The sequence below is a fragment of the Eucalyptus grandis genome, chromosome 9, assembly GCF_016545825.1.
Source record: "Eucalyptus grandis isolate ANBG69807.140 chromosome 9, ASM1654582v1, whole genome shotgun sequence".
Classification (NCBI taxonomy): domain Eukaryota; kingdom Viridiplantae; phylum Streptophyta; class Magnoliopsida; order Myrtales; family Myrtaceae; genus Eucalyptus; species Eucalyptus grandis.
The window spans coordinates 15,358,926-15,429,849 of record NC_052620.1 but is presented as its reverse complement, the minus strand read 5'-3'; the positions used below and the strand labels follow the sequence as shown (position 1 = coordinate 15,429,849).

The 70,924-nt window shown below is 40.6% G+C and overlaps 5 protein-coding genes across 6 annotated transcripts; 3 read left to right on the top strand and 2 right to left on the bottom strand.

Moving 5' to 3' along the window:
- The first annotated feature begins 3,568 nt into the window (after positions 1-3,568).
- On the top strand, positions 3,569-6,371 carry LOC104418393 (E3 ubiquitin-protein ligase WAVH1). The gene is made up of 2 exons (XM_010029720.3): positions 3,569-4,311; positions 4,405-6,371. The coding sequence occupies exons 1-2, from the start codon at positions 3,820-3,822 to the stop codon at positions 6,187-6,189; spliced, it is 2,277 nt and encodes a 758-aa protein (XP_010028022.3). The 5' UTR covers positions 3,569-3,819; the 3' UTR covers positions 6,190-6,371.
- Positions 6,372-20,320: 13,949 nt separating this feature from the next.
- On the bottom strand, positions 20,321-22,644 carry LOC104418392 (probable phytol kinase 2, chloroplastic). The gene is made up of 6 exons (XM_039302391.1): positions 22,627-22,644; positions 21,625-21,692; positions 21,416-21,547; positions 21,035-21,150; positions 20,649-20,763; positions 20,321-20,561 (listed from the first exon to the last, which is right to left on the bottom strand). The coding sequence occupies exons 1-6, from the start codon at positions 22,642-22,644 to the stop codon at positions 20,384-20,386; spliced, it is 627 nt and encodes a 208-aa protein (XP_039158325.1). The 3' UTR covers positions 20,321-20,383.
- A 15,736-nt stretch (positions 22,645-38,380) lies between these two features.
- LOC120288417 (acyl-CoA--sterol O-acyltransferase 1-like) lies at positions 38,381-40,426 on the bottom strand. The gene is made up of 2 exons (XM_039302390.1): positions 39,774-40,426; positions 38,381-38,795 (listed from the first exon to the last, which is right to left on the bottom strand). The coding sequence occupies exons 1-2, from the start codon at positions 40,424-40,426 to the stop codon at positions 38,381-38,383; spliced, it is 1,068 nt and encodes a 355-aa protein (XP_039158324.1).
- A 6,155-nt stretch (positions 40,427-46,581) lies between these two features.
- LOC104427727 (disease resistance protein RPV1-like) lies at positions 46,582-51,344 on the top strand. Its single transcript, XM_039302389.1, has 6 exons — positions 46,582-47,136; positions 48,404-48,691; positions 48,778-49,495; positions 49,606-49,679; positions 49,757-49,883; positions 49,971-51,344. The coding sequence occupies exons 1-6, from the start codon at positions 46,643-46,645 to the stop codon at positions 51,342-51,344; spliced, it is 3,075 nt and encodes a 1,024-aa protein (XP_039158323.1). The 5' UTR covers positions 46,582-46,642.
- A 941-nt stretch (positions 51,345-52,285) lies between these two features.
- LOC104420319 lies at positions 52,286-55,289 on the top strand. Of its 2 annotated transcripts, XR_005546460.1 has the most exons (4): positions 52,286-52,408; positions 53,915-54,052; positions 54,156-54,843; positions 55,172-55,289. XR_005546460.1 is itself a non-coding variant. In XM_039301649.1 (3 exons), exons 1-3 carry the CDS (start codon positions 52,328-52,330, stop codon positions 54,573-54,575), a joined length of 639 nt encoding a protein of 212 aa, XP_039157583.1. In that variant the 5' UTR covers positions 52,286-52,327; the 3' UTR covers positions 54,576-55,061. The 2 variants fall into 2 exon arrangements, 1 of the variants encoding a protein (XP_039157583.1); XM_039301649.1 differs by lacking the exon at positions 55,172-55,289 and having other exon boundaries at positions 54,156-55,061.
- Positions 55,290-70,924: the final 15,635 nt, after the last annotated feature.

Sequence of the window (70,924 nt, the reverse complement as noted above, 5' to 3'; positions counted from 1 at the left end):
TAATGAGGGCGACACTTGCAGCTTATAAGTTGCCTATAGGAGTGTCAACACTAGGCATGGATGTAGATGATAATTTCTATTTGGCAGTTCGCGGAGGACAATACAAGTGTTCCAATCAGAAGTCAAAGGTCAAGAATCTTTTAATGACTCAAGTGAGATTAGAGCCACGACATCTTCTGTAATTAAGGTTTGGCTCGAGGAGAGTAGGTGTGGGAATGACAATTAACAACTCGAAAAGAGTGGACTTTGGTCGTGCTTATTTCCCTTTTTTCTTTTTGGTATCGTTTCGATTTGGTGGTTGCGTTTTGGTTTCTGTTTCCCTTCGTGCGTGTCCTTTGTCTTGGATTATGCTAGAAAATCAGGCCACGGGATGCACAGGGCATTAAGATTATATCGAACTTATTATTTTTTTATTTTCCGTCCTTCAAAATGAAATTTCATCACGTCAAAGTGAGCTAGGTGATGATTTGTTCTAAAAGGTAATACCGTGCGGAGTTGTTATGCAATAATAAGAAAAAAAAACTCTTCTTTTGAAGGTTAATTGGAGTGGTTATATTTTGCGTTTAATATCATTCTTTGTATTGTTAGGCCCAAAGAAGCAAATAAAAGAGGCTGAATAGGTTGTTCCAAGAGGATAGAAACTAATTATGAAGAACCAATCCCTGTACAAATTCCGCTTCCACTAGTAAAGTAAACTTGTAATGTAAATGACGAAGACTAAAGGGTCCAGGGAAAGAGAATGTGAAAACGAGAATTATAGTGGTCCGACTCGAGTGTCCTAGCTCATCTCTTTTGTCTCCATCGGCTTATACAGGTCGCATTCCACTAATAACGCCAAAAGTACAAATTGTCGACTATCGCCAGTCTCGTTATGGAGTAAGGAACTATTGGACCATTCAATGGTTGTTCTCAGACCTTGCACATATAGCACAAGGGATCCTCTATCCAAACCTTAAAGCACGCCTCTCTTATGTGGACAAATGCATTTGTTCTAAGTACAATGACTTCTCTCATGTGTCAACATAAAGGGTCTGTTACTCATGCTAACTCGCTTTCATTCTCTCTCGTCACTCTCGCGGCGCTAGTAGCCAATCCCCGCCGCCACAGTTCAACCGTCCTACCTTTCTCTCGCCGGAATCATGCGACCGGAGCTCTGACCCGAATTCGAACGGAGTCAATGTCGGGGCCACGTCGCTACGGATTTCGGAACCCAGGTAATTCGAAGATGCTCGAGCTTGCAAAGTAAAATCCTAGCTCGAGCAGGAAAATGGCCTGGAGCCTTGCTCTTTTCGGTAGGGGGATCCGATGCAACCCAAAAGAAACCAGTCACGGCGGCCGTCATTCTCCGCCATACAATCTTCCTCAACTCCGCACATTTACACATCTATTTCCACACAAGACTCGCTAAAAACGGGAGGATGTCCCTTCAATCCGTCGACGTCCACTCCAAAGAGGTCGGCCCTACCCTCCAGCGTCGCAAGGAGCCAATCCTCGAAGATCCCCCACGACCCCCCACTTCATTAAATTCGCTACCCAACGAGCCTGTGGGTCCCAGGCCCCCTGCCCTACTACCGATCGACCGAAAACACTTCTTCACATGGAGTGAGAGAGAGACCGCATTCCTTTCCTCATTTTCTTTTTTTAAATTTCTAGCAGGTACACTTAATATTACAATTAGTTCAAACTAATTTTTGTTTCAAAAAAATCTCAAACCGATAGATTTTATGTTACATTTGTACCGGAAACTAATTTTTCACATGGCAGAAATGGGAACGGATACATGGATACTGTATTTATCCAAAATTAATTTTCCCATTACAGAAAAATATATAAGTTCTTTAGAATCTTTGATAAGGAAAATTTGCTAAAACTTGATTGATTTTGCATTGAAAGCTTTGTAGAATTTCAGAAATCTGCTAAATTTCATAATCTTTCCCAACTCAAAAATTGTTTCAGGGGTAAATGCAACATTGGCATAATCGGTTTGGAATTTTTATGACACAAAAATTAGTTGCGACATGGGTTTATTGGCTGTTTTGAGGCTTTGTAATATCAACCCTTTTTTTCTAGAGAAATACTTTCATTTTTATTTTTCTTTATTTTACTGTGTTTAGCCGTCGACAAGGCAGTTCCCTTCAACGCACCGCATTTAAGGCGTTCCCAAAATTCCATGTCACAGAGAGAGAGAGAGATAACATTATGAAGGAGGAGTGCATGCCATACCAAACATGATAGGCATTGGAAACATTCTGCACGCGATAGGGTGTTCGTCTCCGCTGCCACCGCTCCCCATTTAAGGCCTTATCATCCCCCCAATTTTGTGTCCGGATAAAGGTGTACCTTATCGAGGCCGATCCACCGGATTCGGGATATTCATAATCTTAGCAGCCGGTCTTCCGCGAAAACATCAAGAAATACAATGAATATGGATTAGAATTATATCGAAAACGTGGCGGGTAAAGGGGCGGCGGCCATAGTTCACTCCCCTCCGGAATTGGTCAATAATGCCGGCTTGGTGCACCATTTTGAATGGACTTTGGACCACTAAAAGTCATCAAGCCAAAGTCAAGATCCGAGTTCCATGTATGGAATTCGGCTTTTACGTTTTATAAAGAGATAGAATAAAAGTTCAAGAGTGAGTTGAGATTTATAATAAAAAATAAAATAAATAAGTTGTGATGATTTCAAAGTCTCTTAGCCCATTGCCTAATTGACCCTAGTGACTAAGCTTCAACTTATTTTTGTCTAAATATAACTAAAGCCTTTTACAATTTTAATTTTTTCTCCGCATACCATTTAAATTAAAATTGTTTCTCAATGCACTTTTCAATTGCAAATTCATCAAACGCTATTTACATTTCAAAAAAAAAAAAAACTTCTAACATGAAAATCATTTGCACTTCCCTAAAGAATTTTCTCAAGTGCTCTCCCGAATGCAATCCAAGTACGACTATAGAAACAATTGATACTTTTTTTCTTTTACCGTCTGTAACAGTGTTTCCATCACTATTATTATATAGAGTAATGGTATCTTTTTCTTGCTGAAATGTAAAAAAAAAAAAAAAAAAGGCATTTTCACCGACATAGCCGAAAAGATCTTTTCCATTGATGCACATACAATCGAAAAGTTCCAAAAAAACCCAAAATTCAAGCGACGGTCAATACGACTCCCATGTGAAGAGTCACCCTTTCAGATCGGTCAACGGTCGACCGCGCCGCGAGAGAAGGCAGGCTCGAGTTTTCCAAAGCAGAACCGACCCGTTGACCGTCACGGCAGCCTGGGGTGGCAGGCCTAAAACCAAAAAAAAAAGAAAAAAAGAAAAAGAAAAACCGAAATAAAAATTGGGGAAAAAAGCAAAAAAAACCGCCACTTGCCAGTTCCCAGTCACCATGTTTAAAATCCCAATACCGAAAACCCCACTACTAAAAAACATCTTCCAATCCTCCCTTTCGCATTTAAATAAATTAAAAATAAACAATCAAGCAAATAAATAAAAGTAAATAAATAAATAAATGCGTTCGGATTATTTTCCTCCTATGGAGCTTTTATATCGTAATCTTCCCGCACCTTAAACCACCGGAGAAAAAGCTCAGAGCTAGAGATAGAGAGAGAAACAGAGTGTGGGGTTTTCAAATATATTTGGCAAGGCGAGAGCGAAAGCAAGAGACCTTTCTCAATTTTCTGCAGCGATCTTCTTCTTCCTCCCTTCCTTCCTCCCTTCCTTCCTCCTCGCCATCTCCCCATGTTCAGACCCTCTTGAATCCAAGAGAAAAACGAAGCCGACCACCCGCCACGACAGACACAGCGACGCGAAAACGATGGTCCTCGGCTGGAGACGAGCGTTCTGCACCTCCATCCCCAAAGACGACGACGCCGCCGCCGCCGCCGCCGGAGCTGGAGCCGGAGCCGGGGCTGGCTCCGGCGCCAGGACGTTCTCCTGCAAGCTCCCCCGGCTCAGCAGCAACAATGGCGGCGACGGCAGCAGCACCGGGAATAGCCCCAGGATCTCCTCCAAATTCGGGTTCTTCTCCAATCCCTCCACCCCGCGGTCGCAGTCGCGGCAGCGGCAGCGGCCGGAGCCGGCGCCGGCGCCGAGCCCCAACCTCCGCTGCCGCACCGCCGCGGTGGCCACGCCGGCCTCGTCCGCGGCGAGCAGCCCGAGGCTCCAGTGCAAGACGGCGGCGCCGAAGAGGAGCGGCGGCGGAGGCGGCGAGCGCCACCAGAGCCTGTTCAATAACCTGTCCAATCCTTCGTCCCCGAGATCGCCGTCCGGCTTCTCTCTCCTCAAGGCGAGCCTCCGTCTATCCAGAGTAAGCGAACCTGCGAATTGATTTCTTGCTTTTTTTTCCCCTTTTTCCGGTTTCGTCGCATTTTTTCGTGACGCTCGTCGCTGTCCTTGCCAGACGAGATGCGGAATCTGCTTGCAGAGCGTGAAAACAGGGCAAGGGACCGCCATTTTCACGGCGGAGTGTGCTCACACCTTCCACTTCCCTTGCGTCGCGGCTCACGTCAAGAAGCACCGGGTCCTCGCCTGCCCGGTCTGCAGCGCCTGCTGGAAGGAGATTCCCTTGCTCGACGCGCACAAGATCGGCGGGGACGACGACGCCGGGTCGAAGATCGCGAGTGCCAAGCCCAAGCCGCTGCGAGCCTACGACGACGACGAGTCGCTGCTGTCTCCGAGCTCCGTCTCCCGATTCAATCCGATTCCCGAATCGGACGAGAGCAACGAGGATGATCAGCAACGGGAGGAGGATGTGGAGTTCCAAGGTTTCTGCGTCGGCTCATCGGCGTCGCCGTTGAGCAGAATGAGATTGTCGGACGAGGAGAACAACGGGAGGAACGTGGAGGTGAGCTTGCTGCCTGAAGCGGCGGTCATTTCCGCGAACAAGAGCTACGGGACGTGCGCGGTGGTTCTGAAGGTGAAAGCGCCGCCGGCGGCGACGAGGGCGGCGTCCGCCAGAGCTCCGATCGATCTGGTGACGGTCCTGGATGTGAGCGCGAGCATGAGCGGCGAGAAGCTCCTCATGATGAAGCGCGCGATGCGGCTGGTGATCTCCTCGCTCGGCGAGACCGACCGCCTGTCCATCGTCGCCTTCTCCACCACCTCCAAGCGGCTCCTGCCGTTGAAGAGGATGACGATGACCGGCCGCCGGTCCGCGCGGCGGATCGTCGACGCGATCGGCTGCACCGGCCAGGCCGGGCTCGTGAACGACGCGCTGAGGAAGGCGGCGAAGGTCCTCGAGGACCGGCGCGAGCGGAACCCCGCCGCGACGATCGTGCTCCTATCCGACGGCCAAGACCAGCGCGTGCACGCCAACGCCGCGAAGCAGAGGCGGAACTCCTCCATCGTGTCGTCCACGCGCTTCGGCGACATCCCCGTGCACGCCGTCGGCTTCTGCGACCCCTGCGGCGGCGCGTCGGGCCACGCGGCGGCGCAGGACGAGTCCTTCGCCCGGTGCCTGAGCGGACTGACGTGCGTCGTCGTGCAGGACTTGAAGCTCCAGCTCGGGTTCATCTCCGGGTCCGACCGGGTCGAGATAACGGCGGTCTACTCCCTGATGGGCCGGCCCACGTCGCTCGGGTCGGGCCTGATCCGGGTCGGCGACCTCTTCGCCGAGGAGGAGAGGGAACTGCTCGTGGAGCTGAGGCTCAGCGGGTCCCACCACGTGATGTCGGTGGGCTCGTCGTACCGGGACCCGCTCACGCGCGAGCTCGTGTACTCGCGGGAGCAGCCGATCCCCGTCCCCCGCCCTCACGCCGTCCGATCGTCGTCCCCGCACGGCATCCAACGCCTCAAGAACCTCCACGTCACCGCGCGGGCTATCGCCGAGTCCCGCCGGCTGGCCGACCGCGGCGATGCGTCGGGGGCCTACCACCTACTCTCGTCCGCCCGGGCGCTGCTGGTGCAGTCCTGCCTAACATCCGCCGACGAGTTCCTACGCTGCCTGGAGGCCGAGCTGGCGGAGCTCCAGCGGCTCAGGCAGCAGTCCCAGAGGGCCAGAGCAGCAGCCGACGAGAGGCGAGAGCCCGCCGCCGCCGCCGCCCGTGGTGGGGCGGACGAGAAGCCGGAGCCGCTGACGCCGACGTCGGCGTGGAGGGCGGCGGAGAGGCTGGCCAAGGTGGCCATCATGAGGAAGTCGATGAACCGGGTTAGCGACTTGCACGGCTTCGAAAACGCCAGATTTTAGCCCCCACTTTTTCCTTTCTTTTTCCCATTTTCACTTGTCTTTTTTCTTCCCCGAGGAAATATAAATATATATAAATATCTCACCTTGCAAGGCAGTATTTAGCGAGTAAGAATATAGTAAGCAATTCGAAGGAACATTGTATATTGTAAGGAGGTTCTTCTGCAATAATTTTTTTCAAAGAAGGCGATGCTTCAAATGATTGAAATGGCAGCACAGGGAGGGAAGGAGAGAGTGGGCCTGAGCCCATGAGAGTGAGGACGAGCAGTACCCGACGCGGAGGCCCTTTTCTGCAGGAGGCGGGGCCGGAGGGAGGGGCGGAGCGGCCCCCACACGGCGGAGATGGGATGGCTCCGCCATTCTCTCTGGTTTGTCTCCATTATCGCCTCCTCACTGTTTGTTTTTCAATTATTATCGTCGTGGGGATGGTGGTGGTGGTGGGGAGGATAAGAGAAGCAGAAACATCAGAGAGAGATCCAAAATGGGGGGGTACTGACTGACTGAGCATTTTGTCTTCTTCTCCTTCCTCCCCACATCGTCCTCCTCCGGTTTGTCCTATTGCGTCAAATCCGTCGGTTAGGCGCGCAACGTGATCGAATGCGATGTTCTTTAGACATGTACTCATCGATGCTCCTCCTCATGAATTTTTTTTTGTCGTTCGAGAATGCGGGGGATGGTGATGGGGATAAAACTTTTCTTCGTCTTTTTCGTCCACGCCCTCTAATCGGCGCTAATCATGATCGTAAACAAAGATTTGTTCTTTTGTTCGTTGCTCGTGGTATTGGGTTCAATGTATGTCGTGATTGATTCGTTTGCATCTTCTCTCTCGTGCTCTCTTTCCATCTTTCATGTGCCGCGCATTAGGAGCACAGAGAGGGCGAGACGCGGGGCCGCGCCGAACAGGACGCATCAACATCGTCCAGTTAGCGAGAGAGAGAGAGAGAGAGAGAGGTACTAGAAATAAAAGGAGTGGGGGGAGGTGTGATGGGTGACCACCACTCGGTTCGGTCCCTAGAAAAACATTTCGAAACGGCCTTTGTGTTTTCTTAATTCCCATTCTCCTTTTCCATAGGATTAAGACATTTAGAGAGAGAGAGAGAGACTCCATCCAAGGATGAGTATTGATAGTAACGGGCTGGTGGTATTGGGGCACATAAGAAAAGATTCATTTCATGGTACCCACCTGGACTAAGTTCTCCTTTTCCAAGGAGAGCAATCAATGTTTCGCAACGGCCCTTTGCGGTCCTTTCGATCACGATGAATTGACTGGAGATCTTTTCTGTAGAGTGGCGCCATCTGTGGATAGGTAGAAAAAAGATCTAACCCGCTCAAGCCTCAGGATAAAACGGTGGAGTGCTCGATTTATTTTGCCCATTGGAATTAGGTTTAGGCGGTTCGGTAGTAGTCAATATTGATGGATATTCGAAGAAAATTGGGGGCTGATCACATGATTAGAGGGAGGGACCATGCAATGATAATTAAAACCCAAGATGCTTCCCATTAGCAAATTTGCCTCTCCTTTTTCCACCAACGTTTTGTGAAGGATAAGGTTCTAATTTTTTTTTTTTAATTTCCCTTGAAAAGGGGTGAGGGGTGAATAAAGAAAATGAAAAGGAAGGTGGATTAGAGGCTTTTGGGAAGCCTAAATCTACGTGAAAGGCGATGGAAAGGGATCATCTTTCTTTTTGATTTCGAAGCAACTTTTGGCTGCTTTCAGGAGAGGGGTGGGGAGAGGATGGGGGATCTCATTTCCCTTCGATTGCGCTCACTTTTATGGGGGGGAGCTTTCTCAGTGCTGTCAATGAGTACCCTGTGGCTTTAATGTCCTAGGGGGAGGCATTGCCCTAGGTGCCAAGTAGCTCCCCAACTGCTCTAGAAAGAGACATCTCTCTCTCTCTCTCGCTTGCAGGAAACAGAGGAGTTTGATCATGTGAAATCGAAAAGATTTCCTTTGACTTCGGTGTCGTATTTCTTTTTGTTGTTTTTCTATGTTAGGTATGTTTAGGATTACTACTTAGGGTCGTTATCTTTAATCGTCGAAATCGTAGAATATCTTGAGAGAGAGACATCATTTGATCTTCTTTTCAAATTTTTTACTTAGTCTTTGAGTTTGGCTCCCTGTAAAATAGATACGTTGTCTTCAATAGTAATAGAAACATTCGAATCAAATAAAATTTGAGTTTATTTAAATTCTTTGATGCATCGGATTTTTCTATTCCTTAGGATTTTATTTCTTTTTGTAAAATTAATTGAAATCCATCTCACTTTTCGTTCTATGTCAAGTGGTGTAAGAGTGTTTTTAGCCATTATGACTGTAATAGTTTGGGATGATTAGTTTTAGGATAGGTTTGTTATATGCTTTGGGAACGGGTTAATTCTTGGTTTTAGGATATAAAAGAAGTGCAGCCCTCCAAAACTTCAACTATTGAATTTTGTTGAACTTGTATTACGATATTTGCTCCAAAAAAAAAAAAAACTTGTATTATGATAATATTTTCTTTTTTCTTTTTTTTATTAATCTAGAAGTACAAGCAGTGGTGAATATGTTTAGGGATAAAAGTTACACAAAACACATTATGGAAGTACTTAAAAGATGACAAAATTAGACTTTAGGTATGAAAATGAAAATTTCCATTTATTAATGGGTTAATACTACAAAAAAATTTCAAATTATGCTCATTGTGATAGAAATATCTTGATTTTTTTTACTTGTCCATTGTGATAGATATATCCCAAACTTTCTTTTGTCATGAAAAATATCAAATTTATATTAGTGTGACCAATATACCCTAGATGGAACTTAAGTATACGGTATATTTGTTACATATGCATAAGTTTGGATTATTTCATGATACAAAAAGAATGTAAGAGTATTTGTGTCACAGTGAGCAAGTTTAAGATTTTTGGTAACACATTTTTTTTTAAAGGTTTTGTGTTATAGTGAGTATTTTTTGGGTTTTTTTTTTTTTAATTTGCCCTTTATTAATCAAAATAGATTTTTGGTCATTCAATGACCAACATACAGTGATTAAAAGTGTACTTTTGGCTAGAACAATATTGCAATGTGGATAGAGACAGGCAAAAACGGCTATATCAGTGCAAATTCCTTTTGAAAGGTGACTACTGTGCTGCGAAAAGATGTAAAATTATATGTTTGGTAATACATGTTTTAAAGTTCTCGTACCTCAATATTTCATGAGATGATATCTTAAAAGTCAAGGTAGCAGTTAAGGTGCTTGCCAAAACATATCTGAAGGCTGTAGTACCCCCTTTTCACAATTGGAGCTGCTGGGGAAAACTATACCCTACAGCTTCTATATCTTGCTTCAAATTTTGCAAACTTTTAGTTTCATCGGCAAACATTGGAATGTTCCTAACATGGCTCTTTGGAAATTTATGCTGTTGTTTGAATATACTTTTACTAGGTTCAGGGGCACACATTACGCGAAGTGTATAGTGAGGTGGTGCCATCTAGTACCACTACGGGGATAACCTCTTAGGCGATGATCCAAGCCACAAGATTTGTCTATAACCTTTTAATGTAGAAGAAGCTGTAAGAATAGAGCTTCACAAGCTTTAATGTATTAGTTTACTTTTTGATACATTTTGTTTCTGACCCTAAAAGTCAAATGACATTTAAACAATATGGCATTAAATAAGGAATTCCGGGTACTCTAAATATAAAGAGAAATCTTATTTATGAAAAAGCTAAATTATTCAAAGTCTTTTCTAACTTTTCAATTTTTTTTTCTTTGTCTGTCGTTCATCTTCTCTATTGGAAAGGATCTCTGAGCTCTAGTTTCACCTTCTCGTGGTGCCTTGTCTTCATTAGATGTTTACCGCCATCGAGGAGTGTCTCCGTGTCGCCATCCTCGTCAACTAGATCCTTGCTACCCTGTCATTAGAGGGCCGTGTTGACAATTTCCAAAGGAAGAACAAGTGCGTGTGTAGTGAAATCATTCGCATGTGTTGCGAATGGTATTCGAGCTAAAGAGAAATTTCATGTAATTGGACGGTGAAAGTGGAAGTCTTGTGATCGTTTTGTTTTGGCATGACACTCAACAGAGAGCACAGACAGATATCTTGGCAAGCTCGACAGCCATGGCCGAGTCTCTATATCTCCGCAAAATCGAAGCACCACTTCTGCTGCTTCTTTTGTTTGGCTGCCATTGAAGTTGCTTCGAGCTCGGTTGCCATGGTTATAAAGATTAGGGAAAACCGTGAGGACATGTGGCCCTTCAAATTCAATTTGAGTTTGAACAACAAACAGTGACTCTTGAGATGGAAAAAAAGGGAAATTTGGATCGTGTAATGAAACTCACAAATCTCTGAGATGGAAAACCTGGTGCTGAGAACCTTTACGGTGGAGAAGATGAACAAACCGAAGAACTTGAAGAGAAAGAAAAGAAAACAGAAAATGAAAAAAAAAAAAAAGAAAGAAAAGAAATTGAGAAAAATAAGCAAAATGTTTTGTTTTTCATGCCTTGTAGGACAGCTGACAATAGCTGGATTTTAGGTTATCAATTTTCAGTGACACTATATTGACATTCACACAAAAATTATGAGTAAATTGACATATTTAAAAAAATTAGGACAGAAATGGCATCTGTATGATACATTCGGTAGTGATTTGATAATTTTACCTCATTTTAGCTAACTTTTGAGTTTAAACTTTGAGCCGCATTTTATGTCCAGCTTAGCATTCTTTTTAATTGGTATTTCTCATTATTCAACCAATTTACAACCCCAAACAGTATATACAAAAAGCCTATTGCAAAAAGGAGAAATGCATGTAAAGTACTTCCATCAATACATGCCTGCGTTAGTTCTACATCTACAATCCTTTTAATCTTATCTCACATCCATTTCCTAGACGTTGCTATCTTCCCAATTTCCTAAACACTCAACGGCAGATCTTCAATCCTGATCATCTGTGGCAACCTCCTGATCCAGCAATTCTTAAGTATAATATTGATGGGGCATATCATCCGGGGAGCACAGAGGGATCAATGGCGTGTGTTTGCAGAGATCATCAAGGTAGGATCACTGATTTGTATTCCAGATCTTTTCGATCTCATTCGGCTCTAGAAACGGAGTTTAAAGCACTCACCTATACCCTTGATCACCTGCTAAGTCGACATCTACAAGATCATAAGATCGTGCTTGAAATGGACTGCCTCATTCTCATTGAAGCCGTGCGAAATGATGGATCGACGCCATGGGAGCTTCGCTCGCTGCAAGCGGAGGCTGTCTTTTTATTTCACGGTTTTCTAACCTAATGCTGAATCACTGTAGGAGGGAAGAGAATAGGGTTGTTGACTGGGCCACGAAGGCCCACTGCACTACCTTCTCGGCCCAGAACTGGTTGTTTAATCCCCTTGCTGTTTTGCTTGATCTCTTGGTCGCGGATGCTGTAGCTTCAGGGTGCAACTTACCGGTTATATAAATATGAAAGTTTATTTCGACAAAAAAAAACTTTGAAATTTAATTTAAGGCTCTTTTTATTTTGCAAAAAATATTTTATCAGAAGATATTTTCTTCATTTTTTTAGCCTTTAGGTCACTTGAGTCAATGGCCTATTCAATGTAAAATCTATGCTCAAATTCAGTAAAATAATCTCCTCTTTTAAACATTATAAATCATTTTGCTTAAAAATGAATAAACATCAACGCTTGAACCAGAGAGCTCGACGCTTTGGACATGGGATCCCCAACACTCTTGCTTGAGTCCTTGGTGGCTAGTCTCATGACCCTATTGCCCGTGCCTCAACATGGTGCCTTAGACCTTGGGTCCCTAGTGGCCATATCCTACTATGTAGCTCATGGGCTTGAGTCCATTGAGGTTGGCATTGGTACCTTGGTGGTTGAGTCGAAGGTCTCAACTCCCATGCTCAAGTACTTGGCTCCTAGGCCTAAGTTATTGAGGCCTAGGTTCAAGTCCATTGAGGCTCGGCCCATGTCCATGGAGGTCGGGCCAGGCCCTGATGCTTATGCTTGGGTCTCTAGCAACTATACTTATTATGTTCTCCACTCTTGCACTTGAGTCATTTGCATTTGAGCCTTCACAGTGGCCGGGCTTGAAACCCCTTTTTGGCACCTAGGCTCGGGACCTTGGTTTGACACTTGAGTGTGGGTGTATCGAGGTTGAACACAGGTCCATGGAGGTTGGGCTTAGGAATTCGATGCTTATGCCTAGGTCCTGGTGGCCATGTTGGGGTACCTCATTCTTGTGCCCAAGTCTACATAGGCCAAGCCTAAGTTCAATGAGGCAAGGCTTGAATCCATAGAGGTTGGGCTATGGAGTTAGGTGCTCATACCGAAGTCCTTGATGACCATGCCAAAATACCTAGCTCCTATTTCCAAGTCACCTATACCTAGGCTCAAGTCCACGAAAGCCAAATCTGAGACCTTGGTGCTCATGCTTGGGTCCCTAGTGACCATGCTTGGGCATTTAGCTCTAGCACCCAAGTTACAGGCACCCGAGCCCAAGTCCACAATGCAAAGGCCTGATATCGTGGTCCAATGCTTAGCTCGAGCTTAGGTCCACAAAAATCCAATTTATGCTTGTGCTTGGTTCTTAATGGCGATGCTCGAGCAATCAGCTTTTGCCCCTTAATCATCAACGCTTGGGCTTAGGTTGATTGAGATTAGGCTTGGCTCCACAAAGTTGGGCTAAGACCTTGGTGTCAGTTCCCAAGTCCCCAAAAGACATGCCCTAGTATTTGGCTCTTGCGCTCAAGTCATTAGCTTTCGAAGCTAGGTCCATGGAGGTTAGGCTCAAGACCCTGATTTGATGCTCGAGCGTAGGTCCATTGAGGTTGGACCTAGATCCATATAGGTTGAGCTTAAGACCTTATTGTTTGTGCCTAGGTCCTTGATGGCCATTCCCAAGTAACAAGCTTTCTCGCCTAAGTCACTCTCGCTTAGGCCCAGTTCCTCGGCAGTGAGGTCTAGGTCTATTGAGGCTAGGCTTAGGACCCTGGTGCCTATGCCCGAGTACTTGGTGGTTGTGCTAAAGTCATTGGCGAATGTCCTTGGGTCCATCAAGGTTGGGCTAGATCCTTTGACGACTTAGTATTTCTTATATCACACAAATAGTGTGTCTCTATAGGAAAATTATTTTCAAATTTCCGAATGAGGGAAAGTATTTTCAAGTTTATTTTCATATTTCAGTCAAATATAAAAAAAATATTGCCATTTTTCTGGAAATGACTTCTTGGGATGTTGACACTAGAATTTTGTCGATATTTTAAGTATTCGCTTAGTTTACAAAATGTGAAATAAATAAATAATATATATGCGAAGATAAAAAAGCAAAAAATTAAAAAAAAATAAAAAAGACTAGGAAAATAAATAAAAATATAGTTAGATAGCCCATCTACATATAGTTGGATAGCCCATCTACACCAAGCCCAATTATTTCAGCTAGAATTTCCATCCCACTAATCTCATTTCTTTTGCAACCCAACTTCCCATGTTTTGAGCCCAAGAAGACGAGAGAGGAGCCTAGCCCTTGTCTCACATTCCTTGGCACACACTCACATTGTGAACAAGAAGGGGGTGACACGAGAATGAAAGCATCAAATAGGAAATAGGAAGAGAGAGCATTTGTGAGCAAAGGAAATGACAAGCAGTGACTCAAGCATGCCTGATTCTTCTAAAACTAAGGTGAACTACGCATGGGAAAAGATTTCTCCTGGGAAAATATTAGGTAGGTTGGCTAGGCTAAGTCACCATGCATTGGCTCAATTAAGAATTGATGTGTGGCTGATGGACCCCACATTTTCCTTCTTCAAACTTTTGCATCCTCTCTCTCTTCATTAATTGCTGGTCTTCTTCTCCCTTGCATGACCCCCCACTCTTCAATTAGAGGACACGCTCTCTCCTCTCTTTTGCATCTTCCAAGAAAAAGAAGTTTGCTCTCTCTCTCTCTCTCTCTCTCTCTCTCTCTCTCTCTCTTCAAAATAGTCTCTCTCCTCCCCCCCCAACAAAGAGCCCGCTGGTCGTGTCTTAAGTTGAGACCCACCTCCTTCAACACGTCGCCTTTGCCTCCACTATCGCCTTCAAGAACCACTCCCTTTTTGTCGCTCCTAAGAGCCCCCGTTGAATAGCATCTCGAGCATAGATTTGACGCCTTTGCCACGTTGCCTCAACCGTCATCTCCAAAAACCGCTCCCCTCTCTCTTGCCCTTAAGAGCCCCTGCTAGTCACATCCTGAGCTCATATATGCCTTTTCCAACCTAAGAAGCATTCCCCTTCTTGTGTTTTCATTCTCTTTTTGAAGGAAGATGAGACGAAGTCCAGATGAATCGGAAACACGTGGACTTTGAACTTTCATTTGTGTTTGCTGTTTGGTCTTGTTTTGTTCTATTTGTGTTTATGAGGGTGGTGTTTGTAACCTCTATATGTTGGGTGTGCCAATGTCACGATGCGTAACTAGTTCTCTTTCATTTTTTTTTTTGGGTCAAAGTTCTTTAGTTTAGGTAGGCTTTACATTGCTTTTTCCCCCTAATTAGGCATTATCACTGTTATTCTTGTGTTTGTTTTGCTTTGCTTCATGCTCTCTTTGTGTCTTGAATAAGTAGAACCTCTCACTTGGACCTGGTTCATTACATTGGCTATGGACCTCACGATATGCGTGAATCTCCCAAGATTTATCAAACTGGATGGCCCAAATCACTTAACTCATCATGGATTTAAACCTATGAATCTCAAGACGAGATTTAGCTATAGACATTTGTACAAGCAGTTTGAAGAGAATCAAAGCAAATTCCTTCAAGTTCAAACTGTACTTTCAATTCAAGAAATCCACTAGTAGAAATACAATATTGGTATTCAACACTATACCCCTCGCGAAAAAGGAAAAATCGTCATGAATTCTCAAGACAAGATTTAGTTATGAACATTTGTACAAGCAGAAAGACAGAAAAGTAGAAAAGTCTCAGCTAAAGCTAAATATCATTTATGGCGGGGAGTTACTCCAAGGAAGCAACATGCAGTGCTTCTGCAAAGGATGGATAGACATGGGCCTTCCCGAACACCTAAGACAGACTCATTGTCCTCTCCTCCTCACCATCGCCTAAGACCATAACCATCTTCTCCTTTATATTCTCCTTGTAAAGCCTTCACATCACATATGCCTCCACGATGCTCGCACGCGGCTGATAAACCCCCGCAATCAACATTTTCCTTCATTCCGAACTCGAAGAGTTCTTTCCCTGAGGATTGCAATGGGTCGTGATGAGAAGTGTAGGGGATGTGCAATTGTGTGGGGGCATGTGGATGTAGGGTTGTCATATACAGAGAGAGGGAAAGAGATAGGGGGTTGGTTAGAAGGCGACTCCATTAGCCGGCGCTCTGCTTGTTTAGGACATTTTCCTTTGTGCTTCACCTCCAAACTTGGGGAGCAAGGCAAAAAGGATGCTAAGAAAGAGGGCGAAGGTAGAGGTGACATGCTAGAGGTGGATATGAGCTCAGGATGTGACCGATGGGGGCTTTTAGGGGTGAGAGAGGGGTTCCTAGAGGTGATGGTAGAGGCGATGCGGTGGAGGTGTCGAATCTGAGCTCGGATACCATTGGTAGGAGCTATTGGGAGCGATAGAGAGGGAGTAGCTCCCGGCAACAGTGGAGGGGGAGGCGACGTGCTGGAAACAACAGGTGTGAGCTTGAGAGGCGATCGGTGAGGCTCTTGAGAGCAAGAGGGAGGGAGAGTATTTTGAAAAAAAGAAGATTGAGTTTCTTCTTTTTCTCAAAAGATGCACAAGATAGAGAAGGGAGAGTGTCCTCTAATTGAAGAGAGGAGGGCTTCATGCGAAGGTAGGGAGAAGACTAGCAATTAATGAGGAGAGAGAGGATGCAAAATTTTGAGCGAAAGGTGGGGTCCATCAATCAAGTGAAGTCATGTATCTCTTTTTTCATTTGGCTGGTGCCCGGTGGTGATTTGGCGTAGTTGGCCAACCTAATATTTTCTCATTCCTCCTTACTAGTAAGGAGTGCTTGAGGCGTGCTTGCTCGATGAAGGGGAGGATGCTAGATGCTCGCAAGAAGAGAGTAGCGTTTAGCCATTAAGAGGAGGCTTTGCTGAAAAAGGATACAACCATTGAAAAGCTTAGCTGAAGGGAACCGAGGAGGGGAGCTTGGACGAGAAATCGAAAAAGAGAGAGAGGCTGGTTCATGGAGAGGGAGAGAAGCGACTGAGTTCTCAAGATCTTCGGTGGTGGTGGTTTGGTGCGATGAGATCTACATGTCCAATGTCCTCATGTGGTAGAAGATGAAACACATATGGTTCCTCCGGAAGCGCATGAACACTAAGCCCTCTCACAGCCTCATTCACATCCGACACCCTTGACTTGCGATTTCCTTTTCCACTAGGTCTAATTTCCTAGGTGCCAATCTAGTATTTGCTAAGGGGAGCTTCATCGATAGGAAAATGCCATAGCCATGAGGTTAGTGCTGAAGAGACTTAGGACTATATTGATCCAAGCAGATATCGATGGCAATGGTGTTGTTGGTTTTGAAGAATTTCAGCAACAAATCTAGAAGCCCTCTTGGTCTAAGCAAAGGACTAGGAGAAAGGGGACTTTCAAAATGAAAAAGGTGTCGAGCAAACAATCGGTTTCAGTATGAAAAATGCAGTTTTGTTCCCACTTGAAGTGGAGAAGGGAAGGCTCTAATGCAAAAAAAGAGATATTGTCTCCAACACTGGAAGAGGGAAAAGAAAGGAGTTCCCCGAAAGCCCAACCACATTTGATGCTCTCGAGCTCATGAGTTCCTTCTTCCATTGCGCTAAATTTTCCAACAGTGAATTCATGCATTGAGCAAATTCGTATTCTCCTTCGAACTGGTGCCTACCATGAGTTTGATAAAATGACCCTAAGATACGATCATGAGAATGTCGTCCGCTTCAGCCAGACCCAAAGACACTAGTGGAGTTTGCATATTAGCTAAAGCTTCCTTGGCCATTAAAAATAGTGGGATCTTTACTCATTGATAAAGACATTATTGTTCTGCTTGTGAGTGTTAGCGGCCATTGTTCTTAATGTTGTTATTGGTGTTCTCGGACCTTCTCGATGAAGGCATTGGTTTGGAGAAGATGATGCCAGCGTGAGGAGACGACCTAAAGTGATTATAGTAGAAGGCTTGATTAGGTTTGATTAGGGTAGGCTTAAGTTGGTTTAGCTCGTTTAGGCCTGTATCATTTTCATGGGTTTAGATGAGTCTAGTGGTTTTGGGCTCAACTACGATAGACAAGTTTGGGCTTATTTCTAGTCATAATTAGAATAATAATGGGCTTGGTTTGCTTGCTTGGGTTAGAGATATGGGTCGGAGACTGGGCAAAGTGATTGGATTGAATGCTGTGGGCTTAGAAGTTTTATGGGCTAACTATATAAATTGGGTTGGATATTCATGGGCTGAATTTGATATTTGTATGAGGCCCTAAGGCTGGTTCGAATTTGGACCGACCTCGAACTTTTAGGGTTTGGGTCACACTCACCGGTTGCCGGGTTTCCTGACCCGATATGATGTCTCCTTACAGGGATGCGTTGGTGAATGATTGGTCCAACGGCGGGTTTCCGAGGATCAAAACTTTTAGGGTCCGGGTCACACTCACTTAGGTTCCGGGTTTCCCGACCCAATTTGAAGTTCTTTATTCTGAACGGAGTGAGGGTTTTCACAATTTTTTTTAGAAAATCCAGAAATTCATTAGAACATTTAGAAAATCCAGAAATTCATAAAAATCTAGAAAATTCCAAAATAATTAGAAAATCCCAAAAATATATTATATTTTTAAAATTACATGTTCTTGAAAAAGTTTACAAATAGACTTTTTGGGTTGTTTTCTTCAAAAAGGGTGGAAGCCTCTTGATAAAATTGTGCTAAAAAATTGAATAGGCCCTTAAGGCTACCTTAGGTTTCAGTCGTCCTTGAAGATAATTGCCTTTGGTTGCACGATACCGATACATCAATTTTGGCTTTCCTTTAGACTGGTTAGGGTTGGCATTTATCTTTTCCATAATATTAAGTCTTTGCTATTTCATGTAATTTATGTAATTTTTTTCTTGATTACTGATTATTATATTAGTGACTACGCGCCTACATGATCATCTGACATGTTGGTAAAATGTATAAAATCAATCTGGACTACCGGACAAAAGTCATTTTATTTTTTTAAATGAATGAGATTAGGTACAAAAAGGACATTGGTTAGTTAATTAATGTAGTCAAGTTCCCAACCCTTTCGATTTTTTAGTTGTGTAGGAAGTAAAGTACACTCCCACACTTCACTTGGTTCCTAATCGACCATAATAGACTAGTGGTGACTCATTTTTTCAGAAAATTCTCACAACTTCAATTTGCATACTCAATGTCGTGAGAGGTATAGGCTTGGGAGAGCCAACGTTTAAATCTTGCGCTGTGGGCCAATCTTTTAGGTAACACCCCTAAACTTACTTTCCTCCATATTGAGGGGTAGGTCACGATAGAGGAACATGTCAATTTTTTCACAAAACAAACGAAACCTACAATAATAAAAATTTATCCATATGGGGTTCCTCACATTCTACCCTATGTTCAAATTCAATTTACATTGCTCTTCCTAATTTTGATGCATTTTGTGTAGGTTTCGAACTTTAAAAAATGGCACATCTTTCATTTGGGCGTGATAATTTAAGGGAGAAGACATGTTGTCACTGTTTCATTTAGGAAAAAGTATTAGAAAAGTCCTAAACATATTGTATTGATGCAAATTTAGTCTTAAGCATTTTCAATAAGTACCAATTTAGTCATTCCAGCTAATTTTTGTTAGATATCGCTGAAATAGACACCGCTCAGTTAATGTGGCATGATCAACACTAATGTAAATAACTTTTAATATTATTTTTAGTAATTTTTTCAATTATTTATTTATTTATTTATTTTCTCTCTCTTTTTTTTTCCTCTTCTTCTAGTTGGTGACTAGCCAAAGGTGAGGGACCTCGCTAGAGGTCACATGGGCGGCCTCGTGTTGGGTTAGCAAGGGTTGAGCCTCACTGACCATGGGCGAGGCACAACCTTGTTGAATTCGACAAGGTTGAACCTTGCCCAATCATGACAAGGCTTGAGTGCTCATTACATGCCGCGAGGCCACCCTTGTGGCCTCAAGTGAGGTTGGCGTAGTCCCTTGCCGGCCCTCACCTCTAAGCTATTGCAGATCTTGGCGATCCGTTGGAGTAAAGAGAAAGGAAAAAAAAAGGAAAGAGAAAGAAACGAAAAAAAAAAGAATAAAGAAAAGAATAAAAATAAGTAAATAATTCAAAAAGTATTAAAATAATAATAAAAGTTGTCCACATGGGCACTGGCAGTGTGACGTTAGTTGGCTGGTATCCACATTAGCATTATTAGGCCAAAATTGGCTAGAATGATTGACTTCGCATTAGATTAAAATGTTTATGATTCAATTGGCACTAGATTAATATGTTTAATACTAAATTGGTGTTAGTAAAAGATTTATGACTAAATTGACACTAATGAAATAGGTTGACTTTTTTGACACTTTTCCTTGCAATTTACACTAACCACTAAGTAGTCAATAGATCAGGATTTTTTAATGGCCAAGAGAAAAGGAAAGGAAAACAAACTACAAACCTAGTTTAAAAATTAGTTAATTAAATGTTGTGACTATTAGAGTATTTAAATATTAAATAAATGCCTTCTCTTAAGGGGTCAAGCTTTTAGACTAGTTGGTATTGATTCAACAAAATTTTATGTGGTATCATAGCTTAAAGCATTAGAATATTTGACAGTGATCTCACACCACGCCTTAATCTTGAGCCATAACCCCTTAATCTTAAGCCATAACATAGTTGATGGTGATCTCATAGGATTTTTCAATAACGACAAAAGGTATCTCAAAAAGTGGCAACGTTTCTGATAAACATTTGCCCTGTGACTCAATGAACCAATATTATATTAATCAAGACTAATCTTATATGAAATATAACATGATTGTCTATATTCGTCATGAGAAAAGCAATTGCAACATATATCACTAGTGTAATTTTTTTGTAGACAAGTGATCTTATAGAGATTAAATAGTTATAATTCTTAAATTAAGAGTGGATTAAATCACTTCTGTAGCTTTTTTTTTTTTTTTTAAATATATTGACAATGAATGCTTTATTTTTCCTGAAAAACAAACCGTCATATTGAATGTTAACTGCCTAAAAGACAAGGCTCCCCACCAATGCGCAAGCTAGGGGAACTGTGAGATTGTCGTCAATCTGAGAGCTGAGAGGATGTGATTCCACCAGTGCAGAAGCAAAAGAGACCATCAAGAAACCCCCAACCATCTCCCAACTTCCTTGGATATAGCCAAATGAAGAAAAATAGGACAAAAACCTGGTAAACATAAGCAAATTGTAACCAGTCAGGCCACTACTCATGCAGATTTATAAAGAATCCTAAAAGACCCAACCCGAAGATTACCCGAGAGACGCTAAAAACCCAGCCGAGCCCATCGCGATGCTGCCTGCAACTGATTTGTTAGGGTTGTAAGGAATTTTATGTTGGCCAAACTGCCTTCCGATAATGTCTGCAAAGCCTGAAAACAAGCAAAAGCAGGTGACTGAGCTTAAGCACACCTTTTTAAAATTTTTGGATGTTCGGGTGAATTATGTGAATATTCGAACTGATGACCACATCTCTTGTCACGCTGTTTGAAATCTAGGTATCAATCTCAGCCATGACCAAAGATAACGTCATCTATTCTATCGAAGAAGTTCTCAGAACGTCCTCCCCTTATTTTTGTAGTTACGCCATTGAACCTATGCGGTAAAACAAGCGAGGAATAATGGGAGTTCAAATTACTGCACCATCTCCGGCACAGAGGTTGCATATTGCTGCAATTGCCACTGGCGAAGTCCTCCAGTAATATGCGCAGGCGAATGTAATCATGAGAACATAATATAGTGGCCCTTCAAGGAGTTCCCTGAAAGAGAGAACAAGATGATTCCAAGGTTTTGGAAGTTAAGGAAGGCTTCATGGAAGCAGATATAGAAAAGAAGACCCGCAAATGAGCAAGAAAGAAGATCTAAGCTAGACCAAATTGCTTGATAAAGCAGATCACTAAGCAAATAAATAATTCAGAAAATCAGTATTGCGATTATGGTAATATCTGCAACATGATCCTATCAAACCAAGTTCACATCTGTCATCAATGCAATGCAGATGCTAAGTAACTCTGAGTTACAAACCTGCGGTCCCCGAATCTGCTCATAGACTTTACCGTCGCCTCATCTTTCCAAATGCCAGATCCCACAAGAAGCATGCGTATGATGTTAAACCCTGGAATTGTTGCAGCTAATAGTGCACCTCGATGCCCAGAACTGCAATTGATTAGCAATAGCCACTTCACCAAACGAATAGTCGGATTTTGAAAAAAATTGTGTAGTCTTGAGATTACCTGAATAGTGGCCAGCAAAGCATGAAAACTAATCCTACGCTCACATGCACGAACTTCCTGTTAAGTTTCTATATGAGGAAAAAGAAAACAGACATTTAGATGTAACGATCAGCTTGAAAACAACAATCAACTCTAGAACTACTTTGTTTATAGGGACTGCCTAGAGATGCGATTTTTTTTTTTTAAATAATCAAGGGGAGTTGTGATAGATATTCAGCTATCTTTAGGCCCAAGGAAACATCGACTAAGTTTTCAGATGTGCGGATGGCCTTGACCCAATATGCAAGTAGTTAACGGGATTTAAAGGGGACTTCCAATTACTCAGCTGAAAATCCTGACGCCCACAGTCTAGTGGGTCAACTTGGTTTAATTGAGGTACGAATAAAACTTGGTCTGCTGAGTAAAACGAAACATGCGACCATCTTGAGACAGCATCGAAGATGGAAAGGAGGGAGTAATCCTATCCGAACCTGGACTAAGAGGCCTCGCTTAGCTATTTCTTCAAACAACTGCAGAATTGCCGCCGGACACGGCTGTAGCTAGTGCATTGGACATGACCAAATTAAGTGCGCCCTGCCATTCTTGACCCAACCTTCCTATGCTTACCCAAACAAGATAAAATCCTAATTCTTCGCCCGGTTCTTCTCCATCTTTTATTTCCCTACCAATTCTATCCTTTCCAAACAAACGGTGAGTCTTGACTTCTTTCTTTCTTTGTTTCGCTTATTACGACCCTTCCTAAACATAATGAATGGTAACGAAAGTCATGCCTCCTACGGTAACTCGCATGCAAAAAAATAAAAAACAAATCGAAAGAAATCTACTATGCAATAATTTTCATCAAGCGAACTATTCAAAACCATTTTGATGAGACCTTCGACGGGCAAGTGGGTGGAGTGTAAAATGTACATGCAATAATTCAAGCAATTTTGATAATTACTTGAACTCGTAGAAAATCTATTTATAGCGTTTTAGAAAATTGTATTCTAATACATAAAGTACGAATAGAAGTGAACCCATATTGCGTGTATAAAAAAGTTAGCATTAAAAAGATTTTAGAAAATCACCTCGTTAACCATTACAAAACGTTTAAATTACTAATTATTTGAAAGATATCTTTGGCACATTTCAACTCTTTTTGGAAAAGTTGTTTGTTAGATACAATAAATTCAAATACTAAAATTGAAAAACATATCCAATTAAATTTAAATTTTAACTCTCTTTGACAAAGTTCTGTTGAATTATTGATCAATTTTCTAGAATAGCTTAGACGACTCTAGGATTTATGTTTTAGAAGTCTCTAGTTTAGGAGGTAGTTAAAGTTTGTGGCCACAAATATGTCCAAGGAGGAATATACCTCCGACAAATGCAAATATTAATTTGCTTAATAAGTCAGTGTATTAAGCCTATGAATAGGGTTGAGATGATCGGTCATGTGCACAAGAGAGACCATCGAGCAGCACCAAAGTTTTACGCACGTTCCCACTTGCAATACCCCAAGTATTTTAATAAAAATTTAATGTAACTTGTCCCGTTGTTGTTGCATGAGCCGAGAATCCCCACAAATTTTTACATCCCTACAAATTCTAACACCAAAATCTAGCACGACCTAACTCAGGGCCTCCTTTGATGGTATTGAGCGCTTATCCTATCCACTCGCTACTAAAACCATTCAGCTAACTATTTGACATCAAAATTAGTGCCGACTCTACCTCCTATTCACTACCCATTCTTACTTTCGAAGGAAATGACTATGACTATCGAAATATCAAAATGATTCCTTTCTTGATGGACAAAGATTTATGGGCTTTAATGAAGAAAGTTTGTGCGGTTCCGTAAAAAGGTGCAAGTTTTCTGGTTGTTCAACTACAAAAGGATGCTTGGGTTTTATGTGTCATCTAGCAAGTACTATTGAAAACGATATTTTAAAGAATAATTAATGTGAAGACCGCAAAGGGGACATGAGATATCCTTACGAAAAGACTTCCAAAGGCACAATAAAGGTATGCACCATTAGACTGCAATATCTTAGAAGTGAATTTGGAAATGATAAATTAAGTATTACAAGACCATCCAACTATATTATGGTAAATTAGAAGAACTACCATTGACCAAAGGGAAATAGAAAACATACTGATGATACTTACAATAAAAAATAATAATAATTAGTCACCTCCATCGAAGAATCTAAGGATTTTAGATCCTGTCAATGAGTGAACTAATTGGTTCTTTAGAGGCTCATGGAAAAAGATTGATGACACAAGATGAAATTTCAGTCTAAAATAAACATATTTCATAAATTTAAAAACTAACATACGTCTCCTAAAGCTAAAAATGGCGGAATGAGTTCTTATATAATAAAAAAAGGACATAGTGTTAAATAATATCCACCTTGCAGTATTTGCAAGAAAATAGATCACTTTTAAGAAAGATTGTTGGTTTCGTGATAAATCATAATGTAGCTTTTGCAAAAAAATGTGGCCACCTAGAACAAAATTGTTGCTCGAAAGCAAATCACTATATATATTGACAGTGGGTGGAGTAATCACTTGATGGGATGAACCATTTAAACAAAGACAATATTAATTCAAGCTTTCTGTTAAGTTTCTAAATGATGAAAAAAAAAAATTTAAATAAAGACATTCAGATGTAATGAACAGCTTGAAATTAGCAATCAACTCTAGAACTACTTTCTTCTGGGAACTGCTTCAAGAAGGGAATATTTTTATGATAATCTAAAGGTATAGGCATGGAGATCTGGCTATCTAAAGATTCATGGACTACTCTGCAAGTCATGAGTTTTCAGCATGTGGAGGTGGCCTAACTTAATTTGCGTGTAATTGGTGAAATTTGAATGAATAATTTCCATTTTTTCAATTGAGAATTCTCTGCTGTTTCTAATCAATTACGTTAACCCAGTTATATGATATTGGAATAAAAGTTTGACCTCATGAGTAAAACGAAACATCCGATCTTCATGAGACAGCATATTCTGCAGGAAAATCATCGAACTAACAAAGAAAGGTGGGAGCAATTCTATCCGAACCTGGTCAAAGAGGCCTCGCTTAGCTGTTTCTTCAAACAATAGGCAAACCAATAGAATGATGCCGCCAGTCACGGCCATAGCGAGTGCATCAGACACGACCGAATTCTGGTGGAGCATAATGACCATGGCCGAAGTCGCCGAACTGAGGTTGGGTGAGAAGGAAGAGTAGGAGAGGTTGGGGAATCTTGAGAAATTAGGGGAGAAGATACCAGTCACGTCGCAGAGCCCGATAGCTGGTAGTGAATTCAACTGAAGCAGCCGCATTTTTATTTGCAGGTACCGCACCATGAAGACTTGAATGGAGCTCAAATTTCGTAGGTGTCTCTATAGATTTCTAATTGTGCTGCACAATGTCAAAGAACTTAGGTAGTAGCTATGGTCGATTCGATAGAAAAAAAGAGATCTTTGTATATTTCGTTGAAGGATTTTTTGCAAAAAATCTTGGCAGGATATGTAATTAAATAGGATTAAAAAGTAATTAGGTACACTGTGTCTGCCACTGGAATTAGAAACCCAATTGTGAAAGAGGTAAAAAAGTAGTAATCCTTAAATAGAACTCATGACAAGCCCGTAGCCCTCAGAAATCTAATAGCTCAAGAGAAATTGGTAAGGAAGAAGAAGAAGCAGAAGCAGAAGCAGCTACACCTAATCTAAAAGGAAACCGGGTTGTTTGATGATAATGAATGGTGATGCACTTAGTCAATAGCCTAACGCGGTCACCTTAATGGTGAAATTTCCTATACCAACCATTAGTAATTGGCTAAAGTTTAGTCGAGAAGAAAAAAGAAAAAAGTTCCTTTGTTTTTTAGTTTTTCAAGTTAGCATTCATTTTAATAAGTTCTCTTTGGTTGACAAAACTTTTAATAAGTTTTCTTTGGTGTACAAAACTTTTTCTTAAAAAAAAAGGTTTTATCTTTGCATTTTTTGCTTAAACCTAAACAAATTCACCATAGCAACATATTCGTCACAGTATTCTAAGCATTAAAAAATAACAATCAACATTGTCCAGTGGCAAAAACCGATCGCACGTGGAGGCAAGCTTCATTTATGAATGAAGAAAAAAGTGAAAAAAATGACAAATTCATCATCAAAAAACCATTACAAACATTTTTGAAATTGCAATTTTAGGTCATAGGCAAAGGTAAAGATGTAATTTGGCTTAATTTCCCACTTATTTCCCCAAATTTGCGGAGAATCAAACTAGGCGCGCCCCAAGAAACAAAATCTCTAACCATTATTCACTCAACTTTCCTATGCGTTCCCAAAGAAGAGAAAATCGCGATTCTTCACCCATTTCTTCCCCATCTTTTATTCTCCTAACCATTACTATCCTTTCCAAACAAAAGGTAAGAGTCTTGACATCTTTCATTTTTGTTTCCCTAACTATTACCCTTCCAAAAAAGTAATGAATAGTTATCAAAGGGAAAAATTGTCCGAAAAATTGTAAACCAATTGTAAAGCGATCAATTCAGTCTTAAACTTTTCATTTATGCCAATTCAGTGCCAAACCTTTTGACAATTGGCCAATTCAGTTATAAATATTTTGATCTAGCAATTTAAAGAATTACCGATATAATTATTTTGGCTAATTTTTGCCGAAAATCGTTAACGTTAAGTTTCCAGTTAGCTCTAGCACTAACTTAAACAATTTTTATTTATTTTTATTTTTCTTAACTTTTCATTTTATTTACTTTTATTTGTTCATTTTTTTCTTCATCAGGCTAGCAAGATCTTTGGCCATTTGCTAAGGGATGGCAACCTCCATTGACCATGAGGCAAGGACCGGCGAGGTCACTAGTCGCTGGGTGAGGGCTACAATGCCCACGCTAGATCTAGCGAGGCAAGGGTATCATGGCCTACAAGTGCTTGCACGCCTTCGTTGAGATTTGTCGGGGGTCGCGATCCTTGCCCAGTGGCCCTTGGCCTCATTAAGAAATAAAGAAAAAAGAAAAGAAAAATAAAAAAATCAATAAAAAATTCGAAATTTTAAAAAAATCATTATAAAATTATCCAAGTTAGCGCCAACTACCCCATATAAGATGGCTAGTGCTAATTGTATCGTTACGTAGACGATTTTCAGTCAAAATTAACAAAAAAAATCACATTTAAAAATATGTCTAGAGTTTATGAATTATATGAGAAGATCTTTAATTTTAAACAGGGAAACAAGTCTCTTGGAGAGTATTATAGTGCTTTGAAAGGTATGTGGGAAGAACTCAATCTTTATCAGCCCATCACTATTGATCTTGAGAGACTTAAGACACAACAAGCTGAATTTCAAGTGGCCAAGTTTTTATCTGGCTTGAATGTTGACTTACAACCTGTGAAGAGTCAGCTTCTTGCTGGAGAGAGAGTTCATTCTATGAATGAAGCATTTTGTCGAATTTAGCGCATTGTCCCTCCGTCTTCTACGTCATCTAAAGACAATTCCGCCTTTGTGGCTAGTAGTGGTGGTCGTGGTCGTGGTGGTTTTTCCAATAGAGATCGTGGTTTCGGGGGAGGTCGTAGTCGTGGTGGTGGACGTAGTGGACAAAGTTCTGATCGAGATAGCCATCAGTGTATATTTTGCGGCAAATCTGGTCATATTATTGACACTTGTTGGGCCAAGCATGGCAAGCCTGAGTGGGCTCAACTATCAATTACTGCAAATGATGTTGTGTCTAAAGGGAGTGCTGAATTGTGTCTTATAGTGACATGAACCCATCTATCCCACCTGGAGGTAGTTCTTCTGAGTCTACGACTCGAGATGATATGGTTGCACAACTCATCAAGTGTGTCCAATAGCTAGAGGCTTCCAATTTCTCATCCACTGCCACTCTTGCACGTACAGGTAACATGGCCTCTTCCTCTACTTTGTCTCCTAGCACCCCTTGGGTCATTGACTCGGGAGCTTCTAGTCATATGACAGGTAAACAAGAACTATTTTCTTCCCACCATAACTCTAGTCATTCATCAGAAGTTACTTTAGCTAATGGTTCCTCGACTCAAGTGGTTAGATCAGGGACTATTTCACTTACACCTTCCACATCTTTGTCCTCTGTTTTACATGTTCCCCAACTCCCTCTAAATTTGTTATCTGTTAGTCAGTTAAATAAAACTCTAATAATAAAGGAAACTTAATTAAAGTAACTTAACACTCCCCCTCAAGCTAGAGGTTTCCCCCATTCTAGATACGCATCGGGATCATTCTTACCTTAGAAAGAAGGAATCTTCATCTTGATATTGCCAACAATACTCCAAGCTCAAAAGGGTAAAAATTACAGCTATTGAATTTACTGATTATGCTATAATTTGGTGGGATCAACTTGTGACTAGTAGGAGGCACAATGGTGAAAGACCGATAGAGACGTGGGATGAGATGAAAGTAGTGATGAGGAGGCGTTTTGTGCCAAGTCATTACCATCAAGATTTGTTTCAAAAGTTACAAAACTTCACACAAGGCAATAAGAGCGTGGAAGAGTATCACAAGGAGAGGGAGATTGCCATGATTCATGCTAATGTGATGGAGGATCGTGAGGCCACAATGTCAAGATTTTTGAGTGGTTTGAGCCGAGACATAGCAAGGGTGGTAGAGCTGCAACACTATGTTGAATTGGAGGAATTGGTGGACAAAGCCATCAAAGTTGAGCGGCAATTGAAGTTGGACCGAAATTACAAGAGTGGAGGAGGTTCAAATCAGAATTGGAGATCTAATTGGAAGAGAGATGAGAAGTCAAATTGGAGAGGAAACAACACCAAAATCGAAACCTTAAAGGAGAAGGAGAGGGACGGTAAAGTTGGAACGAATCCGGCTTTAGGTAAAACCGAAAACCCTAACACTAGAACTCGTGAAATTAAATGTTTTGAGTGTTTGGGCAGGGGTCATATGGCGAATCAATGCTCTAATAGGAGGGTGATGATCATGACTAGACATGGTGTTATTGAGTCTAAAAGTGAAAGGGAAGAAGATGATGATGAGATGCCACCATTGGAGGATTGTAGTGATGGAGAAGTGGCTATAAAAGGAGACTTATTGGTGGTTAGACATTCTCTAAGTGTGCAAATAAAGGAGGAGGAGCATCACCAACAAAGAGATAATTTGTTTCATACAAGATGTGTGGTAAATGGTAAGATCTGTAGTATGATAATTGATGGAGGTAGTTGTGAGAATGTGGCAAGTTGTATTATGGTGGATAAGTTGGGTTTGAAGACGACAAAACACCCTAAGCCTTATAGACTTCAATGGTTAAATGATAGCGGCGGGATGAAAGTATCGAAACAAGTTTGAATTCCATTTGAGATAGGGAGATACAAGGACGAGGTAGAGTGTGATGTTGTACCTATGCAAGCAGGTCATATCTTACTTGGAAGACCATGGGAATATGATCGAAAGGTACATCATGATGGGTATACTAATCGTTATTCATTGATGATGAATCAAAAGACTTATACCTTGGTACCAATGACACCTAGTGAGGTGTATCAAGATCAATTAAAGTTACAACGAGAAGCTGAGAGAGAGAGAAAAAGTGAGAAATCCGAGGGCTTGCGTGGTGTGTATGAGACACAAGGAAAAGGAGAGGCCGAGAGAAAGATTGTGGTAAAAACCGAGGGAAAAGAAGAGATGAAAGAAAAGAGGCAAACTAATTTTTATGCAAAATCAAGTGAAGTGAGGAGAGCCTTAGTTCTAGATCGACCAATACTTGTACTTGTGTACAAGGAGGTTTTGCTTTCTACTAATGATCTTGACCCAAGTTTGCCTAGTCCTATTGTGTCTTTATTGCAGGAATTTGAAGATGTCTTTCTTGATGAACTTACTGGAGGGATACCACCGATTCGAGGCATAGAACATCAAATTGACTTGATTCCTAGTGCGCCATTACCTAATCGACCTGCATATCGAAGCAATCCCGAGGAGACAAAGGAACTTCAGTGGCAAGTTAGTGAACTATTGAAATAGGGGCATGTGAGAGAGAGTCTTAGCCCGTGCACCGTCCCTATTTTGTTGGTGCCAAAGAAGGATGGAACTTGGCGAATGTGTGTCGATTGCCGAGCAATCAATAATATTACGGTAAAGTATCGACATCCTATTCCTAGGTTAGATGACATGTTGGATGAGTTGCATGGTTCTTGCATTTTCACTAAGATCGATTTGAAAAGTGGCTATCATCAAATTAGGATGAAAGAAGGTGATGAATGAAAAACTGCATTTAAGACCAAGTATGGATTATATGAGTGGTTAGTAATGCCATTTAGATTAACTAATGCACCGAGCACGTTTATGCGACTTATGAATTATGTTTTACATGCTTTTATTGGTCGATTCGTGGTTGTCTATTTTGATGACATCTTGATTTATAGCCGAAGTCCTGATGACCATATTGAGCATGTGCGAGCTGTTTTGCAGGTTTTAAGAGTCGAGCAATTATACGCTAATCTAAAGAAGTGCTCTTTTGTTACCAACAAATTAGTATTTTTAGGATTTGTTGTTAGTGCTGATGGTATACAGGTTGATACAGAAAAAGTCAAAGCAATCCATGAATGGCCAACGCCTAAGACCGTGGGAGAGGTGCATAGCTTTCATGGATTGGCGAGTTTTTATCGACGATTTGTGAGAAATTTCAGCACCATTGTTGCACCTTTAACTGAGGTTATCAAGAAGCACATGGGTTTCATGTGGGGAGAAGAGCAAGAGAAAGCATTTAATCTGCTAAAAGATAAGTTAACTAATGCTCATTTGTTATCTTTGCTGAATTTCAGTGTTACTTTTGAGATAGAGTGCGATGCTTCTGGTATAGGAATTGGAGCCGTGTTGATGCAAGGAGGGCGTCCCATAGCGTATTTCAGCGAAAAATTGAGTGGAGTAACATTGAATTATCCTACCTATGATAAGGAGATGTATGCTTTAGTGCAAGCTTTGGAGACTTTGCAACATTATTTATGACCAAAAGAGTTTGTGATCCACACCGACCATGAGACCTTAAGTACTTGAAAGGCAGCAAAAGTTGAATAAAAGACATGCCAAATGGATGGAGTTCATCGAGACTTTTCCATATGTGATCAAGTACAAGAAAGGTAAGGAGAATGTGGTAGCCGATGCACTTTCTCGAAGGTATGCAATTCTAACTATTTTAGAAGCAAAATGTCTAGGTTTTGAGCATATCAAGGGCTTATATACTGATGATGATGACTTTGGGAGAGTATATGAAGCATGTGAACACGCTGCATTTGATAAATTTTATAGGCATGAAGGTTATCTTTTTTGTGAAAACAAACTATGTTTGCCTAAGTGTTCTTTGCGTGAATTGTTGGTGTGAGAAGCGCATAGTGGTGGTTTAATGGGGCATTTTGGCATTAATAAGACTTATGAAGTGCTGCATGAACATTTTTATTGGCTACATCTGAAGAGAGATGTCACATGTGTTTGTGAGAGATGCATTGCTTGTAAGCAATCGAAGTCTACAACTAAATCGCATGGCTTGTATACACCATTACCTATTCCAACACATCCTCAGATTGATATTTCTATGGATTTTGTTTTAGAATTGCCTAGGTCTAAGTATGGTAGAGATTCTATTTATGTGGTTGTTGATCGGTTTTCAAAGATGGCTCATTTTATACATTGTCATAAAACTAATGATGCATCTCATGTTGCTAATTTGTTCTTTAAGGAGGTTGTACATTTGCATGGCATGCCTAGATCGATTGTTTTAGACCGAGATTCTAAATTTCTTAGCTACTTTTGGAAAACATTGTGGAAAAAACTAGGAACACGGTTGTTATTTTTTACTACTTGTCATCCACAGACCGATAGTCAAACCGAGGTAGTTAATAGAACTTTAGGGGTATTGTTGCGTGCTATTATTAAAAAGAACATAAAATCTTGGGAAGATTGTCTGCCACATGTTGAATTTGCATATAATAGGAGCATGCATTATGTTACTAAATTTACACCATTTAAGGGTTGTCTATGGTTTTAATCCATTAACTCTATAAGATTTAACCCCTTTACCTGTTGATGAGCGTGTGGATTTAGATGGAGCAAAGAAAGTTGAATTTGTCAAGGCGTTGCATGAGAAGACGCGCACAAATATTGAGTGCAAGACTGAGCAATATGCAAGGCAAGCCAACAAAGGGCGCAAGGAAGTGGTGTTTGAACCCGACGATTGGGTTTGGGTTCATATGCGCAAAGAGAGATTTCCTGAGCAGCGACATTCTAAGTTATTACTGCGAGGGGATGGACCATTCATGTTTTTGGAAAGAGTTAACAATAATGCTTACAAGCTTGATCTTCCAGGTAAGTATGACGTTAGTGCCACATTTAATGTTTTTGACTTGACTATTTTCGATGCCAATGATGATTTGAGGACAAATCCTTTGAACGGGGGAGGGAATGATGTGGACATCGAGCCATATTGAGGAGGAGGTGCTAGGGACCCATTATCTATTCCTACTGGTTCTATTACTCGAGCGGGCCAAACAACTCAGGCAAGCTGTTGGCGTCATGGTTCGTGATCTTTGGCGTGAAGATGACCTTGAATCAAATCTTGAAGAATCTTGGAAATCTTGGTGCAATTTAATTATCTGGTCACCAAATAATTGACCAAGTCAATTTATATATATATATATATATATATATATATATATATATTCTTGTTTAAGAATATTCTAGAATAGGAATATTCTAGAATATGACGCATTAGATTTTTAGGGTTGGTTTTTAGGGTTTGTGTGGCAGCCTATATAAAGGATTTGCCAAATTTCTTTGGGGGAGATGTATTTTATTTTTGAGGAAAAGAATTGAGAGGTTCTCTTTTACTGTTTTTTTTTAGGACTTGACCTAATCAAGATTCTCTTATGGCAGTCAATTCGACATATCGAGCGAGATAGCAAATTCTTTCGCTCGTGGCGTTTATAATGTTGGTTGGTTGACACGTGTTCGTCAACAAGTCATGTTCAAACCGAGGTTGCCAATCATAGGTTTGATTGGAGGTCGAGGTTTGCAATTCGCACTATCTGGGCCTTCGTAGGACGATCCTTCCACAACGATTCACATCAATATTAACCCCTGGAATCAAAGCAGCTAAAAGCGCACCTCGATGCCCAGAACTGCAATTTATCAGCAATAGCCACCTCACCAAACTAATAATCCATTAGGAATTTAGAAAAACGAAAAAAAAAGTGTAGTCTTAAGATTACCTGAACAGTGGCCAGCAAAGCATGAAAACTAATCCAAAGCTTACATGAACAAGCTTCCTGTTAAGTTTCTGAACGAGGGACACAAACAAAGACATTTAAATATAACAAACGGCTTGAAAACAGCAATCGGGTCTAGAACTACTCTGTTTACAAGGACTGCTTTGAGATGCAATTTTTTTTCTATATTTTAGGGGCACAAGTTTGGACAGCCAGCAATATTTCAGGTCCATACACTCCGCAAGCCCGGGGGACTGGTCAAGTTCAGATTGCTCTGCTCGAGTTTGCGATTGGTTAATATGATTTGGATGGGTAATCTCTACCGCCCCAAATCAACTGGTCAACACGAGTTATTTGAGATGCGAATAAAATTTGTCCAATGAGTAAAACGAAACAGCCGAGCATCCCGAGACAGCATCGCCAGCAGGAAATTTATGGAACAAGCAAAGGAAGTAGGGAGTAATCCTGTCCGAACCTGGTCAAAGACGCCTCACTTAGCTGTTTCTTCAAACAACCGGAGAACCGTGAGAGCGGTGCCGCCGGACACGGCTGTAGCGAGTACATCGGACACGACCGGATTCTGGTGGAGCATAATCACTGCCGGTTCGCTCGCCCTACTGAGACTGGATGAGGAGCAGGAGGAGGAGGAGGAGGAGAGAGAACCAAATTAGTCGCGCCCTACCATTCTTCACCCAACTCTCAATTGCTTTCCCGATCAAGATAAAACCCAAATTCTTCTCCATCTTTTCTGTTCATACCCATCTGTCGCATCCAAACAAAAGGTAAGACTGTTGACTTCTTTCGTTTTTGTTTCCGTAATAACTACCCTTTTTTTTTTTTTGAACGAGGTAATAACTACCCTTCCGAAGGTACGGAAGTGATGCCTCCTACGGTAACTCAGGTGTTGGAAAAAAATGAAAGGTCAGAAAAAAATCTACCATTCTACAAGGAGTTCATCGCGTAGACCGTTGAAAAACAATTTCTTTAAGAGGTGTGAAGTGCACATGCAAAAGTTAGATGTGCACGTATATATAACGTGTATATAAAAAGTTGATTAGGCCATAACAATTCAAGTTTTGAAGCAACGGCCATTAGGAACAAAGCAATTGCGAAGGAATAAATTAGAAGGGTTTAAGGTTGTTCTGCCCTTTGACGTGTGACGTGATCTCTTTTCTTTCGTATGCTCCGCTGTAAACGAATAAAACGAGCCCATTTGTGGTTTGCTATTGATTCCATCTTCTTTTTTTTCTTGACGAAAAAGTCAATGAATGTCAAAATGCTGGTGCTGTCTTGAACTATTATTGTTATGCTATGGGTCAGTTTATTAACAACTATTATTGTTATGCTATGGGTCAGTTTATTAATCTAAATAAGTTGGGAATTTTCCTCAGTTTGGGATGGCATGAGAGATTAAGATGAAAACATGGCCAATGAATTGCGTGCTCCGGATTGACAACACAAAAAACTAGTTGGGAATACCCTCAGATTAAGGAGCATTAAAGAAATAAATTTGCGTGAATCCTTGTGAGGGTGAATATAAAATTGGAAGGGTGGAAATAAAATCTGATGTCAAAGGCAAGGAAACAAGTCCGACTAAAGGTGGTGATTCAAATTTTGCCTTATTGTGCAATGTCAATCTTTAATTCCCTTATTTGTATGTCGTGCTATAGAGCAAAAAATTGCCGCTTTTTAGTGGAAAAATGAGAGTCAAAAGTTTTGGAAACATTAGAGGCAAAGGGATTTATTCAAAACAAGGAAGGACTAAGGAGGCTTGGGTTTTTTGGGCTTAATTGCCTTTAATAGAGCTACGTTAGGTAAGCAAGTCTGGAGAATTACTTAGCTTCATGGGCTATGGAGCAAACTTAGGCTACATTTGTTTTCCGAAAAATATTTTTCTCATTTTTTGGCATTTGGATTGCATTGGAAAATAAGTCAACGGAAAATGTATGAATAATTTCCTTTTTAATAAATCAAAAGTTAATTTTCAAAATATTAATCGGTATTGGTGCTTTGACTAGAAATTTTGCGCCTGGGCACAAGAACTCTAATTCTCATTCTTAGGTCACAATATCCAAGATCCATCTTGGTGCCCTTGCCCAGGCCCATCGAGGCCAAGCCCAAGGCCCTAATGCCCTTGTTTGATCCCTGGACACCTTGGCTTGGGTCCACAAAGATGAAGTGTAGGGCCTCGATAATTGTGCATGGAGCCCTTGTGCCTAGGCCTAGGTGCACAATGTTTGTGCCTGAGTTCCTAGTGCCTGAGTTCCTAGTGCTCATGCTCGGATCTTTTGCACCCGAGCTGGGTTCATTGAGGACAAGGCCTGAGACTTGGTGCTCATGCTGGGTCCATCGAGGTAGGCCCCGAACTCTGATGCCCATGCTTAGATTTCCCATGCTTGAGCCCGGGTTCATCGAGGCTAGGCCGGGACCCATGTGCCCATGCCTAGTCCCTGACGCTCGAACTTGGGTCTACAAAGGCCAGGACTAGGACCCTTGTGCCTCCAAAAATCTTGTTTAGTACACTTAATCTAAAATAATTCAGATTTCAAAATATTGGTTGTTCATAACATGAGAATAGTCAATGTATTAAAAACTGCAAAATCTCTTTAATTGGTTAATTAACAAAGTCTTCTAAGGCACTTGTTAATAAGGTCTTTAAAAATAGCTGAGACCCAAATTTTTGAGAAGAATAACACCTTGAGTACCAAAACTTGGCACGGGTGAATGCATAAGCGTCAAAACTTCTATTAAGTACATTTGAGTGTCAAAATCAGAGAAGAAAAGAATACTCAAGTGCCAACAATGAGTTATATCGAATTTCCAGCAACCACGTAGACTGGTTTATTATTAAAAATAACGCTATGTCAGATTTTCGGCAAGCCTCGCTGAAATTGACACTTAAATGTCTAATTTTTTTTTTTTAAACGTGACATTTAAGCGTACATTTTGGAAGTTGGTACTTATATGCTTACCACTCGGGATGTTCTTCTTTCCCAATTTCCATATGGCTCTGTCACATAGATATGTGACGTTAATTGCACAAGAAAAATGCAAGACCCAATGTTGCATCCGACCCTCACTAGTGTAATTGACCGCACTTTATTTCCTATTTAGCTTTTTGTATAAATATCTAAAGAACATCCTATTCATATAGAATCATTATTGTTATAAACTTATAAGCTTTAGTTTTTAAGAGAGTGATTTTTATCCCTAATGGGTCTCTAAATTATATCCATAGCAATTGAGACGAGAATCAGTAATAGGATCAATTAATTGCGACGTAATTTGATGCTGCTTTTTCCCGATTAAGTGACATGACAAACCTTCGAGCCATTGCCATCCATTAAAGGGCACATCAAGTTGCATTTTTCAATTGTAGGCTTGCCAAGAGGCCCAGGGACCTTCAGCCCACACAAGAAGTCCATAGGCCTTGTGCAGGTAATGATAGTGGAAATATGGACATGTTGAAAATGAGAGGGTAATAACATGTATAATATCCTAACTTTATTTGTTATCGACAAGGATGTCTTGACCCTCCTCCTCTGTTGGTGAGGGCCAGGTGACCTTTGTTCAATGCCATGTTAGACAACCCACGTTCATTCATCGATTTTTTTTTTTATCAAAATTGGTCGAATGAACTTAATTGGCAAAATATGAAGATGTTTAGGACTCAATTGGAAAAATTAAAAGGTTTAAGACTAAATTGACAAAAGTGCAATAATTTTAGAATTTTTTGGATAATTTTTATTAGAAATAAACAACATTTCAATAGTTTTAAAAAAAAAAAAATAACCAGTGATTTGAATAGCATCAAATATCTAACAAGTACACTTGATGTATACAATTAGTACATTCACCTACTCGCTATTATAATGGATGTGATAAATATACTAGAAGTGCCATAACTTTTACACTGTGCTTATTTGAGTGTCGAAACTTTTTTTTTTCACTCACTTAAGTTGCACAAATTTGAAAAACAATCACTTAAGTGACATTGGTGATTTGCCTCGTTAGAAAATCCGACATGGATGTCGGTTGTCCTACGTAGTATTGTTGGTGCTGACATAGACAATTAACAAAAATTCAAAAAAAAAAAAATCAACTCGAAATTGAAAAAAAAAAATCCTTATTGGATAATTTGCCGGGAATGACATTCAAATGATAAATTTTACTTCTATGTGGCACTCAAGTAAGTTCAATATGAAAGTAATGACACTCCTACTCTCCTTATCCAAAGCACTTCTATTTATAATTGAAAAGGTTGGGGAGGGGGCCAATCAATGCAACCGTCCCTCTAAACTTTACCACAAGGGTCCAATGTAGACAAATACGTTGCATTAATTAATTATTTATAAGACATGTTAATAGAAATGAGTATCATATATATATAACTAGGTATTTCTCATAAATGAGGCCCATTGCATATAAAATCCAAAATATTTTAAATTAATATTAGACAAAAATCGAAATCAAAATATCTTCAAAACAATTATTATGTACTAATACATAGAGTATTGATTATAAATTACCTTCCTCACCTCTCCTTTTTTGACAACCATTGTACGACCCTTGACTCAAGAAAATCATCATATTCTCTCCTTATTATATTCGCATAAACTCAAACATAAATAAATAGGTTAGGTTGAACATTTAGATTAGCAATTATGTGAAAAGGATAAATGCTTAAAGACTCACGATTTTTCCATCCATTGTTTGACTTCCAACGCCCCTATTACCTTAAATTGACCATAAAATCTCTTGCATGTCCCATATTTAAGATTATTTCTTACATTTTTTCTTCTCGTTCTTTGGAAAGTCTGATACATTTAGAATTGACAAAAAAAATATGTATTTGCTTATGGTTTAATTGGATTTTCTTATGATACAATTACATTTGTCATTATTTTCTTGTCAACAACTAATTATTCCACTTAATCAGTCATACTTTTCAATTTTGTCAATATAATCTTAAATTTTTAGGCGATATTTAAAAGTTTTCTTGCCAGTTACCATTGAAAATCGCAAATGTGATGTCTAGTCATCTTTGGCCATCTTAAGTGACCTGCTAATGTGGGCAATTTGTTGATTCTACATTGCAATTTGCAACGGTAATTGGTAAGAAAAACTGCATTTAAATGTCGTGCAAATGTGAAGGATTATATTGATAAAATTGAAAATTTAAACAAAATTGACATCCGTATAATAAGTTTAAGACTAAATTAATAATTTTCCCAAAAATTTAAATAATTACTCCTTTAATGAACATATGTATAAGCATTTTTGGGATAAGTATACGATGTTCACTTTAGTGCCACAAATTTGAAACATCAATTACTTAAGTGCTATCGATTTGTCTTTTTGGAAAATTTGACATGGACATTGGTCGTTGTATGTGGTATCACTGGTGCTGACATGGACCACTAATAAAAATTCATAAATAGTAAAAAACAAAAATTCACATCGAAACGAGAAATTATAAAAATCCACGTGGGATAATTTGCTGGAAATAGTACTCATTTGAGTATCGTATGAAAGTTATGTCATTTCTGATGTATTTATCTCTGTGATGGAGCTAAGTCTCACAACACTCCAAGTCTCCCTCACAAAGTCAACTACCGCCATAGCCTCTCCACGTGCTTTGTCCTCTGCGTCGCACCACAATAGGGCCGGTAGGAACAGCCACAACGCCGTCGTGAGGATGAAACTGACCGCCATCGGTCCCGAAACTGCCCTTGGCAGACGGAATTTGTTGGCGAACTCTTTCTTGGCGGCGATCTCGATGGCCACGCAGAGGCCATGCATGAGGAAGAAGGAGGTGACCACCCACCTTGGCTCCTTACGTCCAATGTAGTAGAAAATCAGCTCATGCATGAGGCCCGAGACCAGGAAGCACGCGAATGATGCCGGCAGTGGGGCCCACATCCTTCCAATCACACGGCTGGAAATGGACCTGGTATAAGACAAGGAAGACAAGAATGTATCATATTTTGAATTCTTTTTAAAATAAGCATATTGAAAATCCTAAAATTTATCATAAAAGTATAATTGAATTCTAAAATTTTCAAAAATGCAATTAAATAATAAGATTTGACACGAAGGTACAGTTGAGTTCTATGACTTTCAAAAATGTAATTACGGTTCCAAAACTTGTCAAATTAGTCTAATGATATCCTTCCCTTGATCGAACATTTTGAAATTTTTAGAATTTGATTGCATTTTTATAATAAGTTTTAGGACTTGATTAAGCTTTTGAAAAGTTGTAGGACTTGATTATATTTTCGTAATAAGTTTTAGGACTTGATTACACTTTTTGAATATTTTAGGACTTAATTGTACTTTCATAACAAGTTTTATGACTTTTAATACACTCATCTTTCTTTTTATAATAAGACAGGCAATGGATTCGACAAATTGCAAGTGTATAATTTAAGTAAATGGATAATCTAATTTCGACCAAAAAAAAAATGGATAATCTAATGAGAAATGCTACTTTGCGAGCTATTTTTTTGGTGTGAAGCCTTAGTATGTCTACCATCTATAGAATTTTTTTTTTTTCTAATAGTCCATTAGATAGTATACAATTGTATAATTCAGTTAATCGTCAATGTTTCATAGGTAAGACTTGACCTACACGTAAAAAGATATTACATAGATTCATTTTGTAATCATATATGACAGAGATAATGGAACCACGTACTTTTTCCCCTATGTTTGACTCAAACCTAGTCAACGATTACTCAAGAATAAGCATGTACATAAACATTTAATCAAAACCGTTCTATGAGTATCGGATATTCACATATACTACCAGTAAAAGCTAATCGATCCATATCAAAATGATCCAAAATTCAATCCAGCACAATAGTCAACGATGAAAATATTTGGATCTTACCAAAAAAAAAAAGGAAAAAAGAAATTAGCATCTAACCTGACAGGTAAATATACGATAGGCCGAAGTATATTTGTGACCATGAGGTTCCATCTCCTCCCCCAAAAGTCTTGTAGTGAGGTCGAGAGATACGGCTCTTCGAATTGTGGCTCAAGCCTGACGCCGACAAGTGCTCGGACCATGGCTCCGACCACAGCCAGGGACACCTCCAATCCGACGTACACATGCACACAATACATCAAGTTGATCATGACCGGATGAACACGATCCTTCCTCTCATAGGCGGGCAAAAAGGCAACTGTCACCAAGCACTTAATGGCATAATTCATCGGCGACTTGAGGCCTCGCTCGTTGATCTCCGAACATGGGTGTTCTTCATTTTTGGTGCTCTCAATCGGGTTGTGAATCTTAATGGGAAGGCAAGCGATGGGAATGAAATATGCCAACAAGCAAGATTGACTTGACGACAATGGGCCTTTGCCATAGGCAAAGAGGATGAGCTTGAAGTTGGAAAGCCAAGCGATGAAGAATGAAGTGAGGCCTCCAAGAGAGATGGTGGTGAGGCTTAGAGGGAGCATGAAGAAGAGGCCAATGACCGGTGAAATGGCCAAGAGCCTCTTGGTTCCAGTAGGGACGGTTTGACCGATGGTGTGGCAATAGGTGAGTGATATCACCACCAAGGTCCACACCATGATGAAGTTGCTGATCTCTCCCTCTATGTTTGCTCACTAGAGGCACACACTTGCAGAAGCGAAGCTTGTGTAGATACTTGGTGTTGTCCAAGTGAAGTCGTGTCATATGATTGAACTCTAGCTCTCTTTGCTCGAAGGACTGGTCCTAAATTTTCATTTATTAGGAGTTGTTAGGAGGGTTGATGCGGGGCTTGTTTTGAAGAATCGGGAATTAAATTTAATGAGAACTATTACCAGAAATAAATTAATTCCTTTACATGTTGGCAGTCCAGCTATTCTATTTCTTATTCAATGTCGGTCGTGATGAGAAATAAGAAGTACGTGGCACCGCAAGATTGACCGTTTCTTATTGCTGAAGTGGTGTACGGTGAAAGCGAGCCATCGATTTTGAATAGTCGCCATTTTTAACTCGGTCAGTTGCATAATACCAAGTATTATTATAGTCGTTAGTACAAAATATGTTGTTTTGTTATCATATATGCCTGCAATCGAATTTTACTAGTTTATGAAAGGTCCATGTAGATTATAAATATCAAGGATAAAGATACAAATGATTTCGAGTTTTGGTTCAATATGAAATATCATTCATGTGTAATATCGTCCATCAGCTTTTCATTTACTTAATGTGATCCATGAACTTACAATTCATTTCAATCTAGTCACTAAATTATATGAAAATATTTAATATTATCATTGAACTTAAATTAATGAAAATATCACACTAAATATTTTTATATAGTTTAGAAATTATATGTTTCACGTATGGCATTATATATTGGACAAAAATTCAAAGACCGCATTAAATAAATTAAAAGTTTAAGAACCACATTGCATATTGGGTCAAAATTCAGTAATCATTTGTGTCATTTTCTCTAAATATTAACATCCTCTATATAAAATGATTATTCGTTGTTTATTTCTTGGGGGAATGAAGTAGTTCGCAATTTGCGGGGTCTTCGATTGTCAGCCTGCGGGAGGTCTTATGTTCGACATTGTCAAGTAGTCTGTCGTGTTCAACCGGAAAAAAAAAAATGTAGACTGTCGTCAGCAGCTCAATATTTAAGTCTTCGTAAATAACTAAAGCAGATTCAGAGCCGCTAAAATCCAAGAGCAAAAGCGGGATCAAGAGATTCCAGTCAAATTTGGGGGCAGACTTAGACCCCACACCCATTTGAAGTCATCCTAAGAAAAAAAGTCATTGAGGCATATTCCTGATCCAACATTGGAGTAACTACTAGAAGAATTGCTCACAATGCGTTTTAACCATAATTTCTTGGGGAAAATAAGCATGGACAGTTTCATGCATTCCATACAAGTGCCTTTGTAAACATGTCAACCATTCACTAAAGGAATAATAATATAAATGGTTCATAAACTTTGACCCAATATTTGGGAGAAATACCAAAAAAAGTCCTAAACCTATTGTAATTGTGCCAATTCGGTCCCAAACTTTTTTTTTTTGGCCAATTTAGTCCTAAACCTTTTACTTTTGTTCTAGTTCGGTTCATCCGGCCAAAATTGGCCGGCGCAATGACGTGGCAGCCGGTCGGCGTCGGCGTGATTTTTTAATAATATTTTTTAAAAAATTTATTAATTTTTTTTTTCCTTTTTCCTTTTTTTCTCTCCTCTCTCTTCCTCCTTCCTTGGGCTCCGCGACCGGCCGGCTAGCCGGTGGCCGGATCTGGCGAGGAGGCCTCACCGGATGCGACGGCGAGCCCCCTCGCCGGATCCGGCGAGGGCTCGCCCGGATCCGGTGAGGGGGGCTCGCCGGGCGCAATCTCGCCTCGCGGTCGTCGGGCGAGGCGAGCCCTCGCCGGACGTGACGACGAGCCCCCCCTTGCCAGATCGGCGAGGCTCGCCTCGCCCGGCAACCGCGAGGCAAGCTCGCGCCCAACGACGGCGGGGTGAGGCAAGCCCTCGCCGTCGCGGGCGGGAGCTCGCCTCACGGTCGCCGTGCGGCGAGCTCGCGCCCAGCGACGACGAGGGGGCTCGCCGTCGCGTCGGCGAGGCCTCCTCGCCTGCCGGATCGCCTTAGTCCGACGACCGGCCAGCTGGCCGGTCGCCGGTCCCGGAGCCCAAGGAAGGGGAGGGAGGAGGGAAAAAAAGGAAAAAATTAATAAAAAAATTAATAATTTTTTAAAAAATAAAATATTATTAAAAAAAGCTCGCCGGCACCGGCCGGCTGCCACGTCAGCACTGGCCGGCCAATTTTGGCCGAATGGACTGAACTGGAACAAAAGTAAAAGGTTTAGGATTAAATTGGCAAAAAAAAAAAAGTTTAGGACTGAATTGACACAATTACAATAGGTTTATGACTTTTTTGGTAATTCTCCCCCCAATATTTAATACGGTCCATGAACTTGTAATTTATTCAATGTGGTCCTTGAATTGATCCACAGACTTTTGATACATGTTCAATTTAGTTCTTGAATTATACGAAAATGTTCAATGTTGTCCTCCCATTAATTTAATTTTAGGGACAATATTGAACCTTTTCTATAGTCCAAGAATTAAATTAAATATGTAACAAATGTTAAGAGACCACATTGCACATTAGGCTATAGTTCAAGAATCATATTGAACACATTAAAAGTTCATGAATCCGATGCACATTGGGTCAATGTTCAAGACTTATTTGTGTCATTTTCCCTTTACTAAATATTAAAAAGGAGATGTTGTCCAGGCAGAAAAATTTAGCAAACTCCTACTTCTTTCATAGTTTCAAGGCATTGAAACCTGCATAGCTTACCATTTCTTTTATATTGTGAAGACACACCCTATATAATACTAATGCCCAGCCTAATTCCTTAGAAACCCTTCAACTTTAAATCCAATCTCAATTCTATTAGGAACTTTTTTTTTTGTAAAAAAAAAAAAAATCATCAACTTTCCAATTTGGTTCCAAATTTGATCCGTTAACTCATCATCCACAAATTTCCTTTGATTTTCTATAAATTATCATCACCAAGAGGCTATTGTTATTCTATACAAATGCGAGGGTGTTGATGAAAACACGGATAAAGAACATTTATGTGGTGCTGATGTTATAATTTTGAAGAATCCATGGCCATTTTTTTTTTTATGCTTGGGCATTTCTGTGAGTTGAATGAAATTTAGTGATATCTATTCAGACAAAAAAAAAAAGTTCAGGTTAGAATTGGGAATGAATTTAAAGTTGAGGATTTTTAAAGGGTATTGAGCTAATAAGGCCCATTAAGGTGCAGCATAATTCCTCAATAAATTAAAACCCTCACATAATCAGGTCCACTGCTTGCGGACTAATATTTCGAGCTATGTATACCAAAACTTGCCATTAAACTACTTTGGAGCAGTTACCTTTAAATGATTAACAATTTATTGGAAGAAGACACCTTAAAAAGTCAATATAACACTGAGATAACTAACAATTAATAACGTTGCGAAACAACAAATCACACGTAATAGGTGAATTTTATTGTGTCACCCATCGATTAAAGGTAAGCAAGGATCGGTATATCATTAACATCATGGCTAATTGGTGGAATCCCCTTCCAGTATTCAACCAAGAGGAGGATCGGTTTCAGTGGCTTCCGCACCCATCCGGTCGCTTCTCCATTGCTTCTGCCTGGGATTTGATCCGACCGAAGCGTAATGTCATCTTGTGGGCTTCTTTTGTTTGGAATACTGCCTTGCCTCCAAGATATCAAACGCATCTTTGGCTTATTTCGCGCAATTGGCTGCCAACTCAGGTTTTGCTCATCTCTTATGGTAGGATCCCCGCTACAAATTGCCCCCTTTGTTCTTGCAGACCTGATTCTATAGATCATTTGTTCTTTGCTTGCCGTGCTTCGGATAGTCTTATTTCATTATGGGCGGCAAGATTCAACCTAGTGTGGCGAAACAAGCATTGGGTGGATAATTTGGCCTGGGCTTCCAAGCGGTTTATGGGGAAGAGTTTTTATCAGATCCTGGCTCGGTTTAGTTTTGGTGCAATGTGTTATATCATTTGGAAAGAGCGGAACAATGTGCTTTTTCGGAATCAGACTCTCTTTCTTCTAGCGATGAAAATGCATCTTCAAAAGGCTATCAAAGATAAGGCTATGACCTTTAAACATGTTCCCGATGTGCCCATGAATAGAAGACTTCAACGAAGCTGGAACATCCATCCTTCTATTTTTGATTAATGGGGGGTTTTCTAGTTTTTGTTGTCTTTTGTTTCCTTTTGTTGTTGTTGCTCATTTTTTCATGGCTCCCTTACACTCGTTCTAGACTTTTGTCTTCTTGAGTGTCTGTTTTTGTTGGTGCCAGGCCTCCCTCTTGTTTTCTTTCTTGCAAAATCAATATATTACTTACCTTTACCAAAAAAAATAAAAGGTAAGCAAGGATGCGAGTATGGTTCACATAAATAACATTGATCTTCACACGTAACAAGTTCGTTTTGGCATTCCTTTGTATGGGGACGCCGCTGTTAAGGAAAAGGCACTGGGGCTCATCCTTATAAAATATGTGGAACCATGGAAGAGTATATGATGCCTATGGTCTCACTTTAATTACCTCCACAAATATTCCACACGTCTTCCCTAATGTATTGCCTTCTAGTGTTAAAAAGTGATCTTAATGTGGGGAAAATTACCAACTTAGTATAAAATTTATCGTACGGCTATCAATTATTGATGCTATGGTCCACATAAGATGTCATTTCAAGGAAAGTTGTAGGATGATCGGTAACAATTAAATGTGACGTTAGCAATTTTTTGCAGCAATTGGCCGGAAATATTATATCAGAATTTTGTACAACGGTTTAAAGTTATATTAGCAAAATTTAAAAAAAAATAGTACTGAATTAATATTTGTATAATAAATTTAGTAATCATTTGATAATTATCTCTCCTAACGTAGGTGGATTTGGTTTGGTGCTATAGGAATAGTACTTTAAGATCAATTCTGTGTCCTAGGCAATTTTTTTTTTCCTCCGCAACTATTATTTTGCCACAAATACTTTTTGTTCTCGACAATAAACAATTTGAGAAGATTCAATTATCTAAAATGAAACACCCGAGGGCCACGAACCATACATGCGGCTTGAAGGCACTCTCAGGTCGCTTGGAAGACTTGAAAGTCTTCGAGCTTCCTTTCCTCGCACAGTGACCGACAAACGCTTCTTTGAGGGCGAGTTTATCCGTGTGCAGAGCAGAGGAGGCCACGATCTTCTTCGCAAACCCAGCGATCAACGTCCCCCGGTCGTCCCGAGCGACTCCGGCAACGAACCCCTCTGACGAATCGGCTAGCCAGGACCAGGAGCCATCGATATTCATCTTCACGAAGCCCATTCCCGGCAGCAGTGACCACGAACACGGTACGATTCTCTTCTGACTTGTTCTGGATTTTCCTTGAAGAGTTCGGTTTCATGAAAACCTTGCCCAGAATGAGTGCGGTGTCCACGATCGAGGACGGATCTGGTCGTCGCGATTGAAATACTCATTTGTGTTTTTGTTGCGTTCCTTCCTCTGTAATTGGACCAGAAGTCTCCCCAATCAGCTTCTTAACAAGAGTAGACAAGTGGATTTACGAAAAGACTGCGGACTAATCTCAAACCGTTCCAAAAATTTAAGGTTTTTTTTTTTTTTTAAAGAAGAATCCGTGATTTAGTATTTTCTTTCATAATACTAATTTTTGTACATGTTTATTTATATATGTTTGAATTGACTTTTATCTTTTTAAAATTTTTGTTTTTCTTAAGTCTTGCGGATCGAGTTTGTTAATCGTTGGTTTTTTTCCAGTTTCCTAGATTGACATATAAATGCGTCACAATCTTTTGAAAAAATTGAATAGTGTCTTTTAATATTGGCAAGATTGAAAGGGGTACATTCTTTGCTTAGGAAATGCATATGACCTAGCCGTCAAATAATCTCTCCACGTATACAACCTTTTATTTTTCTCAAAAAGTCTTCCTAGAATTTCATAAGTGGAAAAAGTATTTGGCAAAAGCAATGTTATGTAAGCGTTTCATAGCGTTGACTTATAAATGATATGGATCATTGAGAGTTTGAATATAATACGGTCATCTAAATACTTTTCTTTTGTTTTATTGTTATTCTGTAACTTAATTTATATATTGGTAATCTCACTCCTGATATATCCATGCCATATGTTCTTGGTTGAAACCTTCGGTCAGCCAAGGGCAAAGACCTCTCTTGTTCACACACGAGGGAGAGAGCTACTAAGGCTAAAGTTAATATGGAGAGCTCAGAGGCAGGAACATCATCAGGAAGCGAGTATCAAGTGTTCCTAAGCTTCAGAGGGCCCGACACTCGTAGTGATTTTACCGATTGCCTCTACCATAGCTTGACCGATGTTGGCATCTGCGTCTTTCGAGACGATGAAGAGCTCCGTGTTGGTGAAAGAATTGATGGAGCTCTCCAGAGAGCAATTGACAACTCTATGATCTACATCCCCGTCTTCTCTCCAACCTATGCTTCAAGCAAATGGTGTCTCCGCGAGCTCACGCAGATTATGGGGAGCACCTCCAAGACAAACGAGAATAAAGAGATCCTACCTATTTTCTTCAATGTGGAACCTAAAGATCTTAAGATGGAAGACGGGTTGTATCACAAAGCCATTCTCATTTTGCAGGACAAGAATAACTTGAGCATCGAAGAAGTAAATTCCTGGAGAAAGGCTTTGACGGAGGTTGATGAAATAAAGGGATGGAAAGTCAAGATAGGCGATAGGTGAGCTTGCTGCATTCCAAGATCCTTACTTTTCCCTAATATTTTTTCCTGTTTGCAAAAAGTGAGTAAATAATTCATAGATAGAAGGAACATATTAGATGTGGGTAGGAGGAGAGAATTAAAAACATAAAAATTCATGCTAGTGCTACCAAAATTATTGGTGTTCTTAATTTCACTAGAGGCACTATCATATGTCTATTTTTAATGAAGAAATGAAAATAGAAATGAAAGCTCATTTTTTCCTTTCGTTGATGGTCTATGTAAATTTTGTTTCATTTTTCACCTCTGTCATTCAGTAAGCAACTCTTAGTAAAATTCTAATGCTTCTAGAACTACTACTCAAAACTTAAAAACGTAGATATATCACCACAATTGAGGTGAAACTTCCACTAGTGATACTAAATGGTACATGTGTAAAAGAAAAATGTCAAAGTGCTGGAGAAAAGGCATTTTATATAATGGGTGATGAAGTGGAATAATTGAGTACCATGCACGTTCTGTCTAATAATTTAACCTTTCAATTAATACATCAGATATTTCTCCTCCTGAACATATGATGTCCCACTTCTAAGGTTGTCCCATGAATATTACTAATAAAATGTTAACTTGCGGTGTATAAATAGTTGCACATTTATCTTGCACAAACAAGATTAACATAATTCAAAGATTGCTAATCACATGTTGGGATCAAGTCAATTTTCGGGTGTCATGACACAATGCAACACGTGACACTCAGCAATGTGAATGAAAAGCGCAATTGAAAGTTATGTAGATTCGACCCAAAAAAAAAAGTGATGCAGATTCATATTTTTGATGGTTACATAGAATTAGTTAGAAAAATCAAATTCGAAATCCTTTGGGGTTGATTCCATCGTTCTAGTCATAATGTTTGTTTTGTGCATGTTTAGTGTTATTTTGGAACTTTACAAGATCAAGTACACGTAAGGTTTTCACAACAAATCAAATGACAAATATTAAGTTATCAAAAGCGACAACTAAGAAAACCTTGCATTCACTATGAAATTTGAGAAGACACGTCTTGATTGCTGATGTCCCATTGGTTGGTTGTTGAATTATTACACAATTAAGTAGATGCAATTGAATAACATCAATTGCTAGAGAGAGAAAAGAGAGAGAGAGAGAGAGAGAGAGAGAGAGAGAGAGAGAGATTCCGTTAAATTCTGATGGAATTGTATCACGAATGATATTTAATTACTAGATTTTTTCCGCAATTTTCCCCTATTGAAATGGCTTGCCTTCATGACAGCCAAGGCGAACTAATCAAGTTGGTCACTGTGGAGGTTTTGAAGAGGCTGAAGATAAAGGAAAAGCCCGTGACTGAATGTTTAATTGGAATTGATGATCAAGTGGTAGCAGTAAAAAAACTACTAGACATAGACTCTGGAGGTGTGCGTCTCATTCAAATTCATGGCATGGGGGGTATCGGTAAAACGACTCTCGCCAAAGTCGTGTTCAATCAACTTCATACCCACTTTGGAAAGTGTTGCTGCTTTCTTGAAGATGTTCGAGAAAAGTCATCAAGAACGATGGCTTGGTTGAATTGCAAAAGAAGTTATTATCTGAAATAGGAAATGCTGCAGGAACAGAAAGTGTCGATGAAATTAACTATGGAATGACTAGGATTGAAGGAACACTTTGCAAGAAGAAGGTCTTCATTGTACTGGATGATGTTGATAGATGTGAACAAGTGGAGAAACTAGTTGGAAAAGGTGCTTTGTGTTCAGGGTCTAGAGTACTGATTACTACTAGAAACATTGATGTTTTGCCAATCCCTGAACAAAAATATGAAATGAAGTTGATGAATAGTAATCATGCGCTTGAACTCTTCAGCAAACATGCATTTAACAAGGACTCTCCTTTAGATGATCGCTATGATATTGCAAACGAAATTGTAAATGCCACCGGAAGACTTCCTTTGACTATTGAAGTAATTGGTTCATTTCTGTACAATAAAACACAAGAACTATGGAACGAAACATTGGAGAAGTTAGGGAAAGCACCTTGGGAGGGTGTGTCCAAAAAGTTGAGGATTAGCTATGATGCATTGACTTTATATCAACAACAAATTTTTCTAGATATTGCATGCTTTTTCATTGGTAAGGAAAAGGCAAATGCAATTCATATGTGGGAAGATTTTGACTTCTCCCCAAGTAGGGAAATTGAGGTCCTTAGAAGCATGTCCTTGATAAAGATTGTAAAGGACAATGAATTTTGGATGCACGATCAACTCAGAGATCTTGGAAGGGAAATTGTTCGTCAAGAAAATCTGATGAATCTTGAAGAGCGTAGTAGGTTATGGAGTAAGGAGGAAGTCCTCGATGCAATAAGGACAAAGAAGGTGGAACACTTCATGAGAGAACTCATAAATTCTCTTTTTCTTCTTGGTTTTAATACTTTTCCTTGATAAAATAGAATGCTGAACACTACTTGTTTTGCTCTCATTTGCAGATGAAGAAGGTTCAAGCAATGAAACTAGAATTGTTTCCTACGGAAGTATCTATCAAAAGTGAAGAGATTAGAAGGTTTGAAAATCTGAGGTTCCTTAGACTTGACGGGGAACGTTTGTTGGCAACCTAATGGATTGTTTTCCCAATTTAAGATGGATTTATTGGAATGCTTCTGGTTTAAAGTGTAAGCTAACCAATATGTGCTTAAAGAATGTGGTTGTCATTGAATTTTATTTCATTGACGGTATAGACGATCTGAAGTTATGGAGATTAATACAGGTGCATCATATGCTTATTTCTATTATTTGTCCTTGAAAGCAACATTTGAACTGTTCCTCCCTTTGATAATGCATTCACTTTTTACAGGAGGCAAGAAAATTGAAAGTTCTTACTCTTTGTGAGTGCAATCGCATAACCAGAACACCAGACTTATCAGGATGCTCAACTTTAAAGAAGCTAACTTTTATGACTTGCCGTGGTTTAAGGAAGATTGACAGCTCTATTGGGAAGTTAAAGTGTCTGATAAAGTTAAAGTTTGGTGAATGCTATCAGCTTGAAGGTTTGCCTGAAGAAATCGGGGACTTACAAAATCTAGAGCACTTCTCTTTAAAGAATTGTTATGGAATAAAGGGACTACCAGATTCCATATATAAGTGGAAATCACTACGGGAGTTGCATCTTTCAATTCAAGGTCCAGTGGAGTTATCGGCTGCTATTAGGAAGCTTGGGAATCTGGAAGTGCTTTGGATTGTAGCTGATTTGAAAGGTCAACTTCCTTCTGAAATTGGCTTGCTTCCACAGCTGCAACGACTGGTGTTAAGAGGGTGTAATGAAATCCGAGAGTTGCCGGCACTCCCAATAAGTCTAACCCATCTGGCAGTATCATCTACATCATTGCGGGTTATTTCGGGCCTCTCAAACTTGACTAATTTGGTTGAGTTGGACCTAAGCATCGAATTTGACATTGATGAACAAGGTAAAATTCATACCAGTGACTTAAGGTGGATCGGGAGGTTATCCAAACTGGAAGAGTTGCGTTTGCATCTCCTCCACGTCCCTGCTCCCGCTGAGTTGGCTTCCCTTTCTTGGCATGACCAACTCAAATTGTCTGGATTGAACCTGCAACCCTTCACACAACTTCCCTCTTCTCTATCAGATCTAACCCTTGAGAGTTTCAAATCAATCGCCTTACTCTCTTCCAACCTGAAGAGTTTGTCAAATTTACAGCTTATTCGCTCTCAAATGCAAGAGATTAAACTTGATGGGCTTCAGCTTCCAAATTTAACGGTGCTTTGTCTTGATTATTGTGGACCCCTTGAGAGATTCATGCTGTCCAGCATGACGAAGCTAAAAGAGGTCTCCGTGGAAGATTGCCCAAAACTAAATGAGATACACATCGCTGGGGTGTTGCAGTCGTTGGAGAAATTGCATATCAATGGGTGCGAGTCCTTCACAAGGTTAGTGTACGTCGACATACAATGGGAATCTTCTCATGAATCTTCACTAATCCTTGCATCGGGAGTCTTCAATGAGTTGCAGAGTCTCTTGCTACAGGATTGCCCTAAAATACTCGGTATTCAAGTTGTTGGTGCATTGGAATCATTAAAAAAGTTGGTACTTTTTTCTTGTCAGCATTTGCAAAGTCTTAGTTTGTCAAACTTAAAGAACCTCAAGTCTTTGTGCATAATTCTCTGCCATGAGCTACGGATTGTCGAGGGCCTCGACAAGTTGGAGTTTTGAACAAGTTATCTGTTGCTGACTGCCTATTATTGGAAAGTTTGATTGATGTATCGACCACCCAATTGCCAAATGAATGCCGCTTATATATCGGTTGTTGCCCGAAATTACGTGGGCTAAAGCAAGGATTCAGAGGCTACGTCGAGTGTTTCAAGCGTTATAAGGTGAGTCAGAACCATCCACGACAACTTTAGGCAGATTTTAAAAGTTGTGGAAATTCAAAATAAACAATCATACAATGAATCAAACTTGGACTCACTTACTTTAAAAGGCAGCTGACGCACGTGATGTTTTCTCTTCTTTCTTTTTTTTTGTTTTTTCCTTTTTTCCTTCCTTTTTTTGTATATGAGAAAGTTCCATAGTTGCTGTAAGAGAAGTATAGTTTTAATCTCCGATGTTTTGAAAAACTTCATATCGTCGAAGAGATATATATATAGAATAGCTAAGAGCCTATTATTTAAAAGATTTCTCATTTTATATGAAACGAATGATTTTATTTAGCATTTTTTCTACGTAATATACTCCATTATTTTTTCCATTTCTTACTTAATACCAATTATTATAACAAGGACTTTCCCAATTTACGATGTTTACAATGAAGATAAAACATTAAAGTCATAAATACGTCAAAAGTCTTAAAACTTATAAAAATTGCAATTGAGTTATAAAACTTGCTAATTTGATATAATTGAGCCCATTCGTTAATCCATCCAATTTGACCAATGGAAAATGCTGACCATGTATTTTTTTATTCAGGCAATGAAACAAAAACCTGGATAAAATGCGATTGTTTCTTAGTCTTAAAATTGGTCTAGTCAGTTCTTTGTCAAATTGAACTTGAGTAGGACCAACATCTGGTGATCAGGTGTCCTTCCTCTGAATGGTGATATACGATGCCCGAGGTTTGTTAATGTCTCCCATTTTTGCAGGACGAAGAGAGCGTGCCCGCTGTATCAACAGATCCATTGATAATTTGGCACCCACCGATGGTTTCACGTGCAGAAAGCAGCGCACAAGCACAAATGCGTGTACCGGGAAAGATGGAGGAACTCCTGGCTCCATTTGAGGTAAATTCCCGTCGGTAGACTAGCCATATGCCTGAAGTTTGAACACTTGGTTTGGTTGCATTCGGTGGGGATTGACTGAAGTTTAAATACCTGGTTTATTGCATTCGGCACATTTTTTGGCTCATTTCACTCTCCTACGCGGTGTCGAGCTTAAAAGAAAAGGTTTGTGTGCAAAAAGGTCTCCGCGATTCCTTGAGGGTGAGCTAACTCCAAGAACCCGTGGTTTGCTCCAAATTTCCAAGTCCTAACTGAGTTTTCTTCTCCAGTTTTCTTCACTTCTCCTAATTCGTGGAGTTTTCTTCTCAAGTTCTCCACACCTCTTCATCGGTGTTTTTGGTCCATGCCTCCATGGTTTAATTCTTGTTTGTCGAGTCTGCTTCTTGTTCATCAATCCTCGTATTCTTCATCTAAGCGCCCTTCTTCTTCGTCGAGTCCCCAAATTTCCTCTTTGTATGAGTGCGATGACGTCGAGTCCTCGTGCAAGTGCTCAACGATGTTGACGGCAACGTCAGGTCCTCTTCGTCCTAACCCGACGGTGTGAACAAAGGTGTTACAAGCCACTACATCAGGCTTAATCCCCTTTTCTTGTATTTTGCTTTCCTCCCGATGTGAACTTATTAGAGGTGTTTTCTCTTGCGGGGAGAACTAGTCTGAAGTTTGGGAGTGATGTCAATGAGTATATGCACAAACACAGGAAGTTCTTGCGATCTTACTAGTCTTAGCAAAAGAAGAGATAGGGTCGTCCAAAACAAAACCGAAAAAGGACACAAATTGTTCACATGATTTTGTTTGGGTTAATTAAGGCGGGAGCAACTATATTTAATGCTCAATTTTCCGGTTATCTGCTTTGGAAACATGCTAGAAAAAATTGGTGATTTGGCCTGGTTATCACACATGCTGCCCCTTCGAAATTTTCTGAAAAGTCAATTTCAAATTATTATGAATTCGTCTTTTGGACTGGGGCGTCAAAATAAAGGTGACATCTTTAATTACAAGTGCTATTTGTTCACTTAGAGTCTCCAGAATATCCAATGAATGTGCGATTCCTTTAATATTGTATTTGGGATATTTTCAATTTAGAGCTTGAACTGGCCTACATAATTTGATGATCCAAAGTGCTATCTATTTTTGGAGTGCCGATTTTCTAGGACAATCTGTTCTGAGGTGCTGAAGCTTTTACTGGCACAGCACCATTCATGCTATGGGCTAAAAAAAAGCATGTTTTCAGTGTTACAATCATCAGCATTAGATGGCAACCTAAGGAAGACTGTATTCATTTTTCTTCTTTCATGTTGCCATATTTGTTGTTTGGTGCCCTTCGGGCAATGAAACAAAAACCTGGATAAAATGCGTTTGTTTGTGTATCTTAAAATTGGTATAGTCATTTCTTTGTCAAATCGAATTTGAGCAGGCCAACGTGTGGTAATTAGGCGTCCTTCCTCTGGTGAGGCCAAAAAATGGTGATATACAATGCCCTGGGTTTGTTAATGTCTCCTGTTTTTGCAGGAGGAAGAGAGTGTGCCGGATGCATTGACAGACCTATCGATGTTTGGGCACCCATCGTTGGTTTCGCATGCAGAGAGCAGCGCACAAGAACAAATGCGCGTACCAGGAAAGATGGAGGAACTCCTGGCTCCATTTGAGGTGAATTCCCATCGGTAGACTAGCCATATGCCTGAAGTTTGAACACTTGCTTTGGTTGCATTCGGTGCAGACTGTACTGAAGTTCAAATACTTGGTTTATTAGTATTCCTCCAGACGGCAAAGATGGTGGAATATACTTGGTTTATCAGTGGGGACTGTACTGAAGTTTATACACTTGGTTTATCGGAGGTCACCAGGGTTTCTGTTGCTTGAAGATCAGAGAGAAGAAGAAGAAGATCATGATGCAGGGGTGCAAGCAGCAGCCCCTGCAACAGGCCCAGCGCCAATGGCGGTGGCAGCAGCGGCAGCAGCTGCTGATCCTGCAGAGCTCGTCGGGGAACTTGAGCTTCAGCAGCAACATGTCGCTGCTGAGGGAGGACGAGGAGATGTCGAGGGCTGCTCTGTCCACTTTCAGGGCCAAGGAGGAGGAGATCGAGAGGAAGAAGATGGAGGTCTGCGACTGCATCCTCTCCCACCTGGGTCGGATCAAGGAAGAGACCAAAGGCTTGGCCACTATTCATAAGATCCGCAACATAAAATCCCCACATGAAATTGGTTTACTTGGGGGCTTTTTCTTTTCTATGTTCTGGTAATAGCAAATAAGAGGTGAGGGCTTTTTGTAGTTATATTCATGGAGAGTTTTTTGAAATTTTGTTTTGGGAATGAACAGCAAAACGGCAGCGAAGATGACAGTGGTGAGTATAAAGCTGCTGAGGAACAAGAAACAGGCAATGGTGAAGCAGATGAGGCACGACGTCGTGTCTGGTCAGGACGCCACTACTTGTGTCCAGGTACATCTAGTTCTTTCATTACGATTTGCTTTTGGTTATTGCATTGGCAGTTGGTGTGGCTTTTTGTTATTGGACGGAACTCGACTGTGTTGAGAGAAATTGGTTCTGAGAAAAACGGTTACTCTCAAATTTTTAGTGGTTTTTGTACATCTAATTTATAATTAGAATGCTTGAGACTGCTGAGCTTGAAATAGTCATATCGTTTTTGGTTGCATTCAGTCATGTGTATCATCCGGTGTGAAAAAATTCATGCTTGAATGAATTTTTGAGATTTTGAATTCGCATCTTATTTGATTCATGGGATGCTCTACATATAATGGACTTCTAGAAGACTTGACATTCAAGTAGGAATGCTTTTATATCCAAATCAATCACCCAAGACTTCAGCATTCTGATCGACGAGGCTGGCAAAATATATCGTGGACCTACCTAAAAAGCCTAAAGGTGGCTTGCATATGTTTTAGCCTAGAGGTGGCTTGCATATGTGACTTGATACATTGAGTTAGACCTACAAAATGGCATAGCATTATGGAAATTGCTTTCTAATGTGGATGAGGGCCTGTGTCTAACACGCCCAAAAGTCCTGTGGAACCGATGACCACGAATCCGAGCCAAGGGACCCAACAAAAGCAAAGAGGAGTCCCAAGCTGTACATATGCACCTGTTCGATGATTTCAATAGGAGTCGAAAAAAAAAAACTAACATATTCAGCACAAGAACGAGTATTCCCCACAGGTCTGCACATATGCAGAGATATGGAAGTGTTGTTGAAAATCACGTATTTAAGTGTCTTTAGTGTGGAAGTACACAAGTATTTAGACCTCTGATAAACCGTCGGGTTGAGGAAAAGAAAACAATGAGACTTCATTTCATTCGTCCTGCTCTGATCATTCAGGGTGAAATTTTAAATCACTGTTTATGTTGGAATGTTTCCCAGATTAGCCTGTGCCATTACATCTGGTGATATATTAGACTATACAAGAGGCCAAAGCTGTTAAGTTCACTAGATTTTTCGTAACAGAATGAAAAGGTATCAGAAGTTCTTTAACAAGAATGGTAAGAACAACGAAAGCTTTCTGTCATATTGCCAAACAGCCAACAGCTTTCCATTAGAATATCTAGTTTTCAGTAGTAAAGCAACTCCGAAGCATGAAGCGGGAACAAGTGTACTGAAGATGAGGGAAGTAAGACTTTCAGTAGTTCAACCTGACACAAATGTACACACTCAAACCTAAATAAACTATGGAAGGCTGAAACTTTCCACCAACTCTCGCATTAGACACAACCAGCACAATGACACAACACCTTCATAGAACAAATGACCGTGATATTATCATATTTTTTTTCTTTACTCATGCAACTGCTCCTTGTAAGGTCTATACTTGGCCCTTTGAGCCTTGATTTCAGTAGAAATTAGCTCACGTTAACCTCCTCGTGCCTCGATTGGCTGGATTTGCACAATGCTTGATTCATTTCAAGGATGTTGATTATCATGTCCTTAGCTTGATCTAGTGCATTCAGATCAATCCACAACTTATTACAACCATAAAACCAATTCCTACTTGTTTTTGCGATGAGAATTGGTGATCAAAGAACACAGTAGCAGTTAAGCTCTGAGTCAACATCATCAGGAGTTATACCACTTGATTTAGATATCAGCACCCTCAATCTTCTGGCCGCCATTCTTCGATTTGGCAACTGAAGGCTCTACTAAATGCAACAGAAGCAACGGATGAATGCAACAGAAGAAACATATGTTGACTATCGCGGTTATATCAGGATTCTGCTCGGAGCTTCTTCATTATAACATAGACAATGCAAAGCAAAAAGAAAAGCGTCTGTATAAAAAGAAGTGGACTTTGTTGTTGCAAGAAGAATAATGAATTCACAGACATTACCATGTATAGCCTGATCACAAGAGCATCGAAGAAATTGGTGACATTTAAGCGCAAGGTGTTGGCCACGTTACAACCCAAGTCATGCGAAGGTAAGGTTTAACTCCCGTTTTGGACTATTATAATGCTACGAAGAGATTATTCATCGCAGAACCTTCACATCCTGCGAACAATTTGAATTCTGTTTCTTATTCTGTTTACATTCTTGGAATTCTATTCCTTAGTGGGCCGCCATTATGCACGAGTGAAAGAGAGAGAATCTATTAGAAGAGCTCGCCAAATGCTACATCAGTGACTACCAAAAGACAAGAACATAAGAGGAACACAGACATGCAAGCCTCGCCAAGGAGCTGCAGAGCGAGATATGTAACTGCCCGTGAAAGACAGGTTTTCCTTTTTGTGTCGTTAGTGTAGTCTCATGATATATAAAGCAAATCAGAACTGGAGCTTAAAAAAAAAGAAAAAAAAAGTGGATAACAAGATGATGGTGATTGCAATTAGAGATCATGACGCCAATAGAAGGATACCCACAGCACCGGATGCTCACCGGGAATGACCGAAGAACAGCAGCCGCTTACCGGTAGAATGAACGAAGAAGGAAAGGAGATATAGGCAGGTCGTAAAAACTTGTCACATCTCCTTACACCTTACACTAGGTCTCGAACATTAACTTCACTCCCAAACTTCAGACCTAAAATACTTTATTAATTGGTGGATGATGTATTTCTGTATCCTCCCCTATTTTTACATTCGATTAAAAGCCACTTCAAATAGGAGTTGAAGTAGTCGATCTTCTATGAATTCATTCTTTTAGCCATGAAGGATTCATGTCGGGTAGAGTATAGTGTCTATTTCTGCCACTCATTTAACTTTTGATGCCTAGGTTGAGTCTTAGCTTTATCTTCTACTATAATTTAGTCGATTGTGCACATAAAAAATTCTTAATTTAGCTAGATTGAGAACAAAACCAGTTTTTCATAAAAGTTGTGAAAAAAACAAGAAAGTGTATTTATGTGTGCGAATTCACATAGATGAAATTTCATTAACATACTTCCATAAGTGCACTAGATAGAAAGGGGTGAAGGAGGAGGGGGCTATATCTACTTGATTTATTACTACTAGCCTGCTCATTTTCTGTTAATAATATATTGTTTCTCTTTCCAAGAAACTTATCTTGAGCAGATAAGGCACCATACCCATATCATACCTTACTAGTCTCATGGACCAAGTAGGGTACGAGCCAAAGATTTGGTGAATGGCTTAGTATAAAATTGTTTGCATTTGGTGGTGCAAGAAATAAACTTATGTGATATATTGAATATGCACATATAATCCCATTCATTTAATCGCAGTAAAACTCACCAGATTCATGTATATTTTCACATGATTATGTTTTCTATTTTTTATTGATCATTTCTCATATTTCAATCTCAATGAATGTAGTTAATCTATATATTTGACTTTCATATGTATCCTTTTGAGTAATTCAATCTTAATGAATGCAATTAACATCTTCTATCTATTTTTTTTTTTTGTAAATAATTCCATTGACAAATAGATTAAACACAGTAAAAATAAGTTGATTTGTATTACTGGTTGATTTGACTGCATAGTTTGATTATCTTATTTTTATTCTGAAATTTTCTCGAAAGATTGATAGTAATTATATTTTTCAGGAATCAAGCTCTCATAGGACTTGTACACGTTTGAGAGGCTTGGTGAAGTTTTGAAGACCACTAGCGTTATTCTTGTTGGCGTGCAAGGAATGAAGTAGCATATTATTTGGTGGGTCAATGCACTAAATGTGTCTAAGATAAGGTACTTCATTTGAAAAAAGAAGAAGAAGCTATTAAGGCACAATCAAGCTATATAAATTCATTTGAAGCAATTTGTTGATCCGAAGTTTAAGTTGAAATTGATGGTTTGATATTGTACCATTGGTACGCCAAAACCCTATTTCTCAATCCCATGCTCAAGCTCAACTCAATAGCATATGCATTCGAGATTAAACTCGATTCAACTCAATTATTGATAACTTAGAAACTAAATCACATTTTGAAGCTTGAACTCCATCTCTAGTTCTCATAAAAAAAAATCAAAAAGGTAATATCATGCTTTCATTTTCCTAAACTCCTTTTAAATTATTAACACAGTGTGCAAGTCAAATGAGTGTAGTATTACAAAATTTGACACCTACAACATGTCATTGAAATTAGTAAAATAACCGCAAGCAAATATCAAATTATAAAGGCTGACCAATAAATGTATAAGAAAAACTCTTTCAGCTCTATTGTGTTTGCTTAGCGCACCCCTATTTACTTTTGTCTTTATTTTTGGCTCTTACGCTATAGATGATTCCCAAGATGTTTGATTTGCTAGTCATCGGAAATGGAACAAGAGAATCGCCTCATGTCCTCAACATCCTTCGGGACAATGCATCACATATCCACCAAAAAAATATCAACGGATGAATAATGCGAAATCCTCGTCTCCATTGGGTACTTGATTCCAAAATCTTCGCTAAATCTATTAACTTATCAAAGTCATAAGATTCAAAAAACAACAAATTCAAAATCAAAAGAAGTTGACGTGCTCAGGAGTTACGACGCTCAACGTGCTTAGCCGTCACACAACAGCTATGAAACTCCTGAATCATCCATTTGATCACGTCACACAAATCACAACAAAAAGCTGAATACTTCTCATGAACGGACTTTCGCCTTTTCTGCGCAATCCAAAAAATTTGTCTAGATGTACTGAAGGACAATAGTCAATTTTTCACCAGCATCCATAAATAACTCTCTAGATTGTTCTTTGTACAGTTCCAATGCAAGAAAGGAATAATTAAACAAGGTAGGTCCAGAGAGGGAGAGAGAGACACCCTATGTTCGAGAGAGAATGACTGCAACAAAAACAGTATGTTGATGTGTTTTCCTTTTTTGCATTCTAAAGCAATTTTATATGTAGCTCGGACATAAGGTTCAACTGCACATGAAAGAGGTCCTGTCATTGCTATAAAATCTTTTCTAGACTCGTCACATCTTGAAGATGCGGGAACTATACTATTTCTTTAATGAGCTTTCTCCAACAATGGGCACAAGAAGCTGTTTTGTTCTTTTCTTGCTGGACCTAAGACATTTATAACAAAAACAAATAGTTCGAATGTGGGCTCTACAATAACCACTGTACCTTTGGAGATAAAACTAACCTCATTCCTTAGAGTGTGGCTCATGACTCGATGATGGAGAGCGTAAACTGATGTTTGGAGATCTCTATTGTGTGTTATGATCGTCATCATCCTACAAAGCAAATAAGTGCAGGAAAGAGGATCAAGCATAATGGGTGCGAAACCAGCACAAGAAATCATGTTAGTGGTCACTACTTGAAAATTAACCTTCAATAATTTGGATTGGAGAAGGATTTAGAGGAAACTTGGATCACAGAAAGTAATAAAATAAATGAACAGAGGAGCTCATAACTAATTTGTAAAGCATATCAAAACGTAGAGAAGCTTATTTGTTAAAACGGAATGAGCAAGACCTGATCGGCCACATTTCCCGTCACTTGAAAAAAAATGCAGACGTGAACAGAGGAGCTCCATTTACTTCATTGCAAAAAACATAGTTGTGAGTGGCCTGTGACATCCTGAAATCTAGGTTCTGCTTTCGATCGAAATAGTTGGGCATTTCATCGACGCATTTATAATTATTTTCCCTGAACTGATCACTCATGAGATAACTAGTCTATCAGGTAAAGCCGTTAAGGAATTTTAACGCATTAGACTTGAGAATTCAATCAGGAAACGACTGCTTGACCGTGCAAATCTGCAAGAGATCATTATGACACAAGTAAGATCGATTAGAATCGGAGATAGGTTGACTCGACAAAGGTATGTGATTAAGTGTGGGTGGTTCCACCTAATTGCACAATTCTTGTCGATCGGCACTAGACCGATTATTCTGTCGTTTTGATACCCCGTGTTTGTATTTGAAACATTGAGATTTCTACGACAATTGAGAATCGCCAATGTATCGAAATGTACTTTGTGGCTTGAGAATAATCAACAACGGGTCAAATGCAAGAAAATTTCCTAAAAGCTACCCGGTAGATTAGGACGCACTAAATTCACGTCGAATTGAAATTAACCGTGAAATCAAACCCGAATTCAGAAATTGAGAGTTCTGTCAAGTCACAATTCATTTTAGGAACGTCGACTCATCTCTGAAAGATTTTTCTACAAACGAGATTTTGGCGGAAAAGTAACGTAAGGCCGTTTTTGTTTGAGATTGTCAAAGGGCTGTTTTTGATCGAATCTTTGGGAAGCAAGTTGGATCATTTGATGGGGAAAAGTCATAAGAAGGTTGAGGACACATGGGTTAATTTAATTGAGCTGCAATTGGATGGAATTGATTGAGAATTGATTGAATTAAGTGTATGAGATTTTATGCCACGGCGGAAAAAGAAATTGGACCCATTGGACTAAGATTGTGATGTCATGGTGGGCCAATTTTTGGGGATTAAATAAAGAGAAAAAGAAAAGGAATGCCCCCCTTGTTCTCTCTCTCCTCTCTCTTCCTTTCTCCTTCCTCTCTCCCGTGTGACCGCTTCCTCCATCTTCTTCATCTTCTTCTTGGAAACCCAGCAAGCCGAAGAACCAGCGAAGCCGGAGCCAAGGCCGTCGTCGCCGCCTCATGCCGCACGCCGTCGCAGCTCCGCGACTGCCTGCACGCCCTCCGCCTTCCTCTCCCCCTTCTGCTGGTGTCGGCTTCTTCTTCTTCTCCCTGGGTGCTGTCCGACGCCCCAGCAAATCTGGGGTGGACGTCGGAGCAGCCAGCGACTGCTCGCGACGCCGCCGCCCTCCACCATTACCCCGCCCGTGCTTGGCCGAAGCCCAGCCGCCCTCGTCTATCTCAGTCCGCACGTTCCAGGGGCTGCCGAACCCACCGTACGCCCCCGCCTCAGCCACCGAAGCTCCGCCTAGCCCCTCTCGGCCCTTGCATGCCCCAACCGAGCTCGGATCTACCCTCTTTCCGGCCTCAACCAACAACGAACGAAGAGGAGAAAAATGGGAATGGCAGCGGCTTCGTGGCCTGTTTTGGCCGGCTTCCCGACCCCGGAAACTAGGCCCGCCTTGGAGTGAATCGATCCCCTCGGCGTCCCCATCGATTTGAGCCGCTTGGATCGCTAATCGGGTGAGTTTAACTCACTAATCCCTGCTTAGTAGTTAATCACGTTCAAGGGATGTTTAGATTAAGCTAAGTAGGTTTAGGTGATTAGATTAATTTATTTAAATGTAAGTGGATTAAGGGATGTGATTAGTTTAGCGGATAATTAATTAAGGCTAAGTAAATGTTTGGATTAAAGTAATCTTGTTCAAGCCTTAATTAATTATTTTAAATTAAATAATTAATTCGAAATTGTACTATTATAATAATATTATATTATATTATTATATTTAATTTTCGGAATAAATTTAATTATTTATTATTTTCCGGAAATTTTGACCAGGATAGTCGGTGACCAGAATTTCATGCTGATGATCTTGGTGAAATCCGTTTATTTAATTGAGCTTCGATTTGAGCTAAATTGAATTTATTGTAATTAATTATTAATTTTCGAAATTAATTAATTAATTAATTAAATTTCGGAAAATAAGATTTAGATGGCCAACGACCGAAATTCCATGCGATTATTGTGGTGCAGTCCGTTTATTTATCTGAGCATTTATTTGTGCTGAATCGAATTAATTGTGAATTTATGATTTATTCCTAAATTATATGATTTTGGTTATTAATGGAGAAATAACCGGGCGTCGGTTTATAGTGCCAAAAATTTGTAATGGGTTGATGAAATTGGTGGGATATTTTTAAGTAAAATTATTATATTTTGGCTAATGCCAACCGTGTACCCACACACGGCTATTTATCGTTAATGATAAAAATGATGAATTGATTATATGGTTGGAGTGGTATACTATATCGGCCTTCGGGCGATATGTCAACTTTATGTGAGCAGTATACCGGTATACTATATTAGCCTACGGGCGATATGTCAGCTTTGGGTGAGCAATATACCTTATTATCAGCTTTGGGCGAGCATATACATAGTATATTATATCTATCAGCTTTGGGCGAGCTATGCTATCTACTATCAGCTTTGGGTGCTTGATCTAGACTATGGTCGGACTTTATAGATAGTATTGAATGTACCGACCAGGGAAATGTCATGGTGACATGTAATCGCTTAAGTCGATTGATCGCTGAGTCGATCTGATTAGTGGAATGTGATTGTTTGCTGTAGTTATCGATATTATTAATTGAACTAATGTGCAGGAAATGAACTTATGCCAAGGTAAGCCCTTTGACCTGTGTTGTGCTTAGGTAGCCTTATGGCGTATTGGCTTCCTAATTGGGTCTTAGTGGGGTAGAACTTGCTGAGACATAGTCTCATCCCGATTTGGGGAAAAATATTTCAGGTTCCTAGATGACGATGGTGGAGGACCGGAAGTCCTGAAGTTCGGAAGGTGGAGGCTGAAGAATTGGTAAATGGGTCTGACTAGTGGATGTTAAGACAGTCCCCTTTTTGATAAGCCGTTAATTTTGTAAACAACCTAAGTTTGTAATTAACCAGTTTGTCTATAAAGACTCGTCTTGGTTTGAAAAAAAAAATATGATCCTACTTTTATATCCCATTGTTTGATTGTCTGGGGATTTTATTAAGCTTCCGCATGCGTATATAAATGAATGGGTCGGCGACCTTCCTGGGACGTCGCAAATAAATCGATCAAGTAAGGGATGGGCGCACGCACGAGGATCGGGGCATGACATCCCCAGCTTAAGTGGTATCAGAGCATGGTCTGTGTATGGAGTGATAAGGTGCAATGAGTCATGGGATAGTCGACAGGAAAGGCCTTTAAATTCATGATGGTGCTTATCTGTATTAGTTGGATGCTAGAATTGCTTGATGTTTGGATCGCTCTGTTTCTAATTCGGTGTTGAATTGGAAACAGGTGCTAGTTGAGTAAAGTTATACCATGAGCGATCAGGAGCCGATAGTTCCTAGGCAGAGGACCTTATCCTTAGTGACTCGGGCTAGAAAGCTGGCAAGAGGTAGAGCCCGAGGTGGTCGTGGTAAAGCGCCAGCTGTGGCTAGCGCTAGTGGTGAAGCACCACCTCCTGTTGGTGCTGGGGTAGAAACCCCTAGTGATCCTAGGTTTGATGGGATCATGCGTGTATTGGAAGCAATGAATTTAAGGTTAGATTAGCAAGCCGCTGCTCAGGCCGCCGCAATCGCCGCTGTTGCCGCCACCACTGGAGCTGCCCCTACCGTCGCAACTACCGTTGCTCCCGCTGCTGTGAATGTTGAAGGTCCACCGGAGATTGTGGTCGCTGCAAGACCAATCCATAAGCTGGTGGAGCAATTCTTGAAATTAAACCCACCGTTGTTCACTAGGACAGGAGATCCCGAAGCTGCATCTGCATGGGTTCAGAAGCTTGAGAAAGCGTTTACACTGCTAATGTACAATGAGACTGAGAAGGTAATTTTAGCAACTTACTAGCTAGAGGGAGTTGCGAACACTTGGTGGATGACTACTCGTGAAACTATCTTCTCACAAGGCGTTGTCCAGGAGTGGAATACTTTCCTTGAAGCCTTCAATGACAAGTACTTCTCTGAGACTACTAGAGAGGTGAAGATGGCCGAATTCCAACGTCTTCGTCAGGGTTCCCAAACTGTCGATGAGTATGAGGCGAAGTTTGCTTGAACTTTCGCGATATGCCCTAGAGGCGATTGAGAATCCAAATGAAACCGAGCGAGAAGATTTAGGGATGGGTTCAGGCTGAACTTGAGGAGTATCTTTTGGTCTCCCTAGATTTGAAGACTTACAACGACATATATCGGAGAGCTCAGAAGATTGAGAAGGATAAGAACGAAAGGTCCGCCTCGTTTGGATCGAGGTTTGTTCCAAGCAGAGATGCAATCCGTCAGGGAAAGAGACCCATGACTGGAGGTAGATTTCAGATCCTGCCCAATAGGAGGGGTGGAATCGAAAAGTCAGGGTTGAGTCAGAATGGCCAGTGTCGCCTTTGTGGAAGACGGCATGGTACATCGCCGTATCCTCGGAGGCCGGGTGTTTGTTTTGGATGTGGCCAACAAGGCCACATGATCAGAGATTGTCCTAACCGGCCAAGAGGACAACCACAGTTGCCGCCACCGCCACCGCCACTGTTGGGTTAGAATAGGGATTCGCGTCGCATATGGCATCGCAGGGTGGACTAAACAGGCCTCCAGCTCAGGGAAGGACGCATGCCATCACGAGAGGACAGGCTGAGGATGCGCCTAATGTGATTGCAGGTACGGTTTTGTTGAACGACCATGCTGCTTATGCTTTGTTTGACCCTGGCGCCACTAATTCCATTATAGCTGAGCAGTTTGTTAAGTTGATAGGATTAAGTCCTGAATTGTTGGAGTCAACGGTTAGTATAACTACACCATTAAAGGATAAGGTGATAGTTGCATTGGGTTGTTCTGGTTGCAAGTTAGTGATTGGTGAGCGAGAGGGGAAAATAGATCTAATAGTCCTAGCCATGTATGATTTCGATGTGATAATTGGCATGGATTGGCTCACCAAGCAACGAGCTAAGATGGACTGCTATCGTAAATTGATTCAGTTTAACCCGTTAGGGGGTGAAAGTTTCGAGTTTACTAGGAGTCGAGGAGGATCCTCGATTACTTTGATCTCGTTGCTTGAGGCAACCCGTTTGTTAGACAAGGGTTGTCAAAGTTACTTGGCGACTATCGTAGACACGACAGTTGAGGAGCTAAAGATCGAGGACATATCAGTGGTTCAAGAGTTTCCAGATGTGTTTCCTAAGGAGTTGCCAGGTTTGCCGCCTGAGAGAGAGATTGAGTTTGTGATTGAGTTAGTACCCGGGACGGAGCCGATCTCTAAGGCTCCCTACCGGATGGCGTTATCTGAGTTGAAAGAACTGAAGGTGCATATGCAAGAGTTACTAGATAAAGGATTCATATGCCCGAGTGCATTGCCTTGGGGAGCACCAGTTCTGTTTGTGAAGAAGAAGGATGGTTCATTGCGCTTGTGCATCGACTACCGTCAACTCAATCAAGTGACGATCAAGAACAAGTATCCACTGCCGAGGATCGATGATTTGTTTGATCAGTTGCAAGGAGCGTCGATATTTTCTAAGATCGACTTGAGGACAGGGTATCATCAGTTGAGAATCAAGAAGGAGGACATACCGAAGTCGGCCTTTCGTACCCGATACGGCCGAAATGAGTTTACTGTAATGCCGTTTGGTTTGACGAACACCCTAGCTGCTTTTATGGATCTGATGAACCGTGTGTTCAAGGAGTATCTGGATCAGTTTGTGATCGTGTTCATCGACGATATCCTGGTGTATTCAAAAAGTCCAGAGGAACACGAAAGACAGTTGAGGATAATGCTACAGACTCTGAGGGACCATGAGCTGTATGCCAAGTTTAGTAAGTGTGAGTTTTGGTTAACTCGTGTGGCGTTCCTAGGTTATGGTATTTCAGGCGAAGGGATTTTAGTGGACCCGAGTAAAATAGAAGCCGTGATCAATTGGCCGAGACCGACGATAGTAACAGAGATCAGAAGTTTTCTGGGATTGGCAGGTTATTACAGACGGTTTGTGGAAGGTTTCTCATCGTTAGCGTCACCCCTGACAAAGCTCTTGAAGAAAGAAGAAAAATTCATCAGGGAGACAAGTGCAAGAATAGTTTTGGAGCTTAAAGAAAAGCTGACTACCGCACCTGTGCTGACAATTCCATCTAGCCCTGGAGGATTCGAGATCTATAGTGATGTGTCATTCAGAGGATTGGGTTGCGTGCTGATGCAACATGGTAGAGTTGTTGCATACGCCTCCCGTCAGTTGAGACCTCATGAGCAGAACTATCCAATGCATGACTTAGAACTCGCGGCGATCATCTTTGCCCTGAAGATTTGGAGACACTATTTGTGCGGAGAAAGATTCCAGATCTTCATTGACCATCAGAGTCTCAAGTATCTGTTTTCTCAAAAGGAGTTGAACATGAGGCAACACCGATGGATGGAATTACTAAAGGACTATGACTATGATATTCTGTATCACCCTGGAAAAGCAAATAAGGTCGCTGATGCACTGAGTCGGAAGTCTTCAGTCGCTCAAATGGTGCTCAAGGAATGGAGCTTACTTGAGAATGCTCGAGATTCGGTTTTCAAATTTGAAGTAGGCCATCTTTTGAACCTTATGGTCATCCTTAGAATTGAGCCGGAAATGCAGATCATAATCAAGACGCTTCAGTGGACAGATCCTGAGATTCAGAAGATTCTGCATGAGAATACAGAAAAGAGGAATGCTGACTTTCAGATTTCTGAGGATAGAACGCTGAGGTTCCAAGGACGATTGTGTGTACCTAACGATGTAAAGCTTAGAGAAGAGATTTTATCAGAGGCTCATCGTAGCAATTACAGCATTCATCTTGGCAGTACGAAGATGTATCAGAATTTGCGTCAACACTATTGGTGGTCAGGTATGAAGGCGGACATCACCAAGCATGTCGCCAAGTGTTTGACGTGTCAGCAGGTAAAAGCTCAACATTGCAAGCCGGGAGGAATTCTGCAACCTCTAGAGATCCCATAATGGAAATGGGAGCATATCACGATGGATTTCGTGACCGGACTACCAAGGAGTCAGAAAGGTAATGATTCGATTTGGGTGATAGTCGATAGATTGACAAAGTCAGCTCACTTCATTGCAGTTCGAAAGGATCTCAGTTTGGATAGACACGTAGATTTATATGTACGACAGATAGTTCGTTTGCATGGAGTGCCGGTTACGATAACATCAGATAGAGACCTGAGATTTATTGCTGCTTTTTGGAAGAGCTTGCAGAGTGCTCTAGGTACAAAGCTTCAGTACATTACAGCCTATTATCCTCAGACGGATGGCCAGTCTGAGAGGACAATTCAGACCCTCGAGGATATGCTGAGAGCTTGTGTAATAGACTTCAAAGGAAGTTAGGAAGATCAGCTTCACCTGGTGGAGTTTGTCTACAACAATAGTTATCAACAGAGCCTCTAGATGGCTCCATTCGAAGCGTTGTATGGCAGAGCATGCAGAACACCAGTGTGTTGGGACGAAGTTGGGGAAAGGAAAATCACAGGCCCAGAGTTGGTTCAACAGTCAGTAGATGCCGTGGCAGTGATCAAAGGCGGATTAAAAACCGCTTAGAGTCGTCAGAAAAGTTACGCAGACAAGCGCCGGAGATTGTTAGAATTCCAAGTTGGTGATCATGTTTTTCTAAAGGTGTCACCAATGAGGAGAATTTCGCGCTTTGGCAAGAAGGGAAAACTGAGTCTGAGGTACGTAGGTCCATTTGAGATTCTTGAAAGAATCGGGAACCTAGCATATCGTCTTGCATTACCGCCGAAATTGGCGCAAGTGCATGACGTATTTCACGTGTTGATGTTGAAGAAGTATGAGCCTAACCCGACCCACGTACTCAATTTTGAAGAATTGGATGTGGATGATCATGTGTCATACGTTGAAAGCCCGGTTCAGATTGTGAATCGAAAAGAGCAAGTCTTGCGGACAAAGACCATCTCGTTGGTCAAAGTGGCCTAGCAACACCACGGTATTGAAGGAGTGACATGAGAGACTGAAGAGTCGATGAGAGAATTGTACCCCCACCTTTTTGCTTAAGAACTGTAAGGTTTAAATTTCGAGGACGAAATTTTTATAAGAGGGGAAGAATTGTGACATCCTGAAATCTAGGTTCTACTTTCGATCGAAATAGTTGGGCATTTCATCGACGCATTTATAGTTCTTTCCCTTGAACCGATCACACATGGGATAACTAGTCTATCGGGTGAAGTCGTTAAGGAATTTTAATGCATTAGACTTGAGAATTCGATTAGGAAACGACTGCTCGACCGTACAAATCTGCAAGAGATCATTATGACACAGTAAGATCGAATAGAAATCGGAGATAGGTTGACTCAACAAAGGTATGTGATTAAGTGTGGGTGATTCCACCTAATTGCACAATTCTTGTCGATCGGCACTAAACCGATTATTCTGTCGTTTTGATACCCCGTGTCTGTATTTGAAACCTTGAGATTTCTACGACAATTGAGAGTCGCCAATGTATCGAAGATGTACTTTGTGGCTTGAGAATAATCAACAACGGGTCAAATGCAAGAAAATTTCCTAAAAGCTACTCGGTAGATTAGGATGCACTAAATTCGCGTTGAATTGAAATTAACCGTGAAATCAAACCCCAATTCAGAAATTGAGAGTTCTATCAAGTCACAATTCATTTTAGGAACGTCAACTCATCTCCGAAAGATTTTTCTACAAACGAGATTTTTGGCGGAAAAGTAAAGTAAGGCCGTTTTGTTCGAGATTGTCAAATGGCCTTTTTGATCGAATCTTTGGGAAGCAAGTTGGATCATTTGATGGGGAAAATTCATAAGAAGGTTGAGGACACATGGGTTAATTTAATTGAGCTTCAATTGGATAGAATTGATTGAGAATTGATTGAATTAAGTGTGCGAGATTTTATGCCACGGCGGAAAAGAAATTGGAACCATTGGACTAAGATTGTGAGAAATTGGAGATAGTGGAACATGACATCATCAAGTGATGTCATGGTGGGCCAATTTTGGGGGATTAAATAAAGAGAAAAAGAAAAGGAATGCCCCCCTTGTTCTCTCTCCTCTCTCTTCCTTTCTCCTTCCTCTCTCTCGTGCGACCGCTTCCTCCATCTTCTTCATCTTCTTCTTCGAAACCCAGCAAGCCGAAAAACTAGCGAAGCCGGAGGCAAGGCCGGCGTGCCGCCGCCTCACGCCGCACGCCGTCGCAGCTCCGCGCTCGCCCGCACGCACGCCTCCGCCTTCCTCTCCCCCTTCTACGGTGTCGGCTTCTTCTTCTTGTCCCCGGGTCTTTGTCCGACGCCCCAAAAAGGGTGGGTGACGCCGGCCAGCCCGGCCGATCGCCGCGACGCCGCCGCCCTCCGCCATTCGCCCGCCCGTGCTTGGCCGAAGCCCGGCCGCCCTCGTCTATCTCGCCCGCACGTTCTGGGCTGCCGGACCCACCGTACGCCCGCCTCGGCCGCCGAAGCTCCGCCTAGCCCCTCTCGGCCCTTGCATGCCCCAACCGAGCTCGGATCTGCCTCTTTCCGGCCTCAACCAGCAGTGAACGAAGAGGAGAAAAATGGGTATGGCAGCGGCTTTGTGGCCCGTTTTGGCCGGCTTCCCAACCCTGGAAGCTAGGCCCACCTTGGAGTGAATCAATCCCCTTGGCGTCCCCGTCAATTTGAGCCACTCGGATCGCTAATTGGGTGAGTTTAACTCACTAATCCATGCTTAGTAAGTTAATCACGTTTAAGGGATGTTTAGATTAAGCTAGGTAGGTTTAGGTGATTAGATTAATTTATTTAAATGTAAGTGGATTAAGGGATATGATTAGTTTAGTGAATAATTAATTAAGACTAAGTAAATGTTTGGATTAAAGTAATCTTGTTCAAGCCTTAATTAATTATTTTAATTAAATAATTAATTCGAAATTGTACTATTATAATAATATAATATTATTATTATATTTAATTTTCGGAATAAATTTAATTATTTATTATTTTCCGGAAATTTTGACCAGGGATAGCCGGTGACCGGAATTTTATCTTTGATGATCGTGGTGAAATCCATTTATTTAATTGAGCTTCGATTTGAGCTAAATTGAATTTATTGTAATTAATTATTAATTTTCGAAATTAATTAATTAATTAATTAATTAATTAAATTTCGGAAATTAAGATTTAGATGGCCGACGACCGAAATTCCATGCGATTATCGTGGTGCGGTCCGTTTATTTATTTGAGCGTTAATTTGTGATGAATCGAATCAATTGTGAATTTAGGATTTATTCCTAAATTATATGATTTTGGTTATTAATGGAGAAATAACCAGGCGTCGGTTTAGAGTGCCAAAAATATGTAATGGCCCGATAAAATTGGTGGGATATTTTTAAGTAAAATTATTATATTTTGGCTAAGGCCAACCGTGTACCCATTGACGACTATTTATCGTGAATGATAAAAATGATGAATTGACTATATGGTTGGAGTGGTATACTATATCGGCCTTCGGACGATATGTCAACTTTATG

Bases quoted from the DNA above. Each gene is read 5' to 3' on its own strand.
- LOC104418393 (XM_010029720.3), top strand. From the start codon at position 3,820: ATGGTCCTCGGCTGGAGACGAGCGTTCTGCACCTCCATCCCCAAAGAC. The intron at 4,312-4,404 runs GTAAGCGAACCT...TGTCCTTGCCAG, and splicing joins CGAGCCTCCGTCTATCCAGA to ACGAGATGCGGAATCTGCTT.
- LOC104418392 (XM_039302391.1), bottom strand. The intron at 21,151-21,415 runs GTTTGTAACTCA...TCTCTCTTTCAG, and splicing joins AGCAGATTCGGGGACCGCAG to GGAACTCCTTGAAGGGCCAC. The intron at 20,562-20,648 runs GTAATCTTCGGG...TATGTTTACCAG, and splicing joins GGGTTTTTAGCGTCTCTCGG to GTTTTTGTCCTATTTTTCTT.
- LOC120288417 (XM_039302390.1), bottom strand. From the start codon at position 40,426: ATGGTGTGGACCTTGGTGGTGATATCACTCACCTATTGCCACACCATC. The intron at 38,796-39,773 runs GTTAGATGCTAA...GTCTTATACCAG, and splicing joins ATCGTATATTTACCTGTCAG to GTCCATTTCCAGCCGTGTGA.
- LOC104427727 (XM_039302389.1), top strand. From the start codon at position 46,643: ATGGAGAGCTCAGAGGCAGGAACATCATCAGGAAGCGAGTATCAAGTG. The intron at 47,137-48,403 runs GTGAGCTTGCTG...CCTTCATGACAG, and splicing joins AAAGTCAAGATAGGCGATAG to CCAAGGCGAACTAATCAAGT. The intron at 49,884-49,970 runs GTGCATCATATG...CACTTTTTACAG, and splicing joins AGTTATGGAGATTAATACAG to GAGGCAAGAAAATTGAAAGT.
- LOC104420319 (XM_039301649.1), top strand. From the start codon at position 52,328: ATGGTTTCACGTGCAGAAAGCAGCGCACAAGCACAAATGCGTGTACCG. The intron at 52,409-53,914 runs GTAAATTCCCGT...CTGTTTTTGCAG, and splicing joins AACTCCTGGCTCCATTTGAG to GAGGAAGAGAGTGTGCCGGA. The intron at 54,053-54,155 runs GTGAATTCCCAT...TTGGTTTATTAG, and splicing joins AACTCCTGGCTCCATTTGAG to TATTCCTCCAGACGGCAAAG.